This window comes from Camelus bactrianus, chromosome 16 (assembly GCF_048773025.1).
Source record: "Camelus bactrianus isolate YW-2024 breed Bactrian camel chromosome 16, ASM4877302v1, whole genome shotgun sequence".
Lineage (NCBI taxonomy): Eukaryota > Metazoa > Chordata > Mammalia > Artiodactyla > Camelidae > Camelus > Camelus bactrianus.
Window position 1 is genome coordinate 44,195,974 of NC_133554.1, and position 60,948 is coordinate 44,256,921.

A 60,948-nucleotide genomic window follows, 5' to 3' on the forward strand; every position below is an offset into this window, starting at 1 on the left:
GGGGACCTGTGCTCCTGCTGTGTAGCCAAGGCATCAGAAAACCCCCCAAACTAGCCTTTATTAAAGAGGCCAGAAGGAATCACAGTTCTGGACCAGACACCATCTAGTACAGTGGTTTCCAATCCCAGAATATAGTCCCCTCCCAGGTGCCACCCCACCAACAGAGGCCTATTTAGTTTTATCACAAAGGCGGGGACAGGCCAGACTGACTTTTAGTACCTAGGGATCCTGCAATGTACCAGCTGGTCCCACACAGTGATGAACTGCCTTATCCAAAATGCCTGTAGTGCATCTGATACACTTTATGAGTGAGGAGACTAGGGCTCAGAGAGCTACGATGTGTCCTATGTTTTGGAGCTTCTGTTAGTCTTGATACTATATGAAGATCTGTGCCTGTGTCTGAGATCACTACAGGAGACATTGGTCAGCGCATCCAATCTCCTTTCCCTAGTCACCTCCCAGTGATTAGTCTACGGTTGCCTCAGCGCTGGCCAGTGGGATGTAAGCAGAAGTCACGGCGCGGAGACTCCTGGGAAAACTTTTTCAGAAGGGCAAGTCCAGTGGATTGCCCCTTCCACTGTTGCTCTGCTCCCTTCCTTCTGCCTGGAACTTGGTTCAGCATCTGTCTTGTGCCCGTGAGCACAAAAGCCAAATACGAGTGATAGTGCAGCACAAAGATAGGAAGGCCACATGTCCTTAATGTCTTCCTAATAGGTACCCCAACCCTGGACTGCCCACCTCCAGATTTACCAAGTGAGAAAAACCAAACTACTATTTATTTAAGCTACAGTTAACTGAATATTCTTTTAATTGCACCTGAATGCATTTCTACCTGATAGAGTCAGGGGGCCAGTTAGTAGCAGAGTGGAGGTTAAACCCACATTTTCTCTCTCACAATCTAATATTCTTTCCTTGATAGCAGTGATTCTCAAAGTGTGGTTCCCAGATAAGCAGGATCAGCATTGCTCAGGAATTTGATAGAAATGCAGAATTTCACTTGCCCCCCTCCACCTCAGACCTTCTAAATCAGAAACCCTGAGGGTGGGGCCAAACAGTCTGGTTTAACGGGGCTCTCCGGGTGAATCCCCTGCACCTCAGTTTGAAAGCTATTGCTCTCTAGTTGTGCTCTTCATGTGTGGTCCTGGACCAGCAGCAACAGCATCACCTGGAAACTTGTTAACAAAATAGACCATCTCAGATCCCACCCCAGATCTATTGAATCAGAAGCTGCATTTTTCAGGAGATCCCTGGGTTATTTGTCTGCACAGTGAAGTTTCAGGAGCACTGTTCAACAATATACTTAACTGAGTCTTTTTATTTCTCTTATTGAAGCAAGAGCCCTGAAAAGATAGAATGACTGACCAGGCTGAACTAACTTACACACTAAGCTACACACTTCACATAACAAAATCTAAACATTTTAAAATTAAAAAGATCTAATTCTCAATTAAACTTTCAAACTTTTGATTTTTGGACATTTAAAAACATAGAAGGTAGAAAGATCATATATACTTCAAAACCAATTTTAAATAAAAAACTTACCCCAAGTATAAATTTGAGAACGTTCTTTTAGGAATTACTTGAATGCTAAGGTAAATTTGTGTATGCCATCAGTGCCTCTGTAAAAGGAATTCTGCAATATTTTTAAAATAAATGAATAAATAAATAAAAATAAAATTTTAAAATACATATTTTTATACCCATTGGAGAAAGGATGGGGCAAATTTAAATTTTTAATTTAATTTATTTTTAATGTTTACTATCAGTTTACTTAAAAAATTTTTTTTTAATTTTGAGGGGTGGTAATTAAGTTTATCTATTTATTTATTTTAATGGAGGTACTGGAGGTTGAACCCAGGACTTCGTGCATGCTAAGCACACACTCTACCACTGAGTTAAACCCTCCCTACTAAATTTTTAAACTTTATTATGTATTTTTTTGTATTCTTTTGTGTACCACTTGTTGGAAACTATTTCATGGTGGCATTTTCAGGATTTGATGACTATCCTTAGTGCATATCCTTGTTATCCCTAATTGCCACATTCATGTACTTGTTGACAACTACAGTTTCAGCCATCAAATGTGTGACCTTAGGCCCTCATTCAAATCTGCCCCAGAAACACATTTTTCTAGGAATGCCCGCTTTAAAATGTACTTAATTTTTTTCTCTTGATATTCTTTAAATGTACTTTCCAGAAAAGTAGCTTTTAGAAAGATAGAAATGTTTCTGTCATTTTCATTATCTGTGTTACTTCTTTGGGTAGAACAGAGGTTCTGTCTACTCGAATTGTTGCCGCAGTGCGTTACAGTGTTGATTTACTGGCGGTACAGTGACAGCGCGCTAGAGCCGGATGGGACATAGAGATCATTTATGAATTAGGCCTTCTTAGCCTTTCCCCCACAGTGTCACAGAGAAAGTGATGACAATGACCTTGTACTACAGCCTAAGGGAAGGGGAGGGTAGAGGCAGTTCTCTGTGGGAGGGTTACCTGGGGGCTCCCATCACAGCTGGCACACCTATAGCTCATTTACCATTTTAACCATTTTTAAGTGTACAGTTCAGGGGCATTAAGTACATTCACACTGATGTGCAAAATTTGAGATAGCTTCTTAACACATAAATACGCAGTCTATTTCAACTTTTCATTTTGTAAATGAGGAAACTGAGGCTTGTTTCTTTTGCAAAAAATGTATTTGCAGGGGGAGGGTATAGCTCAGTGGTACAGCGCATGCTTAGCATGCACGAGGTTCTAGGTTCAATCCCCAGTACTACCATTAAAAGAAATAACAAAATAAACAAATAAAAAAATTAGAAGTAATTATTTTGTGCATGGTTTGTATTTTCCTTTCTTCTATTGTAAAAGTTGTATTTTTTTCTCCTTCTTACTATAAACATGATTTCTGTTTAAGTCGTGCTATATTTGTGTTCCTCAGATTGTCAGAGTTCCTTTTTAAGATCTTCTTGTCCCAGCCATGTACAAAATTTCATTAGATTTTTTTTTCTGATGAAATTAAAAAAAAAAACAACTTTCCACTATGGTGAGATGTAATGTCTTCTACTATCGCTTTTATATGTTGTTATATTTAATAATTTGATCTCCTCAAATATCTGGGACTAAGTTAATATTCCTTTGTCTCTAGGGCTCCAATTGTTTTTATGTGTATGTTGAAATCTGTAGTCCATTTAACTCTACTGATGCTTATTACGCTAGCAATACATCTCTCCAGCTATACCAGGCTGATGTATTTGGCTAATGAAAACTATTTAGGAGATTATTAAAAATTACCTTTTGACATGCTTTTAGTTTCCTGCTCTCTATCATTTGGTTTTTTAAAAATCAACACGATAAAGTTCTAAGAATAGTTATTTAACAGTCTAACTGAAAATTGGAAAATCCAGCCCTTTGGGCACTTAAAATTTTATTTTTTAATTGAAGTAGAGTCGATTTACAATGTTGTGTTAGTTTCAGGAGTACCCTTTAGCACTTTTTGCTAATGGGTTTTGTTTGTTTATTTTGGAGCTCTTGTTTTCTTAGTCCTGGCCTGCCTGCCCTCTGGCTCCTTACCTCTCCAGTGCAAGACTTTTGCAGTTGACCCTTGGGCTCTGCAGGTCTCAGACCATCCCTTTGTGCAGGCTCTTGTTGTGGTTGTGAGGGGTTTCGGATCTGTGACTATTCTGAGGATTCCTGAGTGAAAACTGTCATAGTCCATTCTCTTACTTGTTCCAACCCACCTGTAAATTGGTGATAGAAGCAAGTCAGCAAGTGTGTTTTCTAGATGTACCAAGACCAAACAGGTTGAAACAGCACACCCTGGTTGAATCACCCTGTGATCAAATAAGAAACTGATAAACCAAGGAACTCTGGAAACAGCCTGTGTCCACTTCCCTCCGCCAGAGTTCCTTCGTGGCTCAGGAAGGATACGTGACTTAGGTGTTTTTCTGTTAATCACATGTTGAAGCAAAGTTATTTTCAAACTGTCCTCATGTATTGGAATCAAAGTGATTTTAATCTTATCTTCTCTAATCTGAGTTGACATCTGTGTGATTCTTCCTCTTTAGCATATCTTAGAAGTGTTTGAGGGTACAGACAGAAAGATTTTATATTCTGGTAGCCTTTGCTTTGTTAATATAGAGATTTTTTTTTCAAAAAAGGAAGAAATAAAACTCTATTTACAGAAGACATAAGACATGATTGTACATAGAAAATCCAAAAGCTATTAGAACTAATAAGGGTGTTTAGAAAGGTTACAAGATACGAGGTTCACATATACAAGTCAATTGCATTTTTTTTTTTTTAACACAAGCACCAGGAAACACCTTAAGTGACTTGGAGTCTGTGGGTTAAGGGAATGTCTTGGGTGCTTGTGTAGGACAAATGGCTGTTACAGTGGTCAATTAAAAGGCACTTTTATGAGAAAAAATACTTCCTCAAGAGGGATTTCCCAGTGACCAACCTACTGGTCACCCTTCTCTGCAAGTGGCATCTGTTGCTGCTTTACTGTAATCAAGTACAAGTCAATTGCATTTTAAAAATTATCATTATCATCTTAATTTCATCTTAATTATCATCTTAAATCATTAAAAAAAATTGGGGGGGAGGTAATTAGGTTTAATTTTATTTATTTATTTAATGGAGGTGCTGGGGATTGAACCCAGGACCTCATGCATGCTAGCATGTGCTCTACCACTGAGCTATACCCTCCCCACTAATCATTTATTTTTTAATGTGGTAAAATACATATCACATAAAATTTACCATTTTAACCATTTGTAAGTAGACGGTTCAGTGGCTTTAAGTGCATTCACATTGATGTGCAACCATTGAGGTGGCTTCTTAACACATAAAATTTTATATATATATATATATAACATATATATATAGATGTAGATATAACTGATGAGAATTAATAATGGAATGGGGAATCCTTGTATTTCACTTGTATTTCTACTTTAAGATAAAACAAAATCCAAGCACTAAATTGTAGATAGAACCTGACTTATCAGCTAGTCTGGACGTGGCAGTATCAGATTCCTCACACTACCTTGGGAAGATAGGAAAAACTTAATCAATATTTTAATGGGAGAGGACACACTTTATTCTATATAAAATAATAACCTCTACCAGGTTTGAACATGACAACATCAAAATGTATTAATTGTGGTAAAAATAGAAAAAACAGGTAAATAGAAAAAGGAAGTAACTCGGAAGGATTGGTATCAACCTTTTAGGAATTCATAACTCTGTTCCATTTAGTATTTGAAGATTTAGATAGTATTAACTAAATCAAGTGCTTGACTTAATTGTAAGCCACAATTAGCACATTTTTGTTCAATAGTCTCTCAGGGTGAATATTGAGCTCTCGGCAATAATAGATCAATAGGTTTTTTTTTCTAGTTTTGTTTGAAAGAAAGCCTTATGTTGGATTCATTTTATGTGTGTCTAGGTTTGGCTTCCCGCCCCCCTCCTAAATGATGTGTTTATTTCATCAGCTGGTTAAGTATCCGTATGGCACAAGTATACATAATGTGTTTTTTGACCTTTGAATTCGAAAAGACTTGATTTCACCAAATCTTCCTAGGTGAGCTTTAGAATTGGATAATGCAAAAGGCTGATAATGAGAATCTGGCTTCTGTTCAATTTGAAAGGAGTATTGGTGCCAAATGGTACATTGCCAATGGTAAACGCCTTATCTGCACTAAGGTGGTGGGTGGTTTGCACACTTTTCCCTGAAGCAAAATATCCAAATGGCTTCTGGGCCCTTTCGGAATACATCACAATCTTAGAATAATAGCCTCTTTCATCTGGAAGCCCAACCCCCTTGTTTTTATAGACCCCTATGTGCCTAATCAGATACAGGTGCTCCCCTCCCAGTTTTCTTCCTGTACCTTGTCCAACCTGCATTATTGCCCTAATCATGATGAGTTATTTACATTAACATATAAACAATAGAGTGGGAAATTCTTCAGCTATATCTTGCTCATCTTTGTTGTCTTTAGTACTTAGCACGGTGCCTGGACTTACTAGCTTCTCAATAAATATTTGTTGAGTGAATGAATGATGAAACCCAGGCCCAGGGATAGGAAGTGCCCTGCCCAAGATCACAAACCTAGTTAGTAAAAACAATCTGAGACCGTAGGCTATGATAACATTTTAATTACATTGCATTGCTTGACAGCATGTAGGGAGAGGCCAGAATTGGACTGGATCTTGGAATAAAACTCTGGTGACAATTTGCATGAATTAGAAATGTATGTGGTGGTGCACAGCATCAAGAGCTGACTCTGAGGTCCATCTTGAGAGGTCTTTTGGTACCTTAGAGTTTTGTTTCTCTTGCTAATGCAAGAAGGATGGGTATATGTTTGTGGGGAGGAGGAGGCTTTCCCATGATTGGGAAAAGCTGGAATGGATAAGTCTCTAGTCCATGGAAGGGCAGGGAGATCTCTCTCCATCTCTCGGGTCCACAGACCTGATTATGTTCATGGTCAGTCTTTGTTAGAAATATGTAATTATTTTTGGCATAGGTTGGGGAAGGTTGGTGGCAACCCTGTGTATGTGTGTGGTGACCACTTCGTTTTGGGCCAAGATCAAAGCTATTTTGTTTTGTTTTGTTTTGTTTTGAGGCAGAGGGTTGGAGTAGAATGTCATCATGAGCATACCAGCTCAGTGACGGCTGTGGCGTTTGAGGAGGTCAGAGTGACCCAGGAGATGTAATCTGGCCAGGGGCCCCGTGGCAGTCATCACTGAGCTCGGCAGAGTCCTGCTTGAAGATGTGCTCCTGGAGATCTGCTCCAGGGAGACCTCGAGATGCGGGCACTGGCTCTTCTCCTGAGTGACAGCTGGAATGTGTATGTGGTTGGGTGGGTGAGAGAGAGAGGGAGAGAGATGAAGGGAGAAGGAAACAAGGAAGGCATAGCCTGGCAGACCTGGAGAAGTCCTTTTCATCCACTATTTCAAGGTGACAAGGTGAGCATCAGAGTCACCGGGCTTGCTTGGATGGCCACAGGGGAAGGTGTTTAAGGTCTGGGCTAGACCCGTAGGTGGGAGCGTGTTCATGTGGGCAAGGGGAGGGGCCTGTGTCAGCCTCAGAGAGGAGCTGCTGCCTGAGCTTGGGCGGACAGGTGAGGACAGCACCCGGCTGGACCTCGGGATGAAGTTGGCTAAATTTGATTCTCAAATCCTCTGCAGGCTTTTATGCATCTGGAGAACACATAGAGAATGAAGCTTCAACCCTCACTCTTCTGACTGCCTGTCTCTTTAGAAGGGTCAGCATTTCTTGCCATCAAGAATTGTTAGCATTGGGTTGGGGGCCCAAGGATGGGCTTTATGAGTCAAGAACCCCTTAAAATTATTTTCAAATCCATATATTTATTTTTTTTCCAGGGGGAAGGTTCATAGCAGATTTTCAACGTGATCCATGAATCAGCAAAGGTTAAGATCTATTGGTGTCGGGGAAGCTGAGGGAACACCTAGGTTTATAGGGCACTTGCTGTTCACAGGGCAGGGTGACAAGTGAATGGAGAACAGAGGGGTGGCAGAGATCAGCTTGGTGGCTCAGGGCCTATGGATTAACAGCTGCCGCATCCCCTGACAATAGTACTTATCGGGAGGTGTCCACTTACCTGTGGGTTAGAGGTAGTGGTCAGGGACTTGTTGAATGAGCAAGGGACAATTGCAGTGCATACAGAAAAATAAATAGTGTGAGTCCAAGGGAGCACAGCTGGTTGGGACAGAACAGTACCTGTGGTGAGATTCCTGAACACAACTGGACTCCAGAAAAGCAGAGTATCATATAGTGTTCTCAGGACTGAGTCAATTTACAATCCATGAGAATGTGAGGTTGCAAGAATTTCCAGGGGATACACTTCAGTTGTCCCCTGGCTCTGGCGGGGGGATCCTCTTAAGCTGTATTGTCAATGGTTATGTCTAGAAGCAGAGGTAGGAGTCCAGTCTTCATTAGCCCCTTATATAAGCCCTACTATGATCAGTGCCACTTCACCGTTTTCGTGAAGCTTAGGGGACCATACCATCCCTGTGGTCAGTGCCCTGTGTGATTCATTTCCATCCTGGGGGCCCTGCTGATGGGATGCTCAGGATAGTACCATTTCCAGAACTGGAATCTAAGTGGGCAGGAGAAAAGTTTTGGGGAGCAGGTCTCTCTAGGTTCAGGAATCTTAAGGACGAATGGGACATATTGGGAATGGGAATCCTGAGGGAGGACTGTAGTTTAGGGAAAGGAAAATGGATCATTTTCAAGTCTTCGGGCGAGATTTGGGGCTGTTGGTCTGGTGTTTTCCTCACTGGCCCAGCTGTGGCTTGGTGTCCCTGAGGCTCTCTCACTCCTCACCACCCACTTGTGGCCATCTCTCTCTCGACTGTGGCGGTGCTCCTGGAGCAAGGCAAGCTGCTGCCAAGTTGTTTCAGAGGCACACATCCAGTTGGCAACTTTGTTTTACCCTGTGGGTGACCTTCCTGCTGTGCTAGTTCTGACACCCCCTTTCCCAGCTTACTTTGCAGGTGGGGCCTTGGAACTGCTGCTATCCCTTCCACTGATTTTCTGTTTTGGTGCAGCTGTCTACACATCCAGTTCTTGATTCAGGACCATTTGATCTTGCAGGAAGTAAAATACTTGTAGTCACTAGTTTGTTTCCATTCAGGTGCTTATGACACCTTGTACAATATATCCATTGGGAGAATTTCCAAAGGATCAAATATCAGAAATTCAGCTACATCAAGCCATTTGGTTCCTGATGCCATAAAGCAATTCAGTGTAAGAATCCAGGGATATCTTTTCTTAAGTCATGCATTAAAGGAAATGAAAAAAATTCATTTCTAAAGTTGCAGAAATTACATCTCTTGCTCCCTTTTCCTTCTGTCTTTGAAAACAATCTGGGATTAGAGTCACAGTGTTCCTGGTCTGTAGCCAGGGTGGTGAACACACAAATTTATCCTGGGGTACACTGTTATGTGATTGTGTGGCAAGTCTTTAAATGTCTTCTTGTTAAAGGAAAGGTGGGGAATAGAAGCTCTGGCCTTGACACCGTTCTTTCATTTGTTCAACAAATGTTGGTTAGCAGCTACAGTGTGCTAGGTTCTGGTAGATGTCAGGGATACAGAGATAAAAGACTGTATCTCAGCCCACAAGAAACGCATAGGCTAACGGGGAAGACAAAGAAGTGAATCATTCATTGAAATATGGTGGAGTAATTGCCAGGAAAGCAGTGAACAGGGGGCTGGTATCCCTGAGGGATACTGCCTCCTTTAGTGGAAAAATCAGTAGCCCCTCACGGTTTTACCAGGCAAAAAGAAAAAAAGAAAAGAAAAGATTTTCCATGTAGATAAGTGAATTTTCTGGATAACCAGGTTTATCTCTTTAGTTCCCATAATTGAATATATTATTTTCTCTTAAATGGAACATGCAGAATAAAATTCGATCTTTTCTTGTTGACTCAAGGGACCTGGACAAGCGCTACCCTTTGGATTTGGCTGTGCTGCCCACTGACTCTCTTGAGGGTGTGTTCTCCTCCAAGCCTGTGGGCCTTATGGCTTTTTGTAATGACTCTGTTTCTTCTCTCCTTGTCAGGATGACAGTACTGGTCCTGACTGCTTTTACTTGAAAATTCTTAGTAGCTCTCTCCTTTCTCCCTTCAAATTTGTGTTGGTCTAGGAATTCATCCATCTAAACAGGTCAGATTTTTATTTGAAATAAAAGTAGACTAGGAGTTAAGACTTGATAGCCTCACCTTTGGGTAAAGCACATAATCTTGAGTCTGAACTTGGCTGTCTAGACTGCTTCTTCTTTCATTTTCTCTCTGCCTGGTATTTATATTCACCTGAGGGACATTTTTGAGTGTCCACTGTGTGTCTGACACTAGAGATACGGCAATAAACGGGTCAGTCCTTGCCCTCTTCGGAGAAAAAACAAAGCTAAAAACATAAAATAATGAAGTGTGGTGACATTTATGGCAGGGAAAGTACAGGGTGCTGGTGGAACATATATGGAGAAGACAGAAGTCTTCATTAGAAGTGACACTTAAGTGACTCAGAGGATGGGTAAGGAGCCAGCTGATGAAGGAAGTGGAGTGAGGAGGAGAGATCTCAGAGGAGGAGACACAAGGAGAAAGCTGGGGTCGAAGGACCTGAAGAAAGCCCAGCATGGTTGGAATGAGGAGAGCCAAAGAAAGATGCTTCTGGAGACAGCATCTTCCAGTTGAGGGAGCAAGCTCCACAGCAAATGTCTGGGGATCTACTGCAGTCTCAAGATCAGTTGAAATATTTGTTCCCTCAAATCCTCAGTGAATCTTAAATCTTGTTTGTCGAAGTGTTGTGTGCATTGGACTGGTCAGACTTTGGAGGGAACACCCATTAAAAAATCAGTTGTATAACATGTATTGAGTCTGCTTTATAGTGAAAGAAACATTCACTAAAATTAAAAAAAAAATCCATTTTTATATTTCCTGTATTTGCAGAAATTAGTTCTGAGACAAAAGTCAATCTAATGTACAACTTTAGGAATTAGAGTTTTTACAAATACTTGTTTTTAAACAAGAAACCTTTTTTAAAAAATAAAGAGCTAAATTATGTTTGGTGAATGTTAAGAAAAGAGAATTTCTTATCTATATTACTTTCTATGTATGGAAATAGACATACAAAATTTAGGGCATGGTGGGGAAATGAACATAACATCTAGTTGATTATGTAACTATATTATTCAATTCATTTAATAAGGCACTAGTTTTTTTTTTTAATTTTTTTTCATGGGGGAGGTAATTTGAGGTTTATTTGTTTGTTAATTTTTTTAAACAGAGGTACTGGGGAGTGAACCCACAACCTTGTGCATGCTAGGCATGTGCTCTACCACTGAGCTGTACCCTCCCCACAAGGCATTAGTTCTTGAGTTAGCCATGGGGAAATTGGCCTTTTCTATTATCTTCATTGAATCATAGTCACATGCAGATTAGAAATTGCCTAGTAATTGTCTTACTTAACCTTACCATTGGACCCAAAGCAATATTTTATTTTGCTCATATTTAAATTCTTATAAAGGGATAAGCCTTCATATCTGAGGTAGATTGTTGCATTTGATAACCCCTAATATTCAGCCCGTGTGTATCTCCCTCCCTGATTGACTTTGGGCTTGGCCATGAGACGCCTTGGTGTGCATCACACAAGCACAGGAGGGAAAGTGCTTGCGTACTGGGGCTTGCCCTCTTGGAACACTGTCCTAGACCAGTGTCTAGTCTACTGGAGGGGTTGAGAGGTCATGAGAACTGAGACTCCCTACTCAGCACCAACTGCTAGACTTGTGAATGAGGCCAATTTGGACCTTCCAGCTGTTCAGGCCATCTGTAATAGCCCAAGTGAGCCAGAGGAGACCAGCAAAAGAACTTTCCGAGCAACAAACAGAATCAAGAGAAACAATAAATCGGTATTTTATGCCTCTATGATTTGTGATGAATTTTTATGCTATCAATAAGTAACTGAAATGATATCCTTTTTTACTGTATTTAGGTTTAACCTTAAAGGCAGGCTAAGATAGAATTATGAACAATGCTTAGATGTTTTACTTTGTAAATTGCTCTGGGAGATGGGAAAAATTTTATGCCTGTAAAGGAAGCCTATTTTGATCTGCTGGTAAACTTTAATACAAATTAAAATCTATCAGATCTTTTTTCAATTTGAAAATTGTTGAATCACACAATTATAAATATTATAGTATATGTTTTAAATTTCTTCAGCTATTTTTCTCATGAAAGTAATGGATTCTCTTTGAATTAAGGTACCCTCTGGATATATTCCCAGGAGTGGGATTGCTGGATCATATGGTAAGTCTATTTTCAGTCTTTTGAGGAATCTCCATACTGTTTTCCATAATGGCTTCACCGAACTCCATTCTCACTAACAGTGTAAGAGGGTTCCCTTTTCTCCACACCCTCTCCAGCATTTATCGTTTGTGGACTTTTGAATGATGGCCATTCTGACTTATGTGAGGTGATACCTCATTGTAGTTTTGATTTGCATTTCTCTGATAATTAACAATATTGAGCACTTTTTAATGTGGCCTATTGGCCATTTGTATGTCTTCACTGGAGAATTGCTTGTTTAGGTCTTCTGCCTATTTTTGGATTGGGTTGTTTGTTTTTTTCTTATTAAGTTGTATGAGCTGTTTATATATTCTGGAAATTAAGCCCTTGTCAGTCTCATCTTTTGCAGATATTTTCTCCCGTTCTGTAGGCTGTTTTTTTGTTTTGCTTATGGTTTCTTTTGCTGTGCAAAAGCTTTTAAGTTTAATTAGGTCCCATTTGTTTATTTTTGCTTTTATTTCTATTGCCTGGGTAGACTGCCCTAGGAGAATATTGCTGAGATGTATGTGAGATAATGTTTTGCCTATGTTTTCTTCTAAAAGGTTTAATAGTGTCGTGTCTTACGTTTAAGTCTTTAAGCCATTTTGAGTTTATTTTTGTGTGTGGTGTGAGGGAATATTCTAACTTCATTGATTTACATGCAGCTGTTTAGTTTTCCCAACACTATTTACTAAAGAGATTATCTTTACTCCATTGAATGTTCTTGCCTCCTTTGTCAAAGATTAAGTGACCAAAGTTCGTGGGTTTATTTCAGGGCTCTTTGTTCTGTTCCATTGATCCATATGTCTGTTTTTGTACCCATACCATGCTGTTTTTATTACTGTAACTCTGTAGTATTGTCTGAAGTCTGGGAGGGTTATTGACAATCATTTTGATGTATTTTCTCTCAGCAATTTTTTTCTGTGCTCCATTTAATGTTTTCTCATATTTAAATCAAGCTGAAAGGGAAGTTAAGTGTGGATATAAAAGGGTGGCTGTGAGAGAGTAGTGGGATGTTGCCACAACTAAGTTTCATGTTGATGGTGGTGGTTACATGAAGGTATATATGTGATAAAATTACATAGGACTACGCACACAAGTGAGTGAACTATATATAACAGGTGGAGTCTGCATATTTTCTGTGGATTGTGTCAATGTCAATTTCCTAGTTTGGATATTGTACTATAGTTATGCAAGATGTTAACGTCAGGGGAGGTTGGGTGAAGTATGTCAGAGACCTTCCTGTATATTTTTTTGCACTTTCCCATCAATCTATCATTTCAAAAAAAAAAAAAAAACAGTCTGTAGCTAGAGTTTTATATCCTGTCTTTCCCTTTATCTTTTCATTTTTAATAGAGAATATCCACATTTCATATCCACGTGTCTTGCTTGCTTTAAAAATGAGCAAGAAAACCTATTACAGAGTTAACTGCTAATGAAGAGAGTACATTTCAAAAACATCTTTATTTGTCGGAACTTAATTATTGCAAGAATGCTTAAGCATTCCATTGAATACATGGGGTTGTATTTGAGAGTATTAGAAAGGGAAATTACATGACAAAAATATAACACTAATAAAATATTGTGAAATTATGCATCTGGTGGACTGGAGACAAAGGGGAATGTTGGGACTGAGCACAGGGTGGAGGCCAGTCTGAGCCTGGTCAGGAATGATCTGAGGGTTTTGGGGGAGGGAAGGAGGCAGGTCATGTCTGCTGAGAAGAACTGGTCTGGGGCAGCTTAGGGCAAGGCAGGCCATGGTTCCTGAGAAAAAATGATAAAGAGCATGTCCTCAGTGTGCCGGCAACAGCATCTAAGGGTCCACCTTCAGATTGGAGTGGCAGGATGTAAACAAGAGTTTTGATATCAGATTTGCCAAATAAAGAAGGAGTTAGGGAACAGGAGGGAATAGAAAGCAGGGGCGGGGACGATGGGGGTAATTTGGTGGAAAAGTCCAGAAAGGGCAGGCTGGTAGCTGGAGCTTCCCAGCTGGCCTTCAGGGGTTCCCCTTTGCTCAGAGAATAAAGTCCAAATGCTACATGGCATAAAAGGCCCTATGTGACCTGTCTGGTCTTGGAATAGCTCCCTGACCTGGTCTCCTGTTGCTCCCCCAAATGCAGCTCTTAGCCTTTGCAGTTTCCAGAACCCACTGTCCTGTTTTTAGGCCTCCCTCCCGTCTCAGGTGCTCTTCCCTGTGCCTACCAGGCTTTTCCCTCTGGATGTCAGTGCATTAACTGCTCCCCTGCATTCAGGGCCCTACTGGTTTCTCTTTGTGAAGCCTGCTGTCATATCTGGGTTGGACCACAACCCCCTTTCTCTGTCTTTGGTCTTCCCTTAGCCCCAGGTGAGCCCTGGTGGCCTCATTTGCCTGGTATGAGTGTCCCCTCCCAGCCACTGATGGGAAGGGAGTGGTTGAGCTTCCGAAGAGAGATGAACTCCACCTCACACTCCCCTGCCCAGCCTGGGCCTTTGCACATGCTAGTCCTTCTACCTTCCCTTACATGGCTTCTTGGGAAGATTTCCCTTGGAATTCAGACCCTGTCAAATGATCATTCCTCTGTGTGACTCTCACACTGGCCTCTTACAGCCTTTCGTTCTTGCAAATATTCAACAAATATTTATTGAGCACACACTGTTGTGATCCCACTGATGTTTGCTTACTCTCTTGACTATCACTTTTCTGTGTAGATGCCTTGGGCTGTGAATTTTTTGAGATTTGGCACCTTAATTTATTCATCTAGGCATCCCCAGTTCCTCGAAAGGGTTCAGGCACATGGTAAGCCCTTAATATATTTGTTTTTAAATGAATATAGTTTATTATAAAAGAAAGTGATTTTCAAGAAATTCCTAACTCCTTAAGGCTAGAAGGCTCATCAAAGGTCACCTCATCCATCTCCTAGGATCCATCCATTCTAGGCAAGTCATAGTGCAGAATCTGCTTGACCAAGTTCAGTGGAAGGGACTCATGGTACACACGGCCTCTCATTCCACCCAAGGACGGTACTGATCATGAGGAAGTTCTTCTTGCTGTGGAGCTGGTCCTTGCCTCTTGGTAATTCCCTCTACTGGTCCTCGTTCTGCCCCCTGGAATGTCACAGAATGAGTCCTCTCCCTCTTGCAGCTCACAGCCCATTGCATATTTGGCCATTATCACATCTCCTCCCAAGTCTTCTCTTTCCAGATGGGGATAGGCTGCTTACCAGGTGTGTAACTCTGAGCTTCACTTTCCTCTAAGCTTCAGTTTCTTTGTTTGTAAAAATTGGGCTAAAACAGTACCTATCTGTATAGTTGTTGTCAAAATTAAATAAGCTCATATATGTCAAGTGCTTAGAACAGTGCTTAGTGTATATTAAATGCTCAGTAATGATTCCAGTATTGTTTTGTATTGTAATTTTTACATATAGAACTTAAAATTGGACAACTTGTATTTTGAGACATTAAATTCAAAAAAAGAAAAACAAAATGTGTGATCACATGCAAAAATTATATTATTAATATGTTATAAGTATATAATATAAATTACATTATATTATCCACCCCCAATAAAATTGGGAACCCCCTTGAGTAGGGTTCATTGTGAAGCTTAATGGGCAACTTGGTCTCTATTTTTAATAAATGCTTGCTTAATTAATGAACAAATGAAAAAATGTCAACTAGGCCTTAACAGCCCTGATTACTCACATGTATTGATTTGATGTTGGTTTTTTGTTGTTGTTGTTTTTGTTGGTTTTTTTGAGGGGGGAGATAATTAGGTTTATTTATTTATTTATAGAGGAGGACTGGGAATTGAACCCAGGACCTCGTGCATGCTAAGCACATGCTCTACCACTGAGCTATATCCCCCACCCCCTCTGGTATTCTTTATTTTAGGGTGAAACTGTCCTCGTTTTCCCAGGAATGAGGGAATGTGGGAATTTTAGTTTTAAAACCAAATCTGAGGGGGTTCTTGGGTGTCAAGACACTTTCAGTGCTAACACCAGAATGAGTTGGTCACCCAATTAATAATTCAGCACTGGATTTGAGAGTTATTGGGTTAGCAGGAAGAAATGCCTACTTCTGGATTCCACAGCCAAGGTCACCATGATAGCAATGCCACAGATTTGGGGATGGTGTTTCCAACTGGGTCTCCGGTAGGTGTTAGACCCTGACTGACACGGCCTGCAGCTTTGCAAAAAAACTCTATTTTACCAGTTTACACTGTAGTGATCAGGCCCTAGGAAATTCAATTTCAACTTAAAAATGATGGATGAGTAAATTCAGAATGTCAATTTCAAATGTTCCTGTTACTTTTCTAGGGCAGCCCTTTACCTGCTTAAGATACTCAAGATGGACTGGAAAGTGGTAGAGGTGGGCGTGACTGGAGCAGGGACTGTCTGTTGGGTTTTCACTGACTCAGGGCTGCAGAGTGCCCATTTCCAGGGATTGCTAGAACACTTGTGACTGACTGGTAGAGACCACGGGTAAGGCTTACTACGCTGACTCACCACCTCTGTCAGTAGCTGCGCTCAGCGGGAGCTCCCTGCCCACCCTTGTGCTCATTACCTCTTGGCTTCATTTCAGTACTCTTTCCAAAGTTACAATCCCTAAGTTTCAGATTCGTTTAAACCACTCTATTTTAAGTGCTTCCTGCTACCAGATCTCTGTCTCACGCATGTTTGAGGTTCCCTGGGGCCACATCACACTGGAGTGTTCTAGGAACATTACCTTTAAATGGCTCATTTTCTCTGATTTGTTTAGTCAGAAAGCAGTTCCTGTTCTGGGCCTGAGGGTTCTGCTCTCTCCAGCTCTTCCGCAGCAGCCCTGTCTCTCCTCGGGGACAGTTACTTCTGTGGCTGGCAGGCTCTCAGACCACAGGGATTTTTCACCACCAGCACCACCTGCTGCCCTGATTCCCAGAGGCCTCCCTCCCTTTCCACCTGGCCTCCTCGCTGCCCTCTAGTTGACACATTTTGAGGTCTGCTGATGGCCAACAACAGGGAGGGCCTGCTCCGGTGTGGGGTGATGGGTGATCTGGAAATAGCCCTGGGGGAGGGGCCTGGCTCTGAAGCTGGCATTGAGGTGTCTGTCTGCGCTTAGACACTCAGCAATCAGAAAAAGGAGGCATCTTTGTAAGTCCAGTTCTCCCTCCCAGGGAGGCCCACTGCGCAGGGTATTCACGCCTTTGGGTGGATGACTGTAGTGCTGTCCACATACAGCTTTTCCTCTGGACTGCCTAGATGTTTCCTCTCCCTGGGGCTCCACACTCTTTAAATGGGTCTTGCTAACGAGGGCCCTGGGTTTGCTTGTGGCCTGGAGGGAGGCCAGCTGGCCATTCACATATAGCAGCCTTACCACATCTGCCAGCTCATGATCCCCCACTCAGCACCAGCCACTCGTGCTGATGCCCCAAGTGATGAAAAGCTGTCAACAGGGGCGGGGCAGGAGCAAGGCAAGGTACACAGAGGTGCAGGGTTCAGAGGCAGAGCTGGGGAAGGGACCCAGTGCACACAGGTTTCCCTGAAGTCCCCTTCCTCCCTACAGGCAGGTGGCTGATACTGACTAGGCTGGCCCTTGCAAGTCAGCCTCCTACAGACCCTGGCATCCGAAAGTGACAGGCTTGTACTTTGACGGCACTGGTGACAGGCTTGTGGCTCCGCTGCCACCCCTCAGGCTGCCCAGGGCCTGGCTTGTGACTGTGTATCCTCTGCCCATCAGTCCTGTAAGTGTCCCCTTTGTTTATGAAGGTCTGGCCTGTATGTTGCTCAGTTTGTCCATGTCCAGAGCTTTATTAAAGATAAATAGGTTCATGGAAAGAAAAGTGTGTCCCCCGTTCAATTGTAAGAAGAGAAAACGAAGTCTTAGTTCACCCAAAGCTCCTAGATACTTTAGCCTCCACAGGGAGTTGCAGGCACTCTGTTGGGCTGGTGCTTCACCTCCACACGCTCTGCCAGCCCCAGTCCTTCTGATCCCCTGGGCTTGACCCTCTGGGTTTGGCCCCAGACATCCTGGCGGCGAAGGTAAGAAGGCAGGCATAGGTCTCCAGCTACCCTGACTTGGGTGATAGGGACACTTGGAAGGTGTACCTGAAGCCCATTGAGGCTGACACCATCTCCTCCCCTGGATTGCAGCAGCCCAATCTGTACAGGCGTTCAAGGTCCCCACACCCCTGCATGATCATTGGCCCATGCAATGGTTAGGAACACTGATGCCAGTCAGTCAGACCAGGGTTTGACTCCAACTCTATTTACTAGCTGGGTGGCTTGATAAATTAACCATTCTTAGCCTCAGCTTCCTCGTTTACAAAATGGGTTAATAATAATATCTACTACTTCATAGGGTTGTCATGAGGATTAAACAAAATCATGTGAGGTACTTAGCACAGTGTCCACGTGCATGTTAATTCCTGTTGCTACAGTCTTCACCTTTGAGGTGTATAAGGGCCTAAGAGGGGCCCTGACAAGTCACCAGTCAAGTGACAACCTGCTTTGCCTTTTTGATTCTGAAGATTTAGGCCACTATGTATTACTTCCTCTCTGCAATCTTGTACCAGAAGTAGAAGACACTGGCCTTTGACTTAACTGGAGATCACCTGAGAACAGAATTATGGTGCCTTAGGTATGGGCTCACTTTTGGCCTTGCCTACAGTCTAGGCTTTGGTTTTGATCTCCTGATTTGACTGTCCTAGACTCCAGCTGCCTGACCAGGGCTCTCCAGGATTGGATATCTGGCACTGCCCCCAGTGCAGGAAGATGAAAGGCATGTGGGCTGACTGTATTGCTTGTCTGGGGCTTGGTGGTGGGGGTGGTAGCCTCAGGCCTTTTGCCATGATGACCAGCAGGACACTAATGTGGGAAAGTGAAACTGGTGGAATGGTCACCTATATAGGGAAGAGTGGGAGGGGACTGGGACCCAGAGTGTGAGATAGAGAACAAGGTAGCATTTGTGGACCTCTCTGCCCTGGAAAGGAATGTCTCAGGGTCAACCCCACCCATGTTCTCCAATACTAGGCAGGAGAGGGAAAAGCTGGGGGAGGCTGCTTGCTTAGAGTTGAAGGTATTGGAAGTAGAGGAAGACCCTGTCGGAATGATGAAGAACAGGCACCCCCTGCCCCCAGTTCTCCAAGCCTTCAAAGAGACCAGTGACTTGATTTATATCCAGTGCTTTATTAAACATAAATAGTCTCGTAAGAGGAGAAGTAAGTATGTCCCCAGGACAAAAGAGACTACTGTGTGTGTGTTTATAAGAAAGAGGTACGAGGTCCCTGATCTGTACTCTGAGTGGGTGGTTAGTCAGGCAGGACCTGGGACAACCAGTAAGGCAGATGAGGGTCCCTGTTCTGGGGGACTCACTGTTCCTGGGTGCCCCAGGAGATGTAGTCTGGCCGTGTGGCTGCATGGTATTCATCAATGAGCTGCTGCACAATCTCCCTGGATGTGTCCAGCTCGTCAAAGTTCTCCCTGAAGATGTCCTCCTTGCGGAACTGCTCCAGGAAGGCCTCCCGCTTCCGCAGCTTGTCATACTGGCGACAGGTCCGCTCGAAGAGCTTAGGGTGTGCAGAAAGCAGGGGTCACAAAGAACATCAAGGAGCAACATGGCCCAGAGAGCCAGGGAACTGAGGCTGGGCTATCTCCACAGTAAAGAAGCCAGAAGCAGAGGCAGCAGGGATGCATAGAGGTGAGGCACAGCCAGGACAATGATTATGAGAAAACAGATGCAAACTGTGAGGCTCACCGAGGAGATGCTGGTGTGGTTGGCCATCATGAGCCCACTGACCCTATGGGCAGAAGGCAAGTAGGGCGACTTCCTGGACAGGGCCACCTGGATGCTGGCTGGGCCCCAGGGGATGAAGTTGGCCAATTTCCGTTCCCGGATCCTCTGCAGGCTCTTGTGGACCTAGGATGGGCACAGGAGTGGTGGTGGTAGCCTCTCCTCTACCCCTGTGGGCTCCGGGGGTAGAACGGAGGGGCCTCTCCTACCTGGGTGGGGTCCACCTCCCCCTGGATGATGTTGAGGATGGCGATGTAGCAGTGGTTGGTCTGGCGGTCCCGGCCTGTGGACACCATCACGTTCTTGGGCTGCAGTAGCCGCCTCATGACATCCAGGACCGTGGTCTTCCTCACGCTGGCCACCTGAGGGGAGAGTGGCCACAGGGACCAGGCCAGCACTCAGGGCACAGTCCAGAGATGCACGGACAGAGAGGAGCAGCAACACATGTCCCCATCGGACTTGGGGTAGTTTGGGCTCTGTGGGGAGTGTCCTCAGATTCAGGTTCACGCTGAGCCTCTGCTGTGGTATCAGGCATCTCAGCCCTCCTCGCTCGGCAAACTCACACCCTTGTGCGGGAGCCTATGCAGACCCCGTACAGCCCAGGCCCCGCAGGGAGCCACAGGCAGAGGGAAGAGGAGAGCAAGGCAGCCAGACAGTCGCCCAGTCTGTGCCAGACCCTGAGCGCAGGGCCTCTGGGGGCCACAAAGGGCGGCTCCAGGTGCAGCAGGGAGGAGAGAAAGGCTCCTCAGGGCCTGCTGGGCCCGAGGGCTGCTCTTACCGACTGGTCCGTGGTGAGGGGGGTGTAGCCGGTCATGAGGAAGTGGAGCCGTGGTGTGGGAATGAGCGAGGCGATGAGGCCGATGAGGTCATTGTTCATGTAGCCAGGGTAGCGCAGGGTGGTGGTGCTGGCCGACATGATGGTGGACACCTGGGGACAAGGGTGCCGTGTCATGGGTCTTGCCCAGGGGTGGGGGTGCCTCCCTTCCCCAGATGATGCTCTGGCAAGGAGGGGTTCCAGTCTAAAGGAATCCAGGAGTTGGGGCTCACTAGCTGGTTGATCTGGGAGAAGGATGGGTTCTGGATGTGCAGGCGGTCTGTAGCGATCCGGTTCAGGGCTGTGTTGTCCAGCACCACCTGGGGGGACAGAAGTGGGTGACAAATTTATGGGGACAGAAGGAAAAAGAGCTCTGCCTGAGTCTGTGCTCCAAAGTTTAATTTCCTTGGTGCTTCATGGCCAGAAAGACCCATCCAAAAGGGACTTGCACGGGAGGGTTCAAAAAGGACTTTTAAAAATATGTGAAAATGATGAAATAGACATTGGGTTGGGGCGTGGAGAAAGTTAGACTCCAGGACTCACCACACAGTCTGCGTTCTGAGTCAGCCTCTTGAGTGTGAGCAGTGAGTTGTAGGGCTGGACCACCACATCGCTCATCTCGTCCTGGTTGGGAAACACTGAGTAAGTCTGCACCAGCTTCTTGGGGTACCTAGTGGAGTTTGAGAGGATGGGCAAGAGCAACAGACTGGAGGCTTGGTAATCTTGGGGCTCCCACCAACTGTCAGGAAGCAGCTAAATCAGGGTAGGGAAATTGGGGTTGGGTCATAGGACAGCAGAGAAAGGAGACTTGACTTTTAGAAGTCTGTAACCCAAAGCACGGGAAGGGCAGAGACATCTTAGGATCTAGGGTTCTAACTCTAAACAGGCCATACTCCTTGAATCTGCATCTAAAGACTAGATGCTAGACTCTGGTTCCAACCACTGGGAGTAGGATCAGGTTTTTGATTATTGTACCTTGTCTTTCCTCAATACAAGAGAGAAAACAAGGGCCCCTTTCCTGCTCCAGTGAATAGGAAGGTTTATCTGGAGGGCCTCCCAGTCACCTGGGAAACCAAGTCCTCCCAGACTCTTAAAACACAGACTGACCTGTCATTGAGCCGTTCCAAGAGGTAGGAGCCCAGGCCAGAGCCTGTTCCCCCAGCGATGGAGTGACATAGCACAAAGCCCTGAATGGGGAAGGGGCAGTCAGTGTCTAGGTATCAGTGGCAGCATTTCAAACTAGACCCATTTTATAATTTCTTGGACCCTATCTTCCTGGGCCCTCTCCTCCACTTCCCTCCCCCAACACATACAGCTTGGGAGACTCTGCCTTGTTTCCAGCAAGGCCCCATGGCTGCTGTCCAGTGCAAAGGATACATGGGAGGGTCTCGTACCTAACAAGTGGCTTCTAAAGGGCATTGCCGAGCCTTCCCCATGTCGGCTCCCATCAGCATTCCCGAGACGCTCACCTCTAGACTGTCACTGCCATCTGCCTCCCGGTCTATGATGTCAAAAATGTCTTCATGGATCTTCTCTCCCTGTACAGACATGGGGAGGGTCAGAGTGGGACGGGACTATGGGACAAGGAGTCTGACCTCAGAATAGCCACCCTTGATTTTTCTTATAGCACCTAAAAGTCCTTTTTTGGAGCCTAGTAGTTGTGCTTTTTATTTGCATTGAGAGACGTTATAGCACAGTGGTTTCATAACCCTCTACATCCAGACTGCCTGGGTTCCTTGATTAGCCTTAGTTCTAGTTAGCTGAGTGACTCTGGGCAGGTTACTAAATCACTCTATACCTCAGTTTCCTTATCTGTATAATAAAGGTATATAACACAGGTCTAGTCTCTGATCTAAAATTCTTGGGGCCAGTTATCTTTCAGAAGTCAAATATTTCAGATTCTAGGAAGGTAATATGGTATCAAATACATTAATATTTTTGCACTGGAAAGTATAAGTAATGACAATAAGTTGGATAGAAATTATAAACTAGCCTGTCTCCATTGAGATTTGGTTTTGGTGCTAAATGAGTAGTTATAAATCATCTTTTGGTTTCAGAGTTTTTTGGGTTCTGTAAATCCACAGAGACTGTAGACCTGTAGTATCTACCTCTAGGGTTGTTGGGAGGTTTAAGTAAGTTAATATACGTAAAGCACTCAATACGGCCTGACTCACGGCACTTGGCTAGTGCAGTCTCTACGCTACATAGTTAGCTTAGAAAAAAGAACTCTCCTCAGCCATGTCTCTCTCTCTCTGTCTTTTCATTCATACATCCTCCAACTAGTTTCATCTCTCTGGGAAGTCCTAGGGCCTGCTCCCACACAGGAAGGGTGTTGTTCTGCAAGGGAATAGCAAATGACCTGGGAGAATCCGCTGGCCCAGTTGTTGCCAGCTCCTCCTCCATGCTCTGACAGGTAGATGTTCTCTGGGTTGTAGAGCTTGGCATAGGGGGAATTGAGGATGGAGTGGATCACCCGGGGCTCCAGGTCCAGCAGCACAGCCCTAGGGATGTAGTGCTCATCGTCTGCCTGTCAAGGGGAGTCCAGGAGGGAGCCCAATCAGCTAGGGCCCTCCCAGTCCTCCCAACTCTGGCTCCTGCCTGCCCTCCCTCTTCAAGCCAGCCGCCCTGGCTCCTCTGCCCAGTTGGTCTCCCAGTACCAAGCCGCTGCCCTTCCCTTCGGGCCCCCTGGGCCGCTGCCGGCCCTGGTCAAGTCGCTGGGGGCACCTGATAGAAAAAGACGTCCTTGCGGTCAGTGCCCTCGGTGGCGAACTCCTCCACGATGCCCTCGGGGCTGATACCATGCTCGGCGCACAGCTGTTTCCAGAACTCGAACCCAACTGGGGGGAGGGGCGGGAGGGGGGGAAAGAGGATATATGGGTCTGGGCAGGTTCCAACTAGGAGCTGGGGGACTGAGCGCCTGGGTCCAGGGATAGGAAATCAAGCCTCGGGAGTCTCCCGTGTCAGAGGAAAGGGCTGTATGCCAGCGACTGGGCAGGGAAGGGCCCCTTGGGGTTGGTCAACTGGACACTGGGTCAGGAATGACCCGCCTTTCCGAGAGCTACGATCCTGGTAAGGGTAGATGGAGTCCAGGATCCCGCAGCGAGATCCCACAGAATCTAAGGAACCTGGCTAGTGGAGGGGCCGGAGGTTCGCTCACTCTGATTGCCGCACTGGCCCAACTGTAGGGTGATGATCTCCCTCGGCATCGCTCCTGAAGCACGGGCGTTGCAGCCGCTCCCGCCAGGAAAGCCGCCGCTCGCCAGCCAGCTAGCCGCGCGACGCAGGCGCCAAACAACCCATTCCGCCCACGAACTTTCTCCGCTCCAATGAGAACTGAGTTCTTGGGATGGCACTTCCTTATTCCTTTGGCTTCAGTCACGCAGACTGCGCGTGCGCCTCTCCGGATTGGGATCGGCACCAGGGACGTACTTTGACGCAGCGTTCTTTTCTCTGAGTGGACGCGAGCTACAGCCTGCGCGCAGGCGCGCGGTGGAGGGAAGCGGCCTCCCCCGCCAAATCGCGCACCTGCGCAGTTGGTGTTATTGTGACTATCGGGCCGTGGCCCCGGATGTTGTGGCTGCCGGGGGGAGATGGCGGAGGCAGAGGGGGTGGCCGTGGCCCCAGGCCCTGCTTTGGGGCCGACTTTCAGGGGCCGCCGTACAGTGTCAGGCTCCTGGGAGCGGGACCAGCAGGTTGAGGCGGCGCAGCGGGCCCTGGTGGAGGTGCTGGGGCCTTACGAGCCTCTGCTGAGCCGGGTGCAGGCAGCCCTGGTGTGGGAGCGGCCAGCCAGGAGCGCCCTGTGGTGCCTGGGGCTGAACGCGGCTTTCTGGTGAGAGAACTGGACCCTCGGAAACCCTCCGAGGCGCGAATTCGTCAGGTTTCTCTAGGGCTCTATCTCTCGCCTCCCCTGTTTTCTTCGCTGCACTGGCTCCTTCCTGTACCTGCCTAATTCTGCCTCACCTCCTTCCACTCCGTCCCGCCTGCGGCTTTGGCACCGCAGTTATGCCTTCCAGTTGTCTTCCCTGCTTTACCTGCTCCCGCATCCTCGCCCCGCACATCTGGCAGGAGTTTCTAGTAACATCCTGAGCTGTTCGCAGTGAGCGAGGGCGCCTCACTTTAGCCAGGGGAAGCTGTGCCCTTTTAGGGCCATCACCTCCTCCTCTTGCCTGCTCAAATGTGGTTTGAAGACTGTCTCCAGAGATTTTAGTAGTAATTTTTGGGCTAGATGCGTGAGGCGTGAGATCTTGAATAGGTATCCATAGGTGTGATAAGGAAAGCTTGAGCGATCTGAATTAGCATGTTAGACATCCTTTCTCCCACTCAGGGAACTTTGTGAAGTCTGAGCGTCAGTGAGAGACTCCGTAGCTGTAACTTGAAAGAAAATTATACGCTTTTAAAGAACAGTTAGGAAATAGTGATTGTGAGATTTCACACGTTTCAAAGCCACTTATGATGGCAACTCCTCCCTGTTCGAGGAATTAGGGAGGCATTCTTTAGCTACGTTTATAGGCAGGGAAATTGAGGGTGATTAATAGTGCGTGTGAGTTTTCCTGAGCTGGAAAGCTATAAATATGCTGTAGAATCTGTTTGTGTCATGCTCTTTGAAAATGGAACTGCTTCTCCTCTCAGTTACCATCACCTTAAGAGGTCTTAGGTCTTCAGAGGATCTGCCAAGCATAGTTTGAATTTATTCATAACTAGGGACATATTACTGATCAAATTCCAAGGGACCGAAGTGTAGGAGGGCTTCTACAGTGGAATGAAATAAAGCATTTCTGAATAAGCCTGAAACAGAGCGAAGTGTATCGTTCCCCCAAAAAAGTTTTTCCTAAAAATGGTTTTCCTTTTGAAATTCTTGGTTTTAAAACCAAAACATTTGTTATCCTTTGTCTGAAGAAGATTTTCCAGTGAGCTAGAGCAAAACAAACAATTCCAAGCTCATTGACAGGAACACCTAATATCCAGCTATTACATCAATCCTCTGACAGTTGAAAGGAGACCCAGGATAAAGGTGTCACAGCAGTCTCTGGCATTTGTTGCTTATAAAATCTTAGGGAAACTTGATGATAAGCTTTTCCTACATTTTTCATTTATTTTTGGTAGTGCTTCTTCCTTGATCCCCTGGTACCTGCCTCCCTCCTGTTGCTCTTTGTCAAAAACCCTTAACTGTTACACCTCATTCTGGAGCATTTTCCAAAATGACCTTTTCTTCCTTTACTCTCAGCCTCCCCATCCCAATCTTAACCCCAGACCATTTAATCAAACTTCATTTCCTACATTGGAATTGTACTCCTTGGAAAAAAAGTTGATCCTCATTAAACCAGTTTGTATCAAAGTGTGACTGACCGATATATAAAAACTTTATCAGGATTTAAATGAATCCTGATAAACCAAGGGTTTATTAATGCAAATAGATCAGTAGCTTGTATGTTGTTACCTTTGAGGAGAGGACTTTACACGTGCCTCTTGCCTGAGAGATTTTTGAAGTTGAATGTGGGGTTGAAGTCTGCACAGAAGGAGCTGTTCTGAGACATCTTTAAATGTTAGTTACCTTTAATTTGCTGGCCTCTGATAGTGTATACTTAAGTTACTAATATACTATGTTTAGAATCTCACTCAGATCCCCTTTTCCTACTCTTGAGTCTCTTTAAGCATTGTTGTGATTGGTCTTTATCTCTGGCATTTCCTGGTAGCCTGCCTGCTGAGTATCCAGAAGGCAGTTCCTCTTGTTACATTCCCATCAGGCTCTAAGTAGGTGGGGGAGAGATGTAGCAAAATGAGGGTGTGACTCTTGAGAGCGACAGAGCAATTGGGTATGCCGTTTATGGAGAGGACTCTTACCTGTGAAGGGTTCAGAATGACTGATAGTGTTAAGGCTCTAGAGGCCAGGGTAGTTTGGCATTGGAGTTCACAGGATTGTTTTAGGAAATGAGCTTCCTTGGAACGTGGGTTGAGGTTCAAAATAAGACTTCACATACCAGTAACATCACATTGAATATGGGTGTTGACGTTTTGCTTAGGAATGTCAAAGAGTGACTGTTTAGTTCTCAGACTTTATTTAGGAAACGCAGGAGGATTGTTGGCTCAAGTCAGAGAGAAGTCAAATCTGGAATATTTTATTTTTCCTTCATTGTTTTGATTAATGATACGTCATTAACTGAGGTGTTTTATACATTTTGAGGTATTAGAAGACTGGATAGGAGTACAAACAAATCATCAATTCAGGTAGGTAGCACTTAATTTTCAATGTTTTATCTTCTCAGTTGAGGTTTTTCTGTATCTGTGAATGTGCCCTCTGACATCTTAATTTTAAAAAGAACATAAAAGATAGGGGTAGATGTGGATGCCTTGTTACTAGAGCATTTCAAGACTTTCACTCTTATTTTCAGGTTCCAGGAAAATTATAGTGATCATATCGGAGATCTTCCAGCCTGTATTGCTTCTGGTCACTGATAAGTTATTTTCTCCAGTATAATAACGGAAATGTCAGGCCTTCCTTACCAGTCACCTGTATTTTCATTAGCCTCAGCACCACCTGTAAGTGACTGATCTGGGGGAAGAGTATGAGTCAGCAAGAGTGTATCCTGACAGGATCAGAAAAGAGCAAGTTCTAGTAACTTTCTGGTTGGACCCATACCTAAGAGTTAAGGGGAGGACAAAGGAGCCCCGGAAACATGTGTGATCTCTGAGCTCCTACTCCTTCTATGAAGAGCACATGGTGCAAGGAGGGCTAGATGATGACTGCTGAGCTCCTTTCCAGTTCTTAACATTCTGTGACTCTAGGTGGTCTTTAAATTAGGAATATTGATTTAGAATACTCCATAACCTGTTTTTTTTTTTGTTAAGAGATCTCTGTTGGGATCTGCTTTTACAGTCACTAGTCTGAGTTAACCATACTATGTTCTAGGGGATATTATGGAGTCTATTGTTTTCACAATTGAAAAATTTGCAAATTTATTTCCTCTCTCCGCCCCTGCCCATTAAAAAAATGACCCAAAAAGGCATTAAAGGTATACAGCAGTTCTGATTTAAAAGATTAGAATTTGAGTAAAAACAATGGAAATAGGAAATGGAAGGGAGGGCCTATTTAAAATAAGACATTTGTTCTGTGAAGAAAAATCTACACATCAAATTTCAGATGAAATCTATTGAGCAAATGTTTCTGATGATAGTCTTTGGAGAGATCTTGTTGCTTTTGGTAGCCAGGAAGACTCGCAGAGATGCCTTGGCTTCCCTTTTTTTGCCTCTGTTTTGTAATCAGTTTTTATCGATTCTAATTGTAAGGTTGGGTGCTTTCTGCCCATTAATGTAGCGTAGGTCATTTGCAGCTAGCTGGTTTGGTTTATGGTTTTGTGCAAGCAACAACTACTACTACATGATATAGGTCTGGTTAATTTTTTTTTTTTTCATTCTAATTTACCAGTGACTGGCTCATTAACCAGCAGCCACAAGTGCTGTACAATAATGGGCTTTCTATCCCTGTAGGATGGGATGCTTTGTTCTGAAGTGCCACTGAGACAGGCTTACTCTGTAATAACAAAGGAACCCAGAAATAGTGTATTCTTTGAAAAGAGACATGTGATCTTTATTTCATGTATGATTACAGCAAACTTTAATTTACCTGTGCTAATGATGAGGATCCATGGTATAGTTAACCCCAAAGAGTTGTTTATTTTTGTAATTTCTCATGATTTTTCTGGACACCAGACTGTTTTTCTAAGGAATGTTTTATTTAGACTGATAATTAATTGGATTTTAGCCCCTAATAAAGGGAATGGGTAATTTATAAAAGGACAAAAAAGCCAAAAAATAATAAATCAATGGATATATAAATTTTTACTCATTAGTAATACAAAAATCTAATATAAATGGCAATGAGTTGCTAATTTCTGCTTGTTAGGCTTTTAAAAATGGTAGTAGTTTATTCTGGGCAAAATATGGAAAAACTGCTGTTTGGTTGATAGGAATGTAAATTTGATAGCCTGGCTGGAAAGTAATCTGGCAACACGTTTTAAGATACTTAAAAAATTATTGCCTTTTCAGAGGCTGGGAGAAATGGGGAGGTTTCTTTTGAGGGTGATGAAATGTTTTAAATTAGATAATGGTGATGGTTACACAACTCTGAATATAGTAAAAACCATTGAATTAGACAGTTTAAAAGGGTAAATTTTATGGTGTGCAAACTGCATCACAATAATGCTGTTACCAAAAAAAGGTACTAGTACTAGCTAGTACTTCCATTTAGTTAACTGTAAGTAAAGTCAAAGATTTATGCTCAGTGATATATAGTTCAGCTTCTTTATTACATCAAAAATTGGAAACATCTTAGTTCGATTAGGGACAAGTTTAAAACACTAATTGTATCTATGCATGATGTAATCATATTAAAGTTTTGGATGCTTTTCTGGTGATAAAGGAGAATATATCTATGTATTGTTAAAGGAATGAGGAGGTTTTTAAACAAGTTATGCTATATACTTCCATGGAGTTTTTATATGTGAATTAAAAAAAAACATTTTGGGGTATGTATGTGGATGAAGGGTTATTTTTTAAACATTTTACTATGGAGAATTTAAAACATTTATGTAAGACAGAATAATATTATGTATCACCATGTGCCCAGCTTTAAAAATATTCAATTCATGGCCAGTTTTGTGTCTTCTATACCCAGTTCTTTTTCACCTCCTCCTTTCTTGTTTTGAGGCAAATCCTAGATGTCACATCATTTAATTTGTAAGTTTTTCAGTATGTGACTCTGAAAAATAAAGACTTTAGTAAATTATCACTACCGGAGGGGGAGGGTATAGTTCAGTGGTAGAGCGCCTGCTTATTAGCATGCATAGGCCCTGAGTTCAATCCCCAGTATCTCCATTAAAAAAGAAATAAATAAACCTAATTACCTCCCCCTCCAAAAAGAATACAAATAATAAATAAAAATTAAAAAAAAAATCACTACCATTATAACATGTAAAAATTAATGTTTCCAGTCAGTGTTCAGATTTCCAATTTTCTCATAAATGTCACTTTGTGTTTTTAAACAGTTCATTTGGGTTAGGAGCCAAATTAAGTCCACATATTGTGACCAATTGTTCTGTTTTTTCTTTCTACATCTCTCTTACTTTGTTGATTCCCTTTCAATCCTTTTCCTCCTTGTAATTTATTTGTTGAAGAAACCAGTATGTCCTGTAAAGTGTCCAAAAGATTGGATTTTGCTGATTATATCCCTGTGGCTTAACCCATTCCCCTGTGCTCCTCTGTGTATTTCCTGTGAACTGGTAGTTGGATCTAGAGGCTTGGACAGATTAAAAAAAAAAAATTTTGGGGAGGCGGGGCAAGACTTTTATACTGGTGATAGTGTACTAATTTTGTTTTTATTTTCTTCCTCAATTATTACTTATATTTTCTAAACTTTCCCCAATAAACATGCTTGCCTTTAGAAATAAGAAAAATAAATATCATTAAGGAAAAACCTCTTGTGAGCTGACAGTGGGTAGAAGGAGTAATGGGCTGTGGGCAATACACAGATAATTCACATATGAATAGTATCCAGAGTTGACTGCATTTGTAGTTGTTTTTGCTCAGTTAGGAAGTTCTCACGCTGATTATAGTTGCTGAAAAATGTTTTGCGTGTTGTCTTATCAAACTTGCACACTTACATATGCATGTGAATTTTTTGGCCTGCATGAATAGACTTTGCAGGACTAAACTGAATGAGAATCCTCCTTTATTTTTCCTCATCGCTTATCTATACGAGTCTCACAAGTACTTTATCTTCAGTTTTGTCTTGTCCTTGTACAGGGTTGCATAGTTTTTTGTTTTTTTTTTTTTATAGGTAGGCTTCCAGGTTACCTCCATAAAATGATAGGTGTAATGTGACTTCAGTATATCCCAAACACACCAGTCTGAGACTGATGCTCGCTTTTTGTTTAGGAATTTAGTATTGAGGGCTGAAGGAAAGGAGCACATGCTTATCCATATTCTTTTATAGTTGATGGTCATACCCCTATGGGAATTAATAATAGTTGATATTAATTGTCTGGTTACCTTGAAGAGGTCAACTCTAGTGGTTAGAGGTGATTTTTCCATTAATTAAGTTTTAATCTATATGGAAGAAACTGTTTTCCCAAGAGTTATTGTACACCACACTGAAAAACTCTTCTTCCTCTTAAGTTTCTGCATTGGCTTGTTCAAGAAAAGGTTATCCTATATTTGGCTCTAAAATTGAATTATGGACAGGATTAATTTTGTTCAAGCAGATGCTCAGAGTTTTAGCCTTCATAACCCAGAAAATACACCCTTTGTAAAAGTCTTTGCTGATTCACCTTCATCTGCAGGATAAAATCCAATGCCCTTTGTCATAAAAGGCCCTTCATGATCTGACTACTGCCTCTCTCCCCGTACTATCCCCTCCCTCTGTTCTTTATGTTTCAGTTCAGTCAGAATACTTGTAGTTCCCTAAATATGTCATGCCAGCTGTTTGTTCTCCCTATCTGAATGTCCTCTCCTTCCCCACACCTTTTTGCCCTGTTGCCTTACCATTTGTCTTTAAAATTCTGGCTTAGATGTCCTCTTTGTTATTACCTTGTCATGCTGTATTACAAACACATACTGACATTAATACACTTGAGAATAAGGTCCATGTTTTTACTCCTTTTCCATAACTGTGCTACTTACCACAAGGCCTCAGCATATAATAGGCAATTAAAAAATGTGTGTTTAATTGAGGTGAAGCATAGGTGGGGGCTATAACAGGCTACTAATATAGTCCTCTCTTGGGGAAACAGTATTTTTATTGCCATCATCTTTGGAAAACTGACCTTTCTTAGGAGAGCTTAATATCCTTTCCCTACCCCAATGTATATTTGTGGTAGTAATCATGATCTGGGAAGTGGAGATTGTAGAGAGTCTGGATTGCCTCCCCAGAGAGCCCTTTCAAGTACTCTGGAGAAAACAGAGACACGCCACATCTGGCTGCTGGGACATGGAAGCAGCAGCACTGGGGAGCAAAATGCTCTCGAGCCCTTATCCCTGGCCTTGTTAGATTTCCTTGTTTGTTAGGATGGTTTTGGAGAGAAGATTGATGGCCCAGGGCAGCTGTGGAGGCTTATATCTGTTAAACTACTTTCATTCCTTAATCTCATGTATAGTTACAGTATCCTTCAAGTGATGGAGTGGAAATATTGGAATAAAGTTGTCATTGGTGATTGGATTTCTAAGTTCTCAGTTCCTTCCATCCCTCATGCTTTGTATAGTTTTAAAAATTATGTAACATGGATTCGTGTTTATTGAAAACAGTGCAAAAACGTCTGGAGACCAAAATTAAAAGTTCCTCTGTATGCATATATATATATTCATAGGTACACACAGATAAAGCTTTTTTCTAATATAAAGATTATACTCTTAGTATCATTCTGTGAATATGTCAAGTCATTAGGTCATGTGTTGAGTTGAGAAGAGGAGAGGTCATTTATAACCAACCTTTGGTCATCCTTACCCTTGTTTGATCAGTTGCTGTGATGGTAGCTAGTAACCTTTCTACATCCTAAAACTAAATAGAACTATGTGTTAGGCATGTATTAGTTACCTTGTATTTTCTTCATCTTTTTAGCAAGATCAACTATGATATTTTTACAAGTGTTTAAGTATATTGTTTCTAATACCTGCAAACAATCCAGCAAGATTTGTTGTTGTTAACATCACATATAGATGGAGAAACTGAGGCTTAAAGAGGTTAAGCTAATTTATTCAAGGTCACACGACTAAGAGTGACTGTTCAAATAAATAAACTCAAGTCAATCTAACTTTAAACGTTATACCTCACTGCCCTGCTAAACCACCTCTCTGGTGATGCATTTGGCTTCCAGCTAGATCTTAGAACAGTGTTTCTCGAATCATCTGCAGTGAGAGACTAGTGTTGGTTTTCCCAGTCTGTTTCAAATCAATACTTTTGTAAAATAAAATATAAATGAGTTACTAGATAAATTAAGTTTAAACAGATCTACAAAATACAAGCCCAAATATATTCTTATATTCAAAATTACTTGGTCAGATTGCTATAAGAACTTCTAAAGGCTTACTTTCTATTTCTATACCTAGTTTCCCACAGCCTGGTAAAGTCACTGGACCACCGACACTGCAGGGTGCTGCCCTAGAGGCGCTGGAGTGGTATGATAGGAAGACTCATAAGAAATAACTTAAAAAAAATTATTGTGAAAGATTTTTAAATACATAGAGAGAATAACATAAAGAATCCTATGTACTCATTCATCATCCAGCTTCAGCAATTATCAGCTCATGGTCAGTCTTGTTTCATCTTCTTTTACACCCTTTCACTTGCCAAACTGTTATTTTGACACAAATCCCAGATATTATATCATTTCATTCATAAATATTTTAGTATGTATCTCTAAAAGATACTTTTTAAAAACATAACTTTTGGAACATCATCACACCCAAAAAATTAACAGTAATTCCTTAATAGCTTCAGATGTATTGTCAGTGTTCAGATTTCCCAGATTTTTTGTAAATATCTGTTTATAATTGATTCTTTCAAATAAGAACTAGCTCTTGCTTCATTCTATTAATATGATACATTGTAATTGATTTTTTTTTATGTTGAACCACCATTGCATTGCTGGATTAAATCCCAGAATTGATCATGTTGTATAATCCTTTTAATATGCTGCTGAATTCATTTTGATAATATTTTATTGGGGATTTTTGTGTCTATATTCATAAGGTATATTGTAGTTTTCCTGTAGAGTTTTTGTCTGACTTTGGTATCAGAGTAATGCTACCCTCATTAAATGAATCAAGAAGTGTTCTTCAGTTTTTTGGGAAGAGTTTGAGAAGGTTTGGTGTTAATTCTACAGAATTGACTTCCAGATGTAGCTTCAGTGCTCACTTTCTGTGACTATGACCAAGTCTTTTTACTTTTTTGAGCCTTAGTTCCTTCATCTGTAAAAGGAAGTCTAATTGAATTAGATGCTCTTTTTTTTTTTTCCAGGTTTTTTTTTTTTTTTTTTGCTTATTTATTTAGTTGAATGGTAGTTGATTTACAATGTTATGTTAGTTTCTATTGTACAGGATAGTGATTCAGTCATACAGATATATATACAAACACATACACATACTCTTTTTCATATCCTTTTTCATTATAACTTATTACAAGATACTGAATGTAGTTCCCTGTGCTATACTGTAGGACCTTTTTGTTTATTAGATGCTCTTTAATGCATCTCTGTCAGTTTGTTGTCCTATACCAGGGTCTAATTTGGTAGAAAGATTTTGGTTGCATTTTAACAACTTGTTAATAGTAATGAATTTCTCCCCAAAATGAATAGAATCACAGACTTGAAAGTTGAAAGGAGCTTTGAGAGGTTATTTGGTTTAGTCCTCTGCCTTTACAGAAGCAAATTACTATCTCTGAACCATGGGTAAAATAGCTGAAGTCTAGAAAGTTTAGGTGGTTTTCCCAAGGTGTATAGCTAGGACTTAAGTCTATTTACCACAGAAACTTTAGTGCACATGTTTTTTTCTGAAATTAGCTTAATTGGATAATGATCTTCTGTTTATCCTTCTCTTTAGGTTCTTTGCACTGACATCCCTTCGTCTTGTGTTTTTACTTGCATTCAGCTCCATGATCATTGTGTGTATAGATCAATGGAAGAACAAAATCTGGCCTGAAATAAAAGGTGAGTTTGGTAGCATTTAGAACAATCTGAACCGGAAATGACCTTTCTGTAATTTTCACCTTTAGTTGTAGGGGTTTATGAGGGAGTATGTAGAGCTGGTAATATCTTTTGATGTCTGAGTTATTTGCTTTTAGGAGACACTTGAAGGGCTAGTGCCCTGTCTGTAGTTCCTAAGAGCTGAGTTCCGCCCTTTCCATTGTTACTAAGCTCAGGCAATCTGTATCTACCACCTAGTATTTTCTTGCCCTCAGGAATAAAGTAGTCCTCAAGTTGTTAAAAAATAATTCTAAAAAAAAAAAAAAAAAAAATCTCCTCACTGGATACTATATCATTACCAAGGCAATATCAATTTGCCTCTCAGGAATTAATCTTCTTTTTTTCTTTATTGGAGGTGCTGGTGATTGAACCCAGGACCTTGTGCATACCACTGAGCTATATCCATCCCTGAGGAATTTCTTTTAAATTTTTATTTGTAAAGCACTAAGTTAGGCATTATGACTTACATAAAGTACTCTAAGATATGGTTCCTTTTCTCAGAATTTACACATATGTGAACATAAGAAAAGTTACAGAACAGCACCAGAAATGTCACAGTGCAGTATGTAATCAGTATGTTTGTTATGTATTTTGGCCTTAGCTTAAGCCTTAAAGGAAACAAAAGATTTGCACAGGTAGAGAAATAAGTGTGTTTCTAGAGAGATCAGAGGCTTGATTAGTCTGAGGAACCAGAAGCTGCAAAGCATCTCCTGAGAGCAGGGAACTGATAATTTTCATGGGAGTGGAGAGGTCATTAAAGGGAATAATAGGAAATAAAACAAAGTATGTTGGGATTTGATTTTTTAAAGCCTTATAGTTAGATTTGGAAGTTTAGACTTTATCCTGTGGTAGTGGGTGGTCATCGAAGATTCTTTTATTAAAGCTATATGCTGAGATGATATTAAAGATTAATTTGATAGCATTTTACCAGACCATATGGAGGGAGAAAAGGGGGAAAGAGGGAGACCTGATAGGAGACTACAGCAGTATCTTTGTCAGAAAGAGAGAGGTGTCAGTGGAAACAAATGATGATGGCTTGGAGAGCTGTGAAGAAGGAAGACACATCAAGACTGATAAACATGGGGTTAGAAGAGTAAGGGATAAAAGCCAGCTTTGGGATTTCAAAGCAAGGAGAGTAGGAGAATGGCATTACAGTTAGCAGATATAGGCAGGTTCAGGGCAGTTGGTGTGGGTGGGGAGTGAGAGTGAGGAAAATTGATGTAGGTTTTGGACATGTAATTTTTAAGTGTTGGCAGGATATTCAAACCAGAGTGTACAACTTTTAACTGTATTCCCATCCTATTTTGCAGAGACTTCAAGGAATCATATAACTCATCCACCTGTGTTATGGTGGTGAATTCAAAAGACTTTAGAACATTGTTTGTAGCTAATGGATCTCTTTTTAAATAGGCAGATTTCTAGGGTTTGAGTAGTTATAACATGCCTTAGTAACCTGGTGCAACTCAGACACATCTGAGAGTTGGGATGGACCATTTTTTGTATGCATCTTGGTCCCCAGCTGTAGTAATTAGAAGGGATCCTAGTGCTCCATCTGGATGCCCACCTCCCACCCCGCCTTGATGGAGAAATGAGAAGGCATCAGCCATCATTCCCTTGTCTGCAGCTCCCTAACACGGCAGTATAACATGGTGTCTCCTTTTTATTGGCTATGACTGTTTTCTTTTCCCCAAACCTATTAAAACTTGAGCTGTCAGACCAATAGCCTAACATTTTCATGTTTAGTTTTCCCTACCAACTAATGCTGGTATTTGTTTTAATATTGTAGTGCCAAGATCCGACGCATTAGACAATGAGAGGTATGGAACACTAATTAAATCCCTTGTTGTTGCTATGATTGATTCTCTTGTAATATTCTGGTTACATGTTGTTAACTCCATGTTCTGGACACAAAGTATAAGCTGAGAACCTAGTCTGTTGCAAATAATCATTTTAACAAATCCTAAAGTTCAGGGAGCAGTATGTGGAGATGGCTAGTATCCTCTGATACTTACAGGAGATGCTTCTGAAAAAGAAGCATAATGGTGCCCCATGACCTCACATGCCAACAAATTAGCTGCATTATTCAGCCCTACGGTGAAAACTTAGCATTGTCTCCTGGCTTTTATACCAGGTTATTTAGTGTTTTCTGTGACCTCTGGCTATTTAAAGTTTCTGGTCAGAAAACACATTGGTTCCTGGCATCAGCAAGCCAAAGATTCCTTTTGTGGCTTACAGCTCCTGCTTTCATTTCTCAGTTCATTCATCTCATATGTGTGATCCAAGGAATTTTCTTTGCTGTGGTTTATTTTGGTTTTGCTTTACTTGTTTTCTCTCTGCGGGGCACATCCACCATTGTCTCCCCACCTTGCAGCAGTGGTATCAGACTGTGCTTTACTTTTTTCCCTGGATTGCAATCACAGTGAATTGCAATGGTCTGAGCACAGGAAAGATGTTTCTAAGCACAAAGAGCTGGTGGCAGGTTTACACACGTGGATTGGGCTGCTTGCTCACAGGGTGGAGTTGTCAGAACAAGTTTGCCCTCCTAGTCCTTGAAGTCAAGTTTCAACCTGGTGAGCCAAGAAGAGTCATGCTTCACCTCCAGAACACCTAGGACTAGCCACTCCCCAGCCCCTGTTTAAACCCGGAAGCATTGGCTGCCTTCACAGCAAGATGGGGGGGATCCCTCAACACCCTTCTTTCACAGCTCCCCCTTCTCTCTCCCATAGCTGGGGCTTTGTGCACCCTCGGTTGCTCAGCGTGCCCGAGCTCTGCCACCATGTAGCTGAAGTCTGGGTTAGTGGGACCATTTTCATAAGGAATCTTTTGCTTTTCAAAAAGCAAAACCCAGGCAAGGTAAGACTCTTCTTCCCTTTTTCATTCTCATTTCTGGCTTCTCAGCTGAGTTCATGCTAAACTGAAACAACCCTTTTACAACCTACCCTCATTCAAGAAAGAAAAGGCCATGGTGTTTGTGGAGACAAAAGGAAGTTGTAGGAAGGGGCCTCTGACCAGCCACTAGAACTAAGGCAAGAGCTTGATGACTCCTTTGGGTGCTTGCCACGTAGATTAGGCCATCTTCCTGCCTGATAGTGTCCATGTAAGATGGGAAAGAAAACTTGCTTGTGTGCACTCTGTGTCATGTTAAACATGTGGTAGGTGGTTGGGTTTTTTAATTTTATTTTACTTTGACTTAAAAAGCCCACCACCAACCCTTGTTTTCAGAGAGAATTTTTGGCTAAGTCCTATTCAAACCAGTTTCCCAGCATGAAAGGTGCAATCCTGTGGGGTTAGCCATGTGAGAGGAGTTTGAATAGTAGTGGATATCCTCCCTTTCCTCCCAAACGGAATCACCATTGAATGCAGCAATGGCTAGGTACATGTCATTCTGACATGTCCGTGCTTTACTCAGAGGTCATAAAGAATCATTTCAGTCACATCTCCACCTCATCTGCCTCCCCCACTCCTTGTCCCCACCCCTGTCCACTCCATGTAGCAGAAACTTAATACTGTTTCCTGACTCCCCCAGTTCTGCTTGCTGAGCTGTGGGATACTGACCTTTTTGGCTGTCTTGGGCCGCTACATCCCTGGGCTCCTGCTGTCCTACTTAATGCGTAAGTATGGCATGTACCTCCCCTGTGAGCTTATCCTGCTCATAGCTTTTCCAGCCACAGCTAACACTGGGTCTAGGGCGAGTACGTTTATATTTCATTTCTCTAGGAAATGATCTTTTTGTATTTTCATCTCCTGTTTAGTGTCACGAAAATATCTTCTTGCCTGTATCAGGCTTCCCATATAGAAAGTCCTTCTCTTACTAAGTCAGCCTTAGAAACTGATGAGGGTCCACCAACATATATTGTATTACCAACTATAAAGGACTATCTGTCCCTATCTTAGAAGGGAACTTTTAGGTTCAGTGTATTGTATACGCTGAGTGTATATACCCTGGAGCGCTTTTTTCCCTTGCAGCATTGTTCTGTACATTAAGTTACTTCATATTGGCATGGACTCTGCTTGAGACTGGAAGAACTGAGTAGTGAGGGCTGTGGCCGTTATGTATTGGGAGCTCACATGATTTGTGTAGTTTATGAGGCATTGTTACCATTTGGCCTTGTGTATGGCTCAGTGACACCCATATGCAAGTGATGGCAGAGGAAGAGGACCAGCAGAACTAGGCAGAACTGTTTCACACTAATTGTCCAAACCCTAAGGACACAACGGCAGAGGGACAGGGACAGGACTGTTTCGTGCAGCCCCTTTGCCATTTTGCCACTCTTTCCCACTCCTCTCAGTTGTCGCTGTCATGATGTGGCCCCTTGCTGTGTACCACCGACTGTGGGATCGAGCATATGTATGGCTGAAGCCAGCTCTGCAGCGGCTGGACTTCAGTGTCCGTGGCTACATGATGTCCAAGCAGAGAGAAAGACAATGTAAGTGTCAAGGGGAGGCTTCCTTCCACTTGGGAAATTTGGGGAAGAGAAGGAGAAGCTCAGAGGTCCCTGAAAATGGGAGAAGTAGGGTGTGATTGGTGTGTAGGGGGGTGGTAGGTAAAAGTGATATTCTATTCCAGGGAAATCTATGCAGGCTTACCAATTTTTCCCATTTGGAACGCTAGACAGTCTCATTTTAAACAAATCTGAGGAAAGTTCTCTGAAGTCAAATAAAGACTGTGAAGGTATTCCCAGTGTTAGCTGTTTTTATGAAGTACTTTCTGGGTGCCTGTGCACTGTGCTGGCTGTTCTGCACACGTTGTCTTAGTTACCCTTTACAACAGCCTTGAGAAGAGGGTGGTATTATCCTTTTCTAGTGGAAGAAATTGAAGCTCACAGTTAGTAAGTGGCAGAGCAGGTCTTTTAAATTCCTAAGCTGGGCCTCTTTTTCACTGCTGAAAGCTGCCTTCCAAAAGGAATTTAAAGCTGGCTTCAGAAGCCAGAAGTGTACTAGCCTAAGATCCTCCAATGCACGAATGACCGTTGTGCAGACTTTTTCCTCTCTTCCTGGTCTGGTCGGGTTGGGTGTTTCATTAAGCCCTGGCCTTCAAAGAGCCTTGCACATGGACACCAAAGCCAAGCTCCACCTGATGCAGCCAGTTGAATAGTTTTAGTCCTAAAAAGCCTGACTTAACCCAGGCTGGGCATCTCCCTATGCCCTCTCTATGATAGTGTCCACTGGACACACTGATGTTCAGTCTGTGCCTAGCTGATCTGAGAGTTGTTGATGAGCCTGGTAGTTGATCATCTCACCAGAATGAAAAGGTGGGGTTCTCGAGGGTGGGATGTTGGAAGAGACATCTTTCTCTCCTGTGTTACCAGCTTATATTGCCACTTAGGCCCAGCATCTCCACCCTAGGCATTGGTATGTAGGCTTAGGGGGTTCTCTTAGATTCTCGTTTTATGCCTTTGAAATCCAGAGTGGGTGGGTGTTCCCCTCAAGGGAAGGCGACAAGGTCTTCTGCTCTTTCCACATAGTGCGCCGCAGAGCTCTACACCCAGAACGTGCCACGGACAACCAAAGTGACAGCGAAGAGGAACTTGCTGCCTTCTGTCCTCAGGTATCTTGCATGTGGAAGCTGTATCACTGGCCAGTTTTTTTTTTTAAGCTCCCTTTTTAACCATCTGGTGCCCATGTATAGATAGTAATCAGGTTTTTAAGCTCCTTGTGTGTTCTCCAAGACCCCACCTTCTTTGCTCCCAAGAGCAGTGAGGAGAGAAGCTAGTGCTTATTGGGACTTTGTATGTAGATCTCAACTTGAGCCTGGTGACCAGCACACCCTCTTCCATGTCTCCTTTTTACCCTTACCATCATGGCAGAACTTCTGGAACTGGTGTCATCATCTTTTAAACAGCCCGCCTTAGGTCAGGCAGTGTGTGTATCCTCCTGGCCACCTGTGAAAAGTATTCTCTCGATCAGTTACTTGTTTAAGAGTAAGTGGCTGGTTGATACCCAAGACTGCTTCCTTTCCTGGGCTCAAGATTGATGAATAAGGGTGTTTTCCCTAGGGGAGCAGCCTAAAAGGGGTCAGGAATTTGACTGAAGTCCCAGCCTATGCCTGGTTACACTGCTGGCCTTTAGGGCCAGCTCACTGGTAAAGTAACTGGGGAACTGTTACACCTGTTCCTAATGGCATCATCTCTTCAGGCTTGTTGGTCTTTTCTTTTCCTAAGCTGGATGATTCTACTGTTGCCAGGGAATTGGCCATCACAGACTCTGAGCACTCAGATGCTGAGGTCTCCTGCACAGACAACGGCACATTCAATCTTTCTCGGGGCCAAACACCTCTAACAGAAGGCTCTGAAGGTGAGAGGAAGCTTGGACCCGAGTTGGCACTGGCTCTGTTGCCTCTTAGCTTCCTGGGCAGCAGGGATAGTGCCCCCTCCCCTCCTGCTTTCTGAGCTGTGGATCAGGTGGCCATGAAGCCTTAGGGGTATGGCTCCAGCCAGGATGGTACTGCTGCTTTCCTAGAAATCCTCAGCCCCTTAGTAGCCTCAGGTTTTAGACTCACGGGGGACATAGCGGAGGAAGAAAGGGGAAATTCTTTGGCCAGTAGAGACCACAGCAGTCTTTAAGTGGAGGGGGAAGGCCGACCAGTGCCAGAAATCCAGGGTGGAAAAATTGATTACATGGGGGTGACTTTGTGGAGTTGCCATGTCTCAGACACTCCTCTGTTCTTCCAGACCTAGATGGTCACAGTGACCCAGAGGAATCCTTTGCCAGAGACCTTCCAGACTTCCCTTCCATTAATGTGGATCCTGCTGGCCTGGATGATGAAGATGATACCAGCATCGGGATGCCCAGCTTGATGTACCGTTCCCCACCAGGGGCCGAGGAGCCTCAGGGCGCCCCTGCCGGCAGGGACGAGGCTGCACTGCCAGAGCTCCTGCTTGGTGCCCTGCCTGGAGGATCCAACCTCACCAGCAACCTTGCTAGCCTGGTCTCCCAGGGCATGATCCAGCTGGCCCTGTCAGGGGCCTCCCAGCCAGGCCCTTCTGGCCTACCTCCCCGGAGAGCAACAAGAGGCTTCCTCCGGGCCCCCAGTTCAGACCTGGACACTGATGCTGAGGGGGATGACTTTGAACTTCTGGACCAGTCGGAGCTGAATCAGCTGGACCCTGCCAGTTCCAGGAGCCACTGAGGCAGACTCCCCTTGGGGGTCACTGTGGTTTAGGTTTTTTCTCCCCATTCCACTTAAGGTGAAGGGGCAAGCGAAGAACCCAGGTCCCATCCCCTGAATTATATTTGTATGCTCGGTGGCCTGGCTGATGCTCAGAGGCTTGCTGAGAGAGGATACTCACTCCCCTGCTACCAGCTGGGTGCCCATTTCTGAGCTCAAGTCACTGAAGTGAGAGTGTGCTCCCTGAGGGACACTCTCCATCAGGGTGGTGGTACTTTTGGGGAACAAAGTAGTCAGGGGTATTGGTTCCCTTTTGAGGGGATGCTGCTGTGTGCTTCTAGGTATGGGTGCTCAGTGGCCCTCACTGATAGATCCCTTCCCTTCTTTCATCATCTCCCTAGAGCTTCTAGTCAGGCAGCAGCTGGAAGAGTTACATTGTTATCCTCTTGTGCTAAGCCATGATTTGATCTGTCTTTTTCTAAGCAAGCTTGTCCTTTGGTTCTGCAGAGCAGGCCTGCTCCCTCTGCCCCAGCCCATCCTCATTTCTTGAGGCCTAACCCCCAGTGCTCCAAATTATTGTTTGTGAAATTTAAGAAATGTGAACGTGAGGTGGGAGTGGGCCTCTTCTGCATTACCTTGGGCCATGGGGTCAGCTGGCTGGGAGGGTGAGTGCCTCCATATCTCATGGTCTCACTGAATCTTTTAGAGCTGCCTGGTTATCTGTGGTGCTGCTAACCCCTGGCTCCATTTGCCTATCAGCCTGAGCAATGAGCAAAGCAATACCATACCATGCCCATTTCCATGTTCCTGTTCCTTCTGCTCCTCCTTTGGAGAAGCAATAATTCCATGGGCAGTGTCAGAGTAGCACTTTACAAACGGCTCAGTGGCATTCATCCCAGGAGCCACCAGCTCTTCTTGCACCAGCTATTGTCACTCCCTATTCAGCTCCTTTAATTTTATTTTCAACTGCTTCCCGATTTGGCAGGGCCTGTTGTAAGGATGAGCCCAGTTAGCAAGAATGTGTCTATAATCAGCAGAGCCCCCTGTAAAGGGGTATCTGTTCTGCCCCTAGTGAAATCATGTGAGAAAAAACTAAAAAATGGTAATTAGATCTAAACCTGTGCCTCCCCAGTCAAAGCTTAAGCCAGACTCTCCTATTCTCTTCCCCTCTGCATTAACCCTTTGCTGATCCTCAGGGACCACTCCCCCAACACCCCCATACCTGGGTGAGAGATGTTGGACAGAGCCCATTTTCATGTGCTGCAGGTGGGAGTGTGCATAATATGTTTGCTCTTGGTTGATGGACAGAGTAGAGGCCAGGGTGAAAATAGCCAACAATGAGACGGGAGAAGAACTAGGTGTCTAATTCATAGTCACTTCCCTTTGTGTGAAGTTAGGGTAATGGCCTCTCCCCACTTTAGGGTTCTCAGACAGACTGTGTACACCTCTCTTCTCGGAGCCCAGATGTCTTACAGGTGACCTCTGATGTGGAAAAAAAACAGGAGGTGTGGGGAAGGTGTGGGATTTTGTGTGTTTGCATGTGTGTGTGTAGCATCAGTTCTTGGGAGTTGGTAAGAGGGAGGGAAAGAAGGAGAGCAAAATCTTGGGAAGGTGTTTCCTGAATGTGCGGATCCTGCTCTGAATCTCCTTAGTCCTCCACTGTGAATTGGGATGGGGATGAGGGTGGGAGGGGTGCTGGAGAATAAATCTTGTATGAGAACAATCTTTAAGAGACATGTTGAATGGTATCTTACCCTTGATAGGTCTTCTCTTGTTAATCTGAGGTGTGATTAATTTGAGGAGGTGACAGCCTCAAAAGGGGAAGCCCTTTGTGAGGGATCTATCTGCCTGACCCTATTTTTCCTTTGTTGGTCAGAACAGTCACCATGGTGTGAGGCCACTTCCCCTCCCCAGGAAAGCTCAGACGTGCGTATAACTGGCACTCCTGGCTGCATCAAGCCTGCAGCTCCATCATTTTCAATTATATTGTCCCCTAAACACGTGAAGACAAGTACTGGTTTCAAAGGCTAGTGAGGTTTTAGGTAAGAGAAGGTTTTAAAAAGTAGCACCATGCCTGTCTGGATTGTTTGAGGGGCAGGAACAGCTGCTCTTTGGCCTTCGGCTGACCTCAGAAACTAGAAATACTTATTTCAGGTTTTGTCCCATTGGCCACTGTGGGCAGGAGTGGAAAGCACCTGCCAGGTGTTGCCATAAGATTGTCTCAGCCAAAAGGAAACTTTTCTGCAAACTTTGTGGCTTAAGAGCGGCCCCCTCCCGACCCTCCCTTCAACTACGGCATGTGTTGAGCGCCCCCTGTGTGCTGAGCTCGGTAACGGGCAATTAAGGGCCTCGTTATTCTTTCCAAGGCGCTTACGCGTTCTATTGGGTTTTCACAACCCCCTTCTGAAAGCACCTGTTCCTGTTTAACAAATGTTAAGACTAACCGACAGAAAGCCTCGGGCCATTGGACAGAACACGTCTCTGTGGGTAACTGGCCCTGTGACCTTGAGCAAGTCGCTTGCCCAGCAGATGATGCTGGATTTCTTCCCGTTCGAACACGGCCTAGCTCAAGGTCACGAGTGCTCAGCGCCCGCTGAAACTGGGTACCGAAACTTCAAGGCATGATTCCCTACAGTCTTGTTCTGAGGAGGGAAGGGAGAGGCTCGCAGCGCGCCCCAACCACCGCAGCAGAGACCCGGGCCGGATCCGGGTTCCCTAGCTCGTGGCGGACGTGAACTACAGTGCCCGGGGAGGTCCACTCTTCTCCTTGCCAAGGTTTCTCTCCGCCAATCACCGCTTGAGGCCCGCCCTGCCCCTCGCCGGAAGGAGACGTTGCCCGAGCAACTGCAACTTCCGGTTTTCAGAGTCTGGCGGCGCGAAAGGCCATGAGTAAAGGCCGGGCGGAAGCCGCGGCGGGAGGTAACGAGGCCGTGGGCGCGGGGAGACCCGGTAGGACGGAGGGCAGGGGTCGGTTGAGGGTCCCCCCCACCTGCCTTGTCTCTCTCGGTTAGCCCCCGGGATCTTGCTGAGGTACCTGCAGGAGCAGAACCGGCCCTACAGCGCTCAGGACGTGTTCGGGAACCTGCAGCGGGAACACGGACTGGGCAAGGCGGTGAGGACCCTCTCCTGGGATTCCCCACTTTGGGACCCCCTCCAATCAGCCCGGGCTCCTGGCCTCTCGAGGCTTCCATTCTAACCTTGGGCTTTTAAGGCTCTTTTAAGGTTCTTCCCCCATCACTGTTGAGATTCCTCCGCCCGGGCCGCAAGTCACTCCCCCGACGGCTCCGTCCCCTTCCCTCTGCCAGGCGGTGGTGAAGGCGCTAGAGCAGCTGGCCCAACAAGGCAAGATCAAAGAGAAGACGTATGGCAAGCAGAAGATATACTTTGCAGACCAGGTGAGGGAAACCTGTGCAGATTAGCACCTGTGTGACAGCACGGCATTAGGTGGATCCGTCCCTAGTATGAACTCTCTTTGGGAGAATTGAGGCATCCCGTGAAATTCACCATTGAAAGGGCCCGAGCCAAACTTGAATTCTAAGTATGTACTCCCCTTACTGTGATCCAAACTTCATGAGATTTCCAGACTTGAAATATGATAGATTTATGATAGAAATATGACAGAAGATCCCAAATTGTTGCTATCGAGATCCATTTACACTTGGAAGTTATTTCCAATCATCTAGATGAGAACCACCATCTGCCAAATTATTTTCCTTCTGTCTCCTACCCCCTCCATAAACACACATTAACTTTGTATCTCCAGCCCAGACCTCCACTTGGATGCCTTTCAGACCCTTCAGAATCAGTATTGCCAAAGCGGAATAGCTCATCTCTTCCCCTAAACTGGCTCCTCTTGCATTCTTTTCCCTTGTGGTATCACTCTTTCCCCAGGCCAGAGACTGAGGAGTTGTTCTTTATTTCCCTTACTTCACATACCTAGTCAGCCATCAAGTCCGGCTGTTTCTCCCATTCTTGACTGTCCTCTCCTTTTCATATGATGTCACTGCTCTAGTTCAGGTGTTCCTCATCTATTGCAGTAGCCTCCTAACTGATCTCCTGGCCTTGTCAAACACATCTTAAACATTGAAGCCAGAATGATCTATGTACATGCAAATCTAGCCTTGCCGTTTCCCTACTGAAAACTCTGGTGCTCCCTAGAACAGATAAAAGGTACCTGGAGATTTGGCCCTAGCTTGCCTCTAGCCTCCCCATCCCTATTATTTCTCCATCCATCAATATTAGACCATTTACATGTGTTTTACTCTTGTGTCCTTTGCCCGTTGTGTTTCCTCTGCTCAGAGGGTTTTTTTTTATATATATATTTTACAATATCACATTAAAAATTTTGTTTTGAGGGAAGTAATTAGGTTTATTTACTTAATGGAGGTTCTGGGGATTGAACCCAGGATCTCCTGCATGCTAAGTATGCACCCTACCAATTGAGCTATACCCTCCCCACTATAATGTCACATTTTAAAAATTGAAGTATAGTTGATGTACAATATTATGTTACAGGTATACAATATAGTGATTCACAAATTTTTAAAGGTTATATTCCATTTATAGTTACAATAAGATATTGGTTATATTCCCCATGTTGTACAATAAATCCTTATAGCTTATTTTATACCTGATAGTTTGTACCTCTTAATCCTCCACCTCCATCTTGTCCCTACCCCTTCCCTCTCCCCTGGTACCCACTAGTTCCTTCTCTACATCTGACTTTCTTTTCTGTTATATTCACTAGTTTGTTGTATTGTTTTAGATTCCACATGTAAGTGATATCTTACAGTATTTCTTTCTCTGACTTCTTTCTTTTAGCACAATGCCCTCCAAGTCCATCCATGCTGTACACCAGAAACTAGTACATTTTAAATCAACTATGCTTCAATTAAAAAGCAAACAACCAGCCAATCCACTTAAAATATATCTGCCCAGAGTTTTTGAGTCCTTTCTTCCTCTTTGCCCAGCTAACTCTTATTTAATCCCTTAGGATTTCAATAATTGCCTTCCTCAGGCACTTACCTCTTTTGAGGCATACTCATAATTTTCTTTACTTGTGTCCCTCATGAATCTGAAGCTCTTTCTAGGGAAGACCCCATTTCTCATTCATCCTTTTTTTTTTTTTGGAGGGGAGAGGTAATTAGGTTTATTTATCTTTAGAGGCAGTACTGGGGATTGAACCCAGGACCTTGTGCGTGCTAAGCATGCGCTCTACTGCTTGGGCTATACTGTCCCCCCTCATTCATCTTCCTTTACTCAGCCCCCCTACAGGATCTAAACATCCCAGAGACATTAAGTCCTCGGAGATATTAAATCCTCATTTAACTGAACCAAACCACCATCAAGGCTAATTTTCCTAAAATAGGTTTCACTATGTTATTCTTCTATTGATGATCCCTTAAAGGAGAAGTTGGCAGATTTTGTTTTTCTGCAAAAGGCCAGACATACATTTTCATGTTTTGCAGGCCAGATGGTCTCTTGTCCCAGCTACACAAGTGTCACAAGTACTCAAACCCGCCATTGTAGAGCAGAAGCAGCCATAGACATGTAAACGAATGGATGTGGCTGTGTTTCAATTAATTTTTTTCAAACACATGCATCTGGCAGGATTTGGCCTGCAGGCTGTAGTTTGCTGCCTTCTGCTCTAAAGGTTTCCCTCCCCTGAATGTAGAATCCAGACTGCCCAGGCTGGCATTCCAGCCTTTCCATCCTGCTTCCCATTGCCAACTGACAAGACCTCACTGAGCCCCAGCACAGGCCTTTTCTAGCCACTAGTCTCATGGGAGGGGCTCCTCAGACTTTCACTGGAGTCCCTCATCTAAATGCCCCCCACTGTGCCTCTGCACTTGTCCAGAGTCTTCCTGTTGTGGAAACCCATAATTAGGCATCATCACCTTGACAAAAATCTTTACTCCTTCAGCCCAGTGAGTGGTTTTACCAGCAAACTGAAAGGTATTTCTGTCCTATTCAGTATCCCGCCAACCTAGAAGCCTCTTGAGGACAAGCATCAGGTTTCAACTTGTTCTTTTATAGCTTTTTGTTGGGACCAGTACTAAACTGAATGATTTCTCAAAAGTACCCTCCCACTATTTTCCCAGGCCCTCTGGAGAGTTGGGGAGTCCCAGATTGAATGAATGTGAATGTTGCCTTCCCAGATGTGGGTTCCCATCCTGTGTGACTTATCAGTCTGCTTGTTTTTCCTTTTGTCTCTGGCAGGACCAGTTTGACATGGTCAGTGATGCTGACCTCCAAGGCCTGGATGCCAAAATCGTGGCCCTCACTGCTAACGTGCAGAGCTTGCAGCAGAGCTGCCGCCACATGGAGGCTGGTAGGACTGGGCAGCCCCTAGGATGGTGCCCCTAGTGTCAGTGTCAGGCCAGAGGTCAGGACTACTAAGTTAAGGATCTGTTGACTGCAGAGTTGTCTTTAATTAAAATAAATGTTTAACAACCAATGGCTTTTGAAGAGAAATAGGCAAGACATACATTTGCCTCCCCCACTATGATTGTCAGTATACGGTTCCCACACTTCACGTCCCTTATTCCTGCTTCTTTAACTGGCTACAGCTTACAGTCTGCTCAACTTCGTACCTCCCCCTACCCCCATTGTAGATGGAGAAAGAAAGAAAACTAGAAAGAACAAATAATTCTGTAAGCCTTAATCTCCAGAATATGGGATGCATTCTGGACCCTGTGTCTAGAACCCAGAGCAAGGTAGATGCCCGGTCACCTACCTCAGGGTGGCAAGTGACCTCAGGGAGGTGTGGTTTCAGAGCTGAAGGAGTTAACTAGTGCCCTGACCACACCGGAGATGCAGAAAGAGATCCAGGAGTTGAAGAAGGAATGTGCTGGCTACACTGAGAGACTGAAGAACATTAATGCAGCCACCAACCACGTGACTCCAGAAGAGAAAGAGCAGGTGGGTTGGGAGGGAGGGGTAACAGGGAGGGCTGCCTGTGCAGGCCCACAGTGAGGATGAGGGCTGACCCCACCAGCTGCTGTAGGGCTGAGGGGGTCAGAGGAATCTGTTTCCCCATCTAGGTGTACAGAGAGAGACAGAGGTACTGCAAGGAGTGGCGGAAGCGGAAGAGGATGGTGAGTGTGTGGGAGCTACAGGCAGGCCCAGAAAAATGGCAGCCACCAGAGAAACAGCTGCCCCCTATCACAGATCTCTCAGGCAGTGCCGAGTACTTCCCATCTGAAAAGGAGTGGTTTTGTTTCTTGGCAGGCAACAGAGCTGTCTGATGCAATCCTTGAAGGATACCCTAAGAGCAAGAAGCAGTTCTTTGTAAGTGGTGCTCTTCCTTCCTTGCTCCCCTGGGGTCTTCATCCAGGGAGGTCTCATTTGCTTGTCTCGCTGCCCCACAGGAGGAAGTTGGGATAGAGACGGATGAAGATCATAATGTCATGCTCCCAGACCCCTGAGAGGCCCTCCAGCAGGACTGGGAACAGAGATGCCCTGGGCTGGCCGCCTTGTTTAGGTCAGCTTTCTTGTTTCCTGCTGCTGTCCTCCTCTGAGCATACACCAGAGTGCTGGGTGGAAGGAGGGAGCACTGGTGGCCCCGAGGGGATGGTCACACTCATTTCATCATCCACGTTTTGACTGCTTGAGCTTAACACTTAGACTTGGAACAATGCTAAAGGAAAGCATTTAGCAATATTTATTGTAATATAATTTGATATAAAAATATTTAATTTCCTCTGGATAATCAAACCTCCTGGATATCAAACCTGAGGAAGGCAAAAGGGAGGTTGGGGGACAAGGGCAGAGAGAGGCTACCATGCATGGTATTCAAGGAGCTCAGGGCCTCACCCAGGACTCTCTTGGGCTCTAAACCCCAGGAGACCTTTAGAGTATCTTCTCTACACCTCTTCACCCCAGCCCAAATCCTGGGAGAAATGCAGGCAGCACTGAGATGGTGACGACCCAGATACACTTGACAAAAACGCTGAGAGTGGTCTTGAGGCATGTTAATTTTCCAAAATTGTAACTTTAGCAAAATTGCATTGTTGGTGTTTAAAAAAATAAAAACATTTAATATGTAGTGCTGTGCCACTCGGCTTTGCTGTGCAGTGCTACTGCCTGTGGGGACAGAGAGGGCAGGTGTGGGGGGTAGTCTGCTTCCCTCTACCGCCCAGAGTAGAAAAGAAGGGAGGCAGTGGAGTAGGAGATGAGGGCAGGAACCTGGCAGCCCTACCCTGAGCTGGCCAGCGAAAACTCTGGCCTCACCTTGGGCTGACCAGGCAACCCTAGCCTAGGCATGAAGCAACCTTTCCCCTTCGTGACTGTGGGGAGTATCTCCTCTTACTCCTTTCTTCCCAACCACCTACTGCCCAAATGGCCAAATTTGGGCTAAATGTTGCCCGAGAGACCAAAACAAGCAAACAGTAGTTGCCATATATGAGCAGAAATCTGAGGCTTAGAAAAAGGGGAGAAGCCAGGAGCTCTTTGGGTTGCCCAGAGCAGACACCAATCCCAAGGACTTTTATGAGGAGAGGGGAAGACTAGGTAGGTTTGAGATCTATGGTCAATATAATAAATTAATCAAAGCTTTCATAATAAAAACACCACAGCCCCATTGAAGATGGGGCTGTGGTGGGGTCAGTGGGAGCTGGGAAGCCAAATACCAAGGAGAAAGCAGCTGACTGGTGTATGGTGTCACAGTCCAGTCTCATAAGCCCAGTGGCTCCATGGCCAAGTAGGAGACTCAAGGCCTCTTGTTGGCTGTTCTGCAGGTTCCAAGAGCCGGTCAGTAAAGCTGGTTCTTCAATTGGTGCAGGACGCCAATCACAATCTCCCGTAGGGTCTGGCAGGGGCAGCAGAGGAAGAGAGAGATGATGCTCAGGGCATGGAGCTGCTCAGTGACACCTGCCCAGGCCAGGTGTGCTCTTTAGGTTACAGTTAAAAAAAAAAAAAAAAAAAAAAAAAAAGCCCCTGGGAAGCACTGATGTCTACAGCTTACTTTGCAATGCCCCTAGAACAGGATGGAGTCAGGGATGGAGAGATGCACAGCTACGTGATAAAGCAAATACAAAAAAGGTTAATGTGAGAATTTAGGTGTTGGGGAGGATATGAGTGTTCACTGTAAAATTCTCTCAATGCTACAGTATGTTTAAAGTGTTTCACAATAAAAAAGTTGGAAAGGAACAAGAAAAGGATGATCAGGAATAAGAAAAAGATGCCCACTCTGGCCACTTTTATTCAACACAGTTTTAGAAGTCTTAGCCACAGCTGCCCGAGAAGAAAAGGCAACAAAAGGAATCCGAATTGGAAAGGAAGAAGTAAAACTCACTGTTTGCAGGTGACGTGATACTATACATAGAAAATCCTAAAGATGGCACCAGAAAAGTGTTGGGGCCTAATCAGTGAATTTGGTAAAGTTGCAGGATACAAAGTTAATACACAGAAACCTGTTGCATTTCTATACACGAACAATGAAGAAGTATCAGAGATAAAGGAACAGTCCCATTTAACACGGCAGCAAAAAGAATAAAAAACGTAGGAATAAACCTACCTAAGGAAGCAAAAGTCCTGTACTCCAAAAACTGTAAGATACTGATGAAACAGTATGACACAAAGGGATGGAAAGATATACTGTGTTCTTAGATTGGAAAAATTAACATTGTTAAAATGACCATACTACCCAAGGTAATCTACAGATTCAATGCAATCCCATTCAAAATTCCAATGGTATTTTTTTCACAGAACTAGAACAAATCATTTACAAATTTGTATGGAAACACAAAAGATCCTGAGTAGCCAGAACAGTCTTTAAGAAGAGCAAAGCTGGAGGAATCACGGTCCCTGGCTTCAGACTACACTACAAAGCTATAGTAATCACAACAGTATGGTACTGGTGCAAAAAACAAGACCCATAGATCAATGGAACAGGATAGTGAGCCCACAAGTAAAAACCATGCACTTATGGTCAATTAATCTACGACAAAAGAGGCAAGAATATGCAATGGAGAAAAGCCAGTCTCCTCAAAAAATGGTGCTGGGAAAACTGGACAGCGACATGTAAAAGAATGAAATTAGAACACTCTAACATCACATACAAAAATAAACTCAAAATTGATTAAAGACCTAAACGTTAAGCCTGGATACTATAAAACTCCTAGAGGAAACCTCGCCAGAACACCCTTTGACATAAGTCATAGCAATATTTTTTGGATCCATTCCCTAAGGTAAAGGGAGTAAAAGCAAAAATAAACAAATGGGACCTAATTAAACTTAAAAGCTTTTGCACAGCAAAGGAAACTATCAACAAAACAAGAAGACAACCTACTGAATGGGAGGAAATATTTACAAATAATATGAGCAATAAGGGATTAATATCCAACATATATAAACAACTTATATAACTCAACATCAAGAAAAAAACTTGATTAAAAAATGGGCAGAAGAACTGAATAGACATTTTTCCAGAGAAAATACAGATGGCCAACAAGCATGTGAAAAGATGATGCTCAACATCACTAATCATCAGGGAAACTGAAATCAAAACCACAAGGAGATACCACCTCACACCAGAATATCATCAAAAAGAACATAAATAAATGTTGGCGAGGATGTGGAGAAATGGCACACTTGTACACTGTTGGTGGGAATGTAAATTGGTGCAGCCACCGTGGAAAATAGCATGGAGGTCTCTCAAAAAACTAAAAACAGAGTTACCATATGGTCCAGCAATTCCATCCTGTGTATACATCCAAAAAAAAAACAACAAAAACACTAATTCTAAATGATACATGCATCCCAACATTCCTATCAGCATTATTTACAATTGCCAAGATACAGAAGCAATCTAGGTGTCCATCAACAGACGAATGGATAAAGATGCAGTATGCACATACACAGACACTGTAACACCAGTCAGCCATCAAAAGGAACGAAATTTGCCATTTGCAGCAACATGGATGGACTTGCAGGACATTATGCTAAGTGGCAGACAAAGAAAGACAAACACTGTATGATTTTACTTACATGTGGAATCTAAAAAATACAACAAACTAGTGAATATAACAAAAAAGAAGCAGACTCACAGATACAGAGAATAAACTAGTGGTTACCAGCAGGGGAGGAGGGGCGACATAGAGGTGGAGAAGTGGGAGGTACAAACTACTGAGTGCAAGACACGCCACAGGGATGTATTGTACAACACAGGGAATATAGCCAATATTTTGTAATTACTGTAAATGGAGTGTAACCTTTAAAAACTATATTTAGAAAAATGTTAGGAAACAAAAAAATCTCAGCTACAAGTCTCAGAAAAAGTAACCAAGCCTCAAAAGCAGAAGACTCAGTGCAACCATTAACACACCCTCTATCACAAATAATCAGAAACCTGGAGGAAAAGTCCTTTAGCGAGCCTGTGGTTAGGGGCCAGGAATCTTTCCACAAACCCCAAGGAAGTCTGCTGCAAGTGATCAGGGCTTACAAGCTGGGCAAACGAGGAGGGCCTGAGGTGGCCACGATGCTAAACAAAGGCCAAGAGCCAGGCCTTACATGAGTGAGTGCTCAAACCATTCTTGCCAAATGAAACCTTAACAGGAAAATCTGGGTTAGAAAGCAAAGAGGGAAACAAGAATACAGACTTGTAGAAATACCCTCAAGAAACCTAAAAGCTGCTGCCCTATCTCTGAACAAACAATGGCTTGGGCCACTTTGCCTGAGGGGAGAGGGAAGACCCCCCCCCAACACACACACCCTAACCCTGCGCCCGCTGCTGCCCCATACCTGAGGCTTACAGTGCTCCTCTATCCAGCTGAAGACACAAGCCGACAGCTCCTGGAAGCTGGCCACGGAGATGGAGGCATTGAAGGACTGGAAGAGGGAGTCCATGATGCCTTGAAACACGTTGAACTTAACCTGGTCAGAGACCTGGTCCTCCCCCTCATGGGGGTTGTCCTGGTGTGCCTTCACAATCTGCTCATAGTTCCTGAAAGCGAGCAAGGGCTAAGGGGCCGCAGCAGCTCTACTGGCCCAGGAGGAGTAACAGCCTTACTCGTACTCCCTGGGGAAGGGGATTCCCAGAGATGTAGGTACTGCTTCTTGGTCCGAAGTGGTGACCTACCCTCTCCAACCTTCCTTTCATTAACCCAACAAGCATTTCCAGAGTATCTGCAATATTTGGAGGCAGAGTCCTGCCTCTTAAGTGGCCACCTGAGGGAGTGGCAGTATTATTTGATGTGGCCTTTGAACAAAGGGGAGGGTGTGAACTGAGGTTGGCCCCACAGTCCCCTAAGAAGCACTGGTTCCCCCAGCCCAGCATCCCCCTTACACTTTCATGATCTTTAGGGCCATGACGTCCTTGCGTAGTGTGGACACCTCCTCCTCCTGCTTTTTCTTCTCCTTATGCAAAAACTGGATGTAGTCAATGGCTGGGGTGGAGGTGGGAAGAGTGGATAAGCACAGAGGAAGACTTAACCAGAAGAACAAAGCTTATTTTGTTTCTCTGTCCCCCAGACCCCACCTCTCTCATTACAGCCACCCCACCAGGGCCAGGCTGAAAGCAAGTATAAGGTGCCAGCCTTCTCACAGCCCCCTGGGCTCCAACCCCTCCAGTGCTCTCCTGGCCATACTCTTCTGCAGAACGATGGCCTTGCTGAGCTTTTGGGAGCCAATGGAGAAGTCCTGCTGCTGGCAGGTGGGGACGATGGTCTGGAGGTCATCATAGCCTCTCTGTGGAGAGAGCAGGGGAAACAGGTTCCTTAACTGAGGATTAAGGCAAATGGGCACAAAGCTTTTCTTCCGTGACACAAAGTTCTATGCTCACACACTCAAAGGGGCCAGCAGGGAAGGAGGGAGATAGATGTTTATGTCCAGGGCCTAGACTAGCTGCCCCCAAGCCTGCTTGGGACTGCCTGACAGGGTCAGGGCAGAGTGGATCTAAAGTGCGCAGGGCCTCCCTGTGCTGCCTGAGGTGCAGGCCTCCCCAGTCACCTTGATGGCATCCCTCCTCTTCTGCTCGGCCTGCGTGTGTGCTCGCCGCCGCCGGTCCTTGTAGGACTCCTTGTAAGATTCCTGGTGGTAATCGCTGTCCTCGTCGTCTACCCTCGGAGTTAGGAGCAGGAAGAGGTCATTCTGGGGTCCTGTGGGGCCCAGCTAGCCCACTTTTCCCAGCTGGTTTGAAGAACCTCGTACCCAGGGATGGCAGATGAATACAAGAACCTAATAACCTAGATGAGGTGAAAGATGGAGACCCTGCATCTAGCGCTAGGGCTCCAGCGCCCCCATGTGGATGGCTGGAACTGCCCTGCCTAGGAAAGATCCTAGAACGATGGCATAGTTGGTCCCCCAGGTTAGGAGGATGTTGCTGCCTACCTGTGTTGGGGACAGAAGAGGCACTGGTGGAACCGATGCTATTAGCTCTGGACACTACACTCCCCTTGCGGGTGCTTTCTACAAAAAGCCCTGAAAAAGAGAGGCCCCAATCACTAAGAGGTAGTTTCAGGGAGAGGGGAAGGGGGCACTGCTAGGCTCTCGGATATCTGTAGGCACAATGGCTTCCTAAACCTTAAATGCTGACTTCTCCCCTCAACCCAAAAGCCAGCCAAACTGGGCACCCACTTCCTGTCGTGCCATGCCACAATACTCTCGTCCCTAGTGTCTACACTGCTCCACGGGCCTGCACTTATATCTCCTGGCTCACAAAGTGGCATCTGGACGTGATGATGGTGAGTGGCCAGCTGTCACTACTACCATCACTTCCCTGCTCCAGGGCAGAGAGAACTAGGTGTCACCCTTTGATGCTTCCTGCCCCTGTCCTCCAGCTTGCTGCTCAGAACCGCTCAGCTCAGGGACAGTGGACTGCTCAGGTGTGGCTGGCAAGGCCACGCTGATCTGTAAGGCTGAAGTGGGAGTGTCCCTCCCTCCAGAGCCGAAGACGGTGGGGGAGGCACTCACCGGGGTCCAGGCTGTTGTCGCTGTAGGCATACTCCACCTGCGGCACCGAGCAAGGGAGAAGCCCGTCAGACCTCTGGCCCTGCGCGCGGGTGTACACACACACACACACACGCACGCACGCACGCGCGCGCGCGCACACACACAAAAAACACACACACATCTGGGCTGCGCGGGCTATTGCAGGATTTCCCCAGAGCCAAGACTGGCTAGGCCGCAGGAGCGCTGACCCTCGGCAGGATGCCGTCCGCTCCCTCCACCCCCGCAACCCCCCAGCCCCATCCCCTCACACCCGCCCGCACACGCCTCAGTTGTCTTCCCACCTTGGCACACGCCGGGTGAGAGCTGTCTTCTCTGCAGCCCCGGGGCCCGGAGAGCGGGGGGAGCTCTAGGGACTGCAGGGAGTCCCCTCGTCTTCCGGACCCCCTACGTGCACGAGCCCGACCCGCCCTCCCCTCGCCGGCGTGCGCGCCCACGGGGCTTGCCTTGACCCAGGGGTCCTCTGGAGAGGCGCCCGGCTCCGTCATCTCCGACCCACCGAACCGGAAACCTGCCCGCGGGCGGGCCCCCTGCGGCGAGGAAGAGGCAAGGCGCACCCACGTGATCCAAACCCACCAACCCGCGGTTCAGAGGCGGAGGGCGGGGCGGAGTACTGAGCTTGCGCAGTCCGAAGGACACTCAATACCCCCGCCCCCAGCCGGTGGAGAGGGGTCCGGCCGGGCGTCACCGCTGTTGACGGCGGTCTCGGGGCCGTCTTCCGCGTCCGTCCTCGCCCTCTCTCAGGGTTGGTGTCCCTGCCGTTGCCACATGAAGCACATTTTGTGAAACGTGTATCTCCTCAAAAGGCTTTTCTGCAATGTCGCAGATAGTTGCGCGCACGCGCACTGCCGGCTGGCTGCCGGGGCGAGTTTCCCGGACTTGAGTCCTGGCCACCCTGTCCGATCCTGCGGGGCTACAAGCTCTGTGAGGCCAGTGGCCCAGCGTGGCTTGTTGAAGGCTGCTCCTCCAACACCTAGCCCAGAGTCTGGCAGGATACTTGTGGAACAACGTTTTCAAAGAGCCTGTTAGCCAAGTTATTCTTTGTAGATAAGGAAACCGAGGTACCTGTAAAGTCCAGAACTTGTCCAGAAGCACACAGCTAGTCAGTAGGGGCAAGGCTGGCCTCAGTCTGACTAGCATGGCAAAAGCCATGCTCTTAGCCACTGCACCCCCGGCTTCCAGCTTAGGCCTGAGCCCTGTACTTGGGGCTCAAGGGTCGCAAAGATAACCAGAGGTACTGGAGCAGGAAGCAGACACCATACAGGCAGGACCTGGTAACATTCACCTTTAATTCTGTTACAAGCTTCAGTGTTTGCCCTGGCCCGAGCCCACCATGGGTACCACAGACCTGTGAAAGAGTGAGGATGGAACACCAGGGGAGGCCTGCTCCTCCCAGAGCCACATCGTCAATGTCGGTCAAACACCAGCAAGCCGGGTAGTCTTCTGTGTCCAGCAGGCCCAGCCCTGCCCTGTCCTGCTTAGCTCAGAGCCCTCTAGGCTCAAGCTAGGGTGAGCTTCAAGGCCCCCATTTGTCCTCACTGCTGGATCTCTTGTCCACTTCAGGGGCCAATGTGGCCCCACAGAGAACTCATTGTCAGTCATGGGCCTGATGGTGTCTCAGAGATGCGCTTCTGCAGGAGGGCCCAGGCTTTCTCCACCTTTGGGGCAGGCCAGAAAAGGTGGGAAGAAAAGAGGACAGGATCAGTCAGGTACTCCCTGGAGACTCCCCACAACCCAGCCTTTCCCAGGGCTCCAACCTGGCGCTGGGTGACTTGTGGCTCCCATAGGGTGCTCAGCACCACATGGCTCTGGTCCACAAGCTCCTGCCCACTCATCTGGCTCTGCAGCCGGCTTTGAGCCGCAGCCTCACTCAGGCCATCCCTCTCCACAATGCGTCGGATAGCCTGGGCAGACGAGGTATTTGTCAGCCCGCTGGCTCACAGCTGGATGTGGTCTGCAGTGGGGGTGGAATGGGGGTGGGGTCCAGATACCTCGGTCTCAGGGATGACAACGGTCCACACCTCATGCACCATGTTCTTCCAGCCGGCTTCAAGCAACACGGCAGCATCAATCACGCACACATGCTTTCCTGTGGGGAGACCCCAGTCACAGCCAGCAGCCCCCTGCCACTTGCTACCAGTCAGAGGGTCAAGGAAACATAATCCCAGGGAAAGTGCATGGTCTGGTCTGGTTTGGGGTGGGGAAGCTCCTGGGGGAGAATCTGCTTAACAGTTTCCCAGGGCTGCTCTCCACATCCTCTCCACTTACCCTCAGCCACAGCCTGATCCATCTCCTCCCTGGCCAGCTTTGCGATAACCGGCCACATAATGTCAGTGAGTATCTTCAGCTGCTTCTGAGGAGGGGAACAGCAGGGGTGGGCAGACCTTACCTTCCTTCAGAGATGGAGCCAGCCCGAGGAGAACAGTAGTGGAAACTGGGATTCCGGGCCAGACTAGAGAGATCCGCTGGGTCCCAACCTCTGGGTCTAGCGGCAGCTGCAGAGCCCTTGGAAAGGTGTGTGTTTACCTTGTTCCCGAACACCCGGCTGCCTAGGACCTTCCTGTTGATAATGCCATCTTTATGGAGAATATCTGGATGACAGAGACAGAGAACTAGGTAAGGGGGCCAGGTCATCTCCTCACTTCAGGCCACCTCCAGCCCTCCCCTGTAATTACCTGTTCCAAAGGCTTCCACAACCGGCTCATAGGCAGGACCGCCTGGGGCATAGGCCCGATGGCCCAGGTGGTCACTGTCGATGACATAGGCCCCCAGGCCCTTTAGCCGCTGAGCTATTGAGCTCTTCCCAGAGCCACTGATGCCCGTCAGCCCAATCACGTAGAGACCTGGGGGGAGCTCTGGCCTCTTCTAGGGGTAGATAAGAGGGAGCACAGTTACTAGGGTCCCCAGACTCAGGCTTGAGGCTGAACCCTTCAGTCTCTCCTCTCCAGCATTCCGGCCCACCCACACCGGTGGGGGGAGGTGGTGAGAAAGGCGGGCTTACATGCGGAGGCCGGAGCAGGTTTCCCAGCATCTGTTGGCGGAAGCTGGAGGAGCTGACTTTGTCCTCTTCGTTTTCCTTGTTGTTTAGGTCCTTCAGCAGCTGGATCTGGTACAAGGTGAGCTCCTCCAGGTCCTGAGGTAAGGAAGAGTGAGGAGAGGGAAGGAGGGGTGAGACGAAGCTAGACAAACCTGTCGCCTTACCCTTCCCTGCCTACCCCAGAGGTAGGGCTTGCCTCTGAGGGCAGGCTGGGAACCAGTTCCAACTTGCCTCTTCCCACCACTTTGAGCCCCCTCTTCCCTCCTCTGGGGTCATGGTACTTCCAATAGCCCCCAGTGGCCTTCCCCGTCCCATCCACTCCCTCTACCAGTCTCCCTCAGGGGTTACATTCTCAAGGCGGAAGCGGTTGACGGCCATCCCCCCACGATAGGTCTCCTCGCTGACCACCAGGAACTCCAGAGAGGGGTCAGAGCCAGCGGGCCCATAGGGGTCCAGCAGGGGGATGAAATCGAAAGCCAAGGAGGGCTTGATGTCCACCAGGAACTCACTCAGACGTTCCACGCGTTCTGAGTAGGGTTGGAGCAGCTCAGGGAGCACCTTGCCTGGGGAAGGAGCCCAGAAAAACAGTGAGATCTTTTTACTGGGGAGGAAGAGTGTGGACCAGTTGGGGGAAGACTGTCCCTAAGCATCCTATCTCCAGAGGGGAGGTAGGGGCAGGGAGAAAGGGGTAAGCTGGGAAGTCGTCTGTGATGGGGGAGCTGTGAGGAGGAGGCAGCAGGCACAATAGTCCTACAAGGGCTGGTACGTGTGCAGAGAATTAGCAGTGCCAGTAGGCATCAGAGTCAGACGGAGAATTCCAAGAACCGTGCCATCCACAAGGCCCCTCTGACGGTCTCTGGCACTGTAATCTGCAATTTATTCATCCATTTATTCCCAGGAACTCAAACTTTAGGATTCACCGTGTGGAGAACTTGTTAAAAGTGCAGATTCCTTGGCTCCACATTTGGGGGATTCTGATTGAGTGGTGACTAGACCAACACACCTAGAAAGCTGCATTTCTTACTTTAACAAAATTCCCTTAGCACCAAGGGAGTGCCAGGCACTGTGACATTTGGGAGGGGTGGGAAGTAATGCATGGCCCCACCCTTCCTCAATCTTGGCCTGGGGGAGGGTTAAGACTGCCCTAATCAGAGTCCCACTCACTCTTCAACAAGTCTTTGTCTGCTACTCCCACCACAAGCTGCTCCTGGGCCAGAATGCACGCGACACTGAGTAACACTTTGTGGGCATTGTGCAGGCGGTCAAAGGTGCCACCTACAGCCCCGCGGTGGTAGCCACGCACTGGCTGCTTTGCAGACCTGGCCACGGGGGAGGTTGGCCTGATGGCGGAGGGTAAGGGGACATCCAGGGACTCCACGGGCAGTACTGCAGGCTCATAATCAGGGTAGAGCAGAACCGAAGACAGCTGCGGACAACAGCTGTAACAGCTGGTGGCATAACGCTCTAGCTGTTGCTTAACCGGGTTATACTGGCTTCCATCCAGGGTCTGGAAGTCAGTCAGCACCACTTCCGGCGGGTGGGCCAGGTTCTGGACTGAGCTGGGCTGGGGAGGCAGAAAACTCTTGGTTCGGATATTGGTCAGCAGAACTCTGACGTCCAGGTGCCTGTGGACGTCGGCGCCAGCGTAGAGGTGCGTGATGAAATCGATGACTTCAAACGTGGCCTGCACCGGGCTGGACTGGGGCTGAGCCGAGCCCTCCAGGCTCATGCCCGGCTGCAGGTGTACATAGAGCGTGTGATTCACCAGCCGGGCTGCCGAGGTCAGGATGGAGGCCAGGCGAGGGGCCAAGGAGGCCAGCGGTCTCGTCAGCACCAGGAGGCCCGACCGGAAAACGGCCATGCTGCCCAGGCCTGCAGACAGTCAGGGAGAGGAGGCGAGGGTGACTGTGTGGCACGAGGCTGAAGCCGAAGACTGTAGGGGGATTCGGACCCAAGACAGGGGACCTGGAGCAGGGACGGGATGTCAGTGCGGATCGAGAGGAACCCGGGGGAAGAGACAGGGCCTGGGAATCGGCGCCTCTAGGCTGTGCTCTAAGTCTCGGTTTTATCATCTCTCAGATGGAGCAGTAAATTCGCTGAACTGAATCAAAATCCTGGGAAGGGGAAACTGGACAGGAGCCCCTGAGCCATAGGACTGGGGATCCAGAAATCCTGGGCACTCTTGCTGAGCGGCAGCAAGATGTTCAAGGAATCGGAGGAGGGGACTAAAGGGGGACTGTCAGGCTCGGGTCGGTCTCCTACTTACTGAGACCTCCCGGCTTTGGTTCTGCTTGTACCACGGCGGAGGTTTCTCCAGCTGCGACCCGTTAACACTAGTTCCGGAGCTGCGACTCCGAACTACGGAACCCGAGAAAGGGAGAAAATCTCAACTTCGCGTCGGTGAGGGATTCTCGCGAGATTCTACATGGGGTGGGGCGCGTCTCGCTGATGCGAAAGAGTCGAGACTTGAGAGATGCGTGAGAACTAATTTTCAGACCGCACCCTGACTGGGACTGGGCGGAGTAGGGGAGGGCCCGTTTCGCGGATTCCCTTCAGGCTCTGAGAAAAGAGATCCAGATCTCCTAGGAAACAGTGGCAAAGGCAGAACTAACACCTGACTTTCCTTGCTAATAAAGCATGGGGACATGGGGACGGAGAGGGGTTATAGAGTAGCCCTTAAATTAGGACTCGGCGTCCCCAGAGCCCTCCTGGCGCTCTCCCAG

The 60,948-nt window shown here is 45.7% G+C and overlaps 5 protein-coding genes across 13 annotated transcripts; 2 read left to right on the forward strand and 3 right to left on the reverse strand.

The window, feature by feature from the left end:
* Positions 1–18,965: 18,965 nt before the first annotated feature.
* Positions 18,966–23,759, reverse strand: LOC105080103 (tubulin gamma-1 chain). The gene is made up of 11 exons (XM_010968978.3): positions 23,561–23,759; positions 23,128–23,240; positions 22,763–22,930; positions 21,873–21,941; positions 21,511–21,590; positions 20,947–21,073; positions 20,637–20,723; positions 20,368–20,517; positions 19,799–19,951; positions 19,554–19,715; positions 18,966–19,365 (listed from the first exon to the last, which is right to left on the reverse strand). The coding sequence occupies exons 1-11, from the start codon at positions 23,607–23,609 to the stop codon at positions 19,168–19,170; spliced, it is 1,356 nt and encodes a 451-aa protein (XP_010967280.1). The 5' UTR covers positions 23,610–23,759; the 3' UTR covers positions 18,966–19,167.
* Positions 23,760–23,893: 134 nt separating this feature from the next.
* RETREG3 (reticulophagy regulator family member 3) lies at positions 23,894–41,530 on the forward strand. 2 transcript variants are annotated; one of them, XM_010968981.3, is made up of 10 exons: positions 24,101–24,232; positions 26,585–26,628; positions 33,991–34,097; positions 35,920–35,950; positions 36,860–36,986; positions 37,660–37,744; positions 38,423–38,560; positions 39,599–39,681; positions 40,295–40,427; positions 40,805–41,530. In XM_010968981.3, the coding sequence occupies exons 3-10, from the start codon at positions 34,043–34,045 to the stop codon at positions 41,260–41,262; spliced, it is 1,110 nt and encodes a 369-aa protein (XP_010967283.1). In that variant the 5' UTR covers positions 24,101–24,232; positions 26,585–26,628; positions 33,991–34,042; the 3' UTR covers positions 41,263–41,530. The 2 variants fall into 2 exon arrangements, with proteins under 2 accessions (XP_010967282.1, XP_010967283.1); XM_010968980.3 differs by lacking the exon at positions 26,585–26,628 and having other exon boundaries at positions 23,894–24,232.
* A 336-nt stretch (positions 41,531–41,866) lies between these two features.
* Positions 41,867–49,288, forward strand: PSMC3IP (PSMC3 interacting protein). Of its 3 annotated transcripts, XM_010968985.3 has the most exons (8): positions 43,295–44,160; positions 44,253–44,353; positions 44,547–44,636; positions 47,461–47,572; positions 48,017–48,162; positions 48,285–48,338; positions 48,472–48,531; positions 48,612–49,288. In XM_010968985.3, the coding sequence occupies exons 1-8, from the start codon at positions 44,127–44,129 to the stop codon at positions 48,666–48,668; spliced, it is 654 nt and encodes a 217-aa protein (XP_010967287.1). In that variant the 5' UTR covers positions 43,295–44,126; the 3' UTR covers positions 48,669–49,288. The 3 variants fall into 3 exon arrangements, with proteins under 3 accessions (XP_045361853.1, XP_045361852.1, XP_010967287.1); XM_045505897.2 differs by having other exon boundaries at positions 41,867–44,160; positions 48,285–48,531; XM_045505896.2 differs by having other exon boundaries at positions 41,867–44,160; positions 48,472–49,288.
* On the reverse strand, positions 48,882–56,607 carry MLX (MAX dimerization protein MLX). 5 transcript variants are annotated; one of them, XM_010968983.3, is made up of 8 exons: positions 55,635–56,313; positions 55,153–55,189; positions 54,571–54,660; positions 54,190–54,296; positions 53,829–53,928; positions 53,528–53,627; positions 52,984–53,185; positions 48,882–50,050 (listed from the first exon to the last, which is right to left on the reverse strand). In XM_010968983.3, exons 1-8 carry the CDS (start codon positions 55,674–55,676, stop codon positions 49,994–49,996), a joined length of 735 nt encoding a protein of 244 aa, XP_010967285.1. In that variant the 5' UTR covers positions 55,677–56,313; the 3' UTR covers positions 48,882–49,993. The 5 variants fall into 5 exon arrangements, with proteins under 5 accessions (XP_010967285.1, XP_074199481.1, XP_010967286.1 ...); XM_074343380.1 differs by having other exon boundaries at positions 55,473–55,691; XM_010968984.3 differs by lacking the exon at positions 54,571–54,660 and having other exon boundaries at positions 55,635–56,607.
* Positions 56,608–56,637: 30 nt separating this feature from the next.
* COASY (Coenzyme A synthase) lies at positions 56,638–60,589 on the reverse strand. Of its 2 annotated transcripts, none has more exons than XM_010968987.3 (10): positions 60,492–60,589; positions 59,390–60,097; positions 58,574–58,788; positions 58,190–58,321; positions 57,864–58,053; positions 57,715–57,779; positions 57,457–57,541; positions 57,180–57,277; positions 56,946–57,092; positions 56,638–56,846 (listed from the first exon to the last, which is right to left on the reverse strand). In XM_010968987.3, exons 2-10 carry the CDS (start codon positions 60,084–60,086, stop codon positions 56,787–56,789), a joined length of 1,689 nt encoding a protein of 562 aa, XP_010967289.1. In that variant the 5' UTR covers positions 60,087–60,097; positions 60,492–60,589; the 3' UTR covers positions 56,638–56,786. The 2 variants fall into 2 exon arrangements, with proteins under 2 accessions (XP_010967289.1, XP_010967290.1); XM_010968988.3 differs by lacking the exon at positions 60,492–60,589 and adding an exon at positions 60,231–60,426.
* Between the last annotated feature and the right edge of the window lie 359 nt (positions 60,590–60,948).

Bases quoted from the DNA above. Each gene is read 5' to 3' on its own strand.
- MLX (XM_074343380.1), bottom strand. From the start codon at position 55,676: ATGACGGAGCCGGGCGCCTCTCCAGAGGACCCCTGGGTCAAGGCAAGC. The intron at 54,661-55,152 runs GTGAGTGCCTCC...TCTCTTTTTCAG, and splicing joins CGACAACAGCCTGGACCCCG to GGCTTTTTGTAGAAAGCACC. The intron at 53,628-53,828 runs GTATGGCCAGGA...CCTCCACCCCAG, and splicing joins GGCCATCGTTCTGCAGAAGA to CCATTGACTACATCCAGTTT.
- COASY (XM_010968988.3), bottom strand. From the start codon at position 60,297: ATGATAAAACCGAGACTTAGAGCACAGCCTAGAGGCGCCGATTCCCAG. The intron at 58,789-59,389 runs GTGAGTGGGACT...CTCCTTCCCCAG, and splicing joins AGACAAAGACTTGTTGAAGA to GCAAGGTGCTCCCTGAGCTG. The intron at 57,278-57,456 runs GTAAGTGGAGAG...GTCTCCCCACAG, and splicing joins GGATCAGGCTGTGGCTGAGG to GAAAGCATGTGTGCGTGATT.
- LOC105080103 (XM_010968978.3), bottom strand. From the start codon at position 23,609: ATGCCGAGGGAGATCATCACCCTACAGTTGGGCCAGTGCGGCAATCAG. The intron at 21,074-21,510 runs GTCAGTCTGTGT...AAACTCCACTAG, and splicing joins TTGGAACGGCTCAATGACAG to GTACCCCAAGAAGCTGGTGC. The intron at 19,952-20,367 runs GTAAGAGCAGCC...CTCTCCCCTCAG, and splicing joins CCCTCACCACGGACCAGTCG to GTGGCCAGCGTGAGGAAGAC.
- PSMC3IP (XM_045505896.2), top strand. From the start codon at position 44,127: ATGAGTAAAGGCCGGGCGGAAGCCGCGGCGGGAG. The intron at 44,161-44,252 runs GTAACGAGGCCG...TCTCTCGGTTAG, and splicing joins GGCGGAAGCCGCGGCGGGAG to CCCCCGGGATCTTGCTGAGG. The intron at 44,637-47,460 runs GTGAGGGAAACC...TGTCTCTGGCAG, and splicing joins AGATATACTTTGCAGACCAG to GACCAGTTTGACATGGTCAG.
- RETREG3 (XM_010968980.3), top strand. From the start codon at position 23,994: ATGGCGGAGGCAGAGGGGGTGGCCGTGGCCCCAGGCCCTGCTTTGGGG. The intron at 34,098-35,919 runs GTGAGTTTGGTA...TTAATATTGTAG, and splicing joins AATCTGGCCTGAAATAAAAG to TGCCAAGATCCGACGCATTA. The intron at 37,745-38,422 runs GTAAGTATGGCA...CACTCCTCTCAG, and splicing joins CCTGCTGTCCTACTTAATGC to TTGTCGCTGTCATGATGTGG.